Source organism: Lissotriton vulgaris, chromosome 9 (assembly GCF_964263255.1).
Source record: "Lissotriton vulgaris chromosome 9, aLisVul1.2, whole genome shotgun sequence".
NCBI classification, from domain to species: Eukaryota; Metazoa; Chordata; class Amphibia; order Caudata; family Salamandridae; genus Lissotriton; species Lissotriton vulgaris.
The window spans coordinates 274,021,377-274,090,485 of NC_141697.1; the positions used below are offsets into that span (position 1 = coordinate 274,021,377).

The 69,109-nt window shown below is 45.7% G+C and overlaps 2 protein-coding genes across 2 annotated transcripts in view; both read left to right on the forward strand.

Moving 5' to 3' along the window:
* SAMD15 (sterile alpha motif domain containing 15) overlaps positions 1-13,110 on the forward strand; it is an 86,713-nt gene extending 73,603 nt beyond the window's left edge. Inside the window, exon 3 of the mRNA XM_086937555.1 lies at positions 10,906-13,110. Coding sequence (XP_086793681.1) covers positions 10,906-11,079 — 174 coding nt within the window. The 3' untranslated portion in view covers positions 11,080-13,110. The remainder of the gene's footprint in view (positions 1-10,905) is intronic.
* A 17,005-nt stretch (positions 13,111-30,115) lies between these two features.
* Positions 30,116-46,645, forward strand: LOC147690001 (uncharacterized). Its single transcript, XM_086937556.1, has 5 exons — positions 30,116-30,467; positions 35,418-35,453; positions 41,653-42,090; positions 44,617-44,832; positions 46,273-46,645. Exons 3-5 carry the CDS (start codon positions 41,653-41,655, stop codon positions 46,555-46,557), a joined length of 939 nt encoding a protein of 312 aa, XP_086793682.1. The 5' UTR covers positions 30,116-30,467; positions 35,418-35,453; the 3' UTR covers positions 46,558-46,645.
* The last annotated feature ends 22,464 nt before the right edge of the window (positions 46,646-69,109 follow it).

Here is a 69,109-nt window from a genome sequence, read left to right on the forward strand (position 1 = left end):
TCCTGTGGTAGCAATGCCCAAATCTATGCAGAATTGCTTTAGTTCTTTGTGGCTGTATTCTTCCAGCCGTTCCATCTGAAATTTTTCGGTTGTTCCACTCTCTTTTGTCGTCATGGCTGCTGTGTGTCGTGGGGTGAGTTACTCTCTGTACGATTATGCGTCGGCTCGGATCGCGCCGCTGGCCACCAATGTTAGACGGGGACCCGGAGGGTCGGCCGAGCAAGGGGGAGAGGGCTCCTGGCGAGGGCCCTCTCCGGTAATCGTACGGACGAGTAACTTCCCCCCCACAGATGGACACCACACATACTTTTATAGGTATTCTTAAGCAGGTTAACTTTGACGATACAGTGGGGACCAGGATTCGAGGATCCCGTCAATTCTAGTCTCTTTGGGGAAAGGGGTAGCGGGACAGTCTGAGTACTGGTCCGGTACGGGAGTAGCAGGGGTGGAGCTCACAATCCTCGAGCTGGAGGGTTCGCAAGGAGGGGCCGCGGCAGCGCAAGCAGGCCTTCAAGATGGTTCACGAAGAGGATGAGCCGCGGCAGCGCCAGCAGGCCTTCAAGATGGTTCATGAAGAGGATGAGCCGCGGCAGCGCCAGCAGGCCTTCAAGATGGGTCACGAAGAGGATGAGCCGCGGCAGCGCCAGCAGGCCTTCAAGATGGTTCCCGAAGAGGATGAGCCGCGGCAGCGCCAGCAGGCCTTCACGATGGTTTACGACGAGGATGAGCCGCGGCAGCGCCAGCAGGCCTTCAAGATGGTTCACGAAGAGGATGAGCCGCGGCAGCGCCAGCAGGCCTTCACGATGGTTTACGACGAGGATGAGCCGCGGCAGCGCCAGCAGGCCTTCAAGGATGAGTTCGTCTCGGTGTCTCTCGACTCCAGGATACAACTCCCTTCCTGCTCTGGAGCTACCCCAGTTATAGGTCTGGCGCCCTTTGATGTCCGGACCCTCGCACTTGGAGGTCGGGAGGTCCGGGAGGAGGGAGTCCAGACGCCCAGCAGGGGGGTGGAGCCAGCGCCCAGGGTGGCCGAGGGTGATCGAAACCGGGCGGAGGGGAGCCATCGACACTTCTTCGCCCATTGACTTGCCAAGTGGTCTCTTTACCCCCTGGGTGGATGGTGGTGCCTCGATGTCGGGGCCTGGCTGGGCCCAAGGCCGAGGTCAACCCGAGGCCACGAGGCCACGAGACCTGTCGTGGAGTGTCCAAAATGGCGGCTGGGCCGGAGACCGTTGTTCGGGAAGGGACCCGGGCCAGCCGAGACTGTTGTGTTCATGAGCCAAGGTTCCGTCGGGGAAGGGCCGTGGGTTGACCCGACGGGTTGCAGGAGTTGTTCTTGCCCGGGAAACAGGGGTAGCAGGGGTCCGCGACCCGCCATGCGGGGAGGGGTCGGGCATGCCACGAGGCCTGTCCAACATCATGTTTCTTCTATATGTGTCTTTTTTGTACATGGAGCAAAATTGTGGTCTATTAAATGACACATGAGAGATTGTTGTATAGAGTGCACCCTGAACTATTTCGAGGTGCTTTTAATTGTGCAGAACATTGAAAAGGAGGCACAGTGATTAAAAGTGATTTCCTAGGGTCACTCTGTTTGCTCAAACTTAGAAGGTGGTATTAAAACCAGGTTTCCTGAATAGGCACTGTGCATTTCAGATCATGGATGGATATTGTATTCTTTCCCGCTTCAGCCCTATTACAACTTTATTAGTGGCCCAAGAGGCACGTTGGTTGTCTTGTGCCTCTTATACAAGCCCTTGATGTTATAGATGGAGAGAATTATGGTATATTATAAAACATAAATAAACTTGAACTGAAGTATTTCAAGGTGCCCTCAAGTGTGATGATCACTAAGAAGGAGGTAGAGGGAAGAAAAGTAATTGCCAGGGTCGGAGAGTTCGGTAAGCTGTGATTGAAACCGGGGTCTGTATGTCAGGGCCCTTCTACTGGTTCTGGCCTCTGTCTAATAAAAGCTTCTGACTGGCCTTGGCAGCTAGCATAAGTGCATTCAAAATATCCTTTTTAATGAGATGAGGCAACCACAGTGGGAATACCCCTCTTCATACAACAACTACACTATGGGCAGAAACAGTGCAAGTTTCCCTCCTTCAGGGAACAGGAACAGCAAGGGTAGCATCAGCACAAGCTTTTCCCATCACAGGGCAGGTACAAATCAGGCAGCGGCTACGAAAGCTTCACTGCCTCTCACAATAGGGACAGCATGGCAGTAGCGAAGCAAACTTACCTCTCTTACAGAAGTCACTAAAAGGAATCTTCCATTTGCCGCAGAACAGATCCAGCAAGGCAGAGTTGTACAAACTTTCATCATTACCCACAGAATATGTACACTAAAGGTGTGAGTGACATGTAGCTTAAAGACATATCTCTAGAGTGGGTGCTTAACTCACTGACAGAATATATAGGTGGATGAGTTGTGGAAAGTTAGTCCAATTTACAACCGATGCCCAGGCTGCTGGCGCAAGACGCCTCTTAGTTCCCATTCTGAATAGTTACAAAATAAAGAGACGGGCGCTGGAAGCAGGAACACAAGAACAGAGTTTTATTTCTCATGAGGAGAGCCTGTCATTTCGGACACGAAACACAGTGTCTTTCGGGAGGTGCTCTAACAAGTTCTCTGAGACATCGCCTTTTATACATCACAAACATTCCTTATTACAATAATGACATTGTGAAGCAAGGAAAAGACATCCCTGACCCCTCCCCGCTCTGGCGCAATCCAACACGTGGCTACAGTAGAGGTCCTCACCCCATACAATGGGAGGGGGCTATCACTCAGCTGAGTGCTCCGCTGATTCCTTTGGAATGTGTGCGCCTGATCGATTCTCGGAGGGGTGGGGAGGTCATGATCAATAGTAGCTCTTTTTGAAGAGGGGCGAGTGCATACAGTGGTGGGCAACAAACTGTATCCTCAGGCGAAGGAGATGACCAGTGGTCCGTGCGGACAATCGGGCTCAGTGGAGGGGTCATCAAGGGAGGGGTATTCATGGGAAGAAGGGAGGTGATGGTCAGGCACGGGGTGTGATTCCCAGGGACAGAGTCGCACAGAGAGAGAGAGATCTTATGACCCATACATGAGAGAGCGGGGGCAGTCAGGTACAGCTGGGGGGGGGGGTTATGTCAGCTGAGGCGAAGGATGCTTCTTCAAGAGGAAATGGGGGGTGCGTGGGTCAAGCAGGAGGGTTACTTTTCAGAGCAGGGTCGCGCAGAGGGAGAGGGTTTTATGGTCTATGCATGTGAGAGTGGGGGGGGGGGTGTTCAAATGTGCGCAGGAGGGAAGCCGGGGATTCCAATGAGCGGGCAAAAAGGCCATGGTGCCTAAAATGGCTGTCATGTACATATGGGCACGGGCTTTTACTGGCGGAATGATGCGGTCAACGTTTCACGGTATTCATGGTGCCTACAGGGAGGGGGATGGGAGAAGGCAAATGAACGCCGCTTATGTACATTAATATTGCTAATTTCCACAGTCGCCGCTTTTAACATAAGTGAGTTCATTTCCTAACTAATGGGCGTACATATAATACATGTGTGGTCGATGAGATGGCGTTTGTCAAATACCAGCGAATTGCATATAACCATGGCACAATCGACGCGGTTGGTGGAATGCAGCACATATGAATTCACAGTTGTTGGGTTACTTATACAAGCCTAGAGTTCAGCATACTACATAGTATAAATGTCCTGACTTTCTCTTCGGTGTCATCAATGTACAGCTTTTAAAAGTGACCGAAAAACATCCTGAAAGCAATACAAAGTGGTTGAGGGTGGAATTCAGTTCGACACAAGTAATTTAGTCAAATTGATGGGTGTCTTCGTCACAGTGTCTTTTTAGCAGTGAGCCATCACTGGTAGGCTCTAGTCCATTTTCTTTCGTTGGCGCTGTTGAGCACCGGCGGTGGAGCTATAGGTCCTGCTCGGATCTAACCTTACGCGTTGCAGGGTGCGGTCAGTCCTCTGCTGTTAGACCACAGTCCTGTTCCCTAACCAATTCTTTAAGGGTGCCTTATGCTCGGCACCTGTATTTCCTTTTTCCTTCTGTGGCAAACCCCATTTCCATCTGAATGCTGTTCTTCTTGTCTGAGTCAAAAAGTCATGTGGAAAAGAGGGGGTGTTGGATAGTCGAGGGAAGAGAGGGCGGAGTGGGGTCAGGTCTTTTCTTGGACACATCGAGGGACCAAGGGAGCAAAGGAAAACGAGCAGGCAGGCCCATCAATCGGGCCCAAAAAGGGGGCGAAGACTTCAGGCACACGTGGGTTAGCAGACAGAGGGCTTCAGGGCAGCCCTTCAACCTTTCATTTTCCACGTTTGAGATTGCTGTCTCGTCCCGTATCTTGTTGCTCTGCAGCTCCACTTTTGGTCGAGGTCACATGTGTCTCAAGATCTGCAGCCAGGCTGTACGTCATGTCCGACCCTTCTCCTCCGATGATCGTATATCTTTGAATGGGTACAAAACAAGTTTTAGAGAACTGGCAGGAGAAGACATTTATGCATTTGAATTCTGCCCTCAATCCTACGCATTTGGGGGTTACGTTCATCGGTCGCAGTCAGAACCCTACCACCATGAAGTATATATGTCGGCATTCCTACTGTGTTTGTGCCAAGTCTATTTATCGTTCATTCCGGCTAACCCTTTCAAAAACAGGGCAGGGGTGCTATCATCGAGAGAGGGGGAGGGAAAACAGGCTTTCATCGAGGAGCGACAGTTAATCAAGGTCATCAGTTATACTTCGAGGACAGCTGATATGGAGCAGGGGTCAGGGAGAGGCGGGGACGCTTTGGACATTCGCGCTTGAGTGCAGAGGGGTGGGGCAATCTGGGCATTGGGGATCAATCTGGACATTGGGGCTTGTATCTCTAACGGACTGGAAAATAGGATGCCATTGACATATAGTCCCCCTATAAAAGGGCCAGATTAGGGGACATCAGCCGTCTTACCTGTCCCTTCCTTCTTAGCCAATTCAAGTTCTTTCATTTTGTAGAAAGGAGAGGTAGTAATATGGCGAGTTACAATCATTTTAGTTTCTGTCAATTTTGCTGAACACCTTCGCGTTCAATAAGTATCCAATTAGGCTGGTGCCGGCGGGGCACAATTTTACCACAAAAAGGAAGAGGCAATAGGGGGGGGGGGGCTCTCATAGAGAGTGAGAGTCGTCCGCATTCTAAACGAGCCATTCCGTACACGTATGACATGTAGAAAGGTAGAGAGAGAGAGAGAGATAGAGAGGGAGAGAGAAAGAGAGAGACGTGTACGGTAATAGGTCATTTAGTGCGCTCACAACACAGAACGGCACGGGTCAGGTAACACGGAAACGCAAACAGAGGGATGACATAAACCCATACATTACATACACACAAACTCAGACAAGGGAAGACAGTACGTGTGTTACATACAAAATAAAATTCACGACAAAACATAGAACAGTTATTGGCCAAAAAGATCTCTTTCTGCATGCTGCGCATCTTTAGTATCCTATTTATCTACGTTCTGAGCTCTTTTTACCTTTTTCCTCCTTTTCCTCTCGTTTGCCATCTTTGCGAGTGTTCTCGGTTACTAATACTTACACCTCGGTCAGTTGGTCAGGAATTAACCTGGTCGGGTTACTGCTCACGGTGGGATCTTTGAATCATTTTTCCTTTTCTCCCTTTTGGCGAAAAGGTTCTCCAGGCTGAGGCAACGGAGGGCATTAATCGGGAGAACAGTCGGACAGCTTAGCTATATCTATAAGGGTGCGAGAAGGAGGGGGTACACGTTTTTTTTTTTTTTTTTTTTTTTTAAACATTAACAACATTCCTAGTCTTCCAGACGGGCGGTGCTTAGGTAAACCTTACCCCAGAACTTTCCTTGTCCTTTCCCTATCTAGTTAAACGTCATAGTTGCATTATCTGGCGTGCTGGTTCGAGTCATAGTCTGTCATATCGTACTAACCCGTCGAGTATCTACGTCAGTCCATCCTCCCAATCACTAGGTTCTGAGGGAGGAACAGTCATGTCTAAGTAAGGGGGGTGTTACATCTTACAAAGCTCGTCATGTATAAGCACTATGCTCCAATTCCCTACTTCCCCCTCCGTCGGTCGTTCAGTCATCACTCCTCCATACTTCAGCCGATGTTCCGACGTGACCTGCAGATGGGAGGAGAAAGAAGGGGGGTGGGGGCAACATTCAAAACACATCAGCGCGCACAAATCCGAAAATGTTTTTACTTACCACATACTCGACCTATCTCCACACGGTGCATTCTCTACCATCTCGGTGTTTAAGCCCAGAGGGACCAGTAGTGTTAGAAACATAATCATTGGTGTTCTGCGTATCCGCATGAATCACTCGAGCGTGGTCTTTTAGATCATGTGCGAGGGTGGTGGCCAGGTGGCGTTTCTTCAGTATTGCTTAAGGGCATCTAAAACGTTTTTCCTGCTGCCTGTGGCATACAACGTAACGGCTTAAGTATTGGGCTTTTTAACCTTCAACCTTAATAAAGCTGCTTACCTTTCGCTTATATCGGAGACAGTAGTAACACATTCGAAACTCATTAATGCAATCGCTACAGTTGTACTTGCTTTTTCAAAAACCTTTAATAAAAATGTTGGCGCACAAATACGAGCCTACAACCCAGTGGGCCGGCCACAGAGCAGACTGGAGCCGGGCGTGAGGGGGACGAAGTCGGTGGCCATTCATTTCATAATATAAAGTGCGGCAAGTGCAATAGCATCGTATCGAAATTCATTGGGAGTAAGCATCATAAATGTCGAAAAGTCAAACTTTCAATAACCATGGTGCGTTAAAACTTAATATCAATTCATTGTCCGAATGCTCAATTAGTACCTATTTCATATCAATTCATTGCTTTAACACATAATTGGTACCCACCCTATACCAGTTCATTGTCCCAACACATAATCAATATCCATCTTATATCACTTCCTTTTCTGAACACATTATCAATATCCATCTTATCTACTTTCATTGTCCAAAAACTACATACATATCTCAGAACATCAAGGCTTGAGCAATCAGGGTACAACAAAGAGCTGAAAGTTTCATTTATATCGGCGCCATTTTGGGCGAGGTCAGGCAGGTCCCAGTACAGTCAGATTGTCTCCACTGACTCGTGGTTGGACCAGAACCTCTTTTGGCAGTTCAAAGAGTTTTTCGCAATAGGGTAACAGACTGGCGATATGAACCATCAGTCAAAAGTGGGGAGGGAGGCAACAATCTCTCCTACCGGGTCACTCTGGTGTTCCACCGGAACTGAACAAATCTGTATTTTTGCAGGATTTTAGTCATTTCAAAACTGAGGCTGGCGCCGGCTGGAGTGCGCCGACGTCTCGTGGTTTCCATCTGGGGACGGGGGCGGGGGCGCCCGTGGAGGGGTCGGCCCCCCCCGGCTCTTCTAGAATCTTCAAGGTCGAGGAGAAGAGCACAGGACGTGCACCAGTCCTGGGCCAAAAGCTGTTTTTCGATTGGGACCCTGTTGATCGAAGCGTTGGGGTGTCGCTGGAAGCCTCCACCTGGGGAGGTGGGGGAGGCTTGTTCGCGCCGCTTCCCCCTTCCAGCGACCCCACGCCGTTTCTCGGCTCCAGCACTTTGGGATGGTCGTACCAGGCAATGAAGAGAGGGGGGGGGGTCGGAGGCAGCAAGACATCCCCCCCCCCGTGGCCTGCAGGGCACCGTTTTCTCTGGACTTTTCGTAGCGGCCAGACCAGGCGATGCGAGGGGGAGGGGGGGTCGGTGGCATGTGCAAGACATCCCCCCCCCTCCGTTGTCAGGGCCATCATAAAAGAAAGAAGTAGTGCCGCCGTGTGCAACCCTCCAGTGTTGTCGAAGCAGGGCGCTGCCTGTCAACCCTCCAGTGTTGTCGCAGAAGGGCGCTGCTGACCTCGGCTCCGGTTTTGTTTTTCTGATGGCCGGAGCAGGCGATAGAGAGGGGGGGGGTCGGTGGCAGAGGCAAGACATCCCCCCTCCCCGTGGCCCGCAGGGCAGCCAAAAGAAGAGAAAGGGGAGACCATTACAACTTTCGGGCCGTCCGCCCCACAGCCTCCCCTTCCGATGGCGGCCAGCCGGGCCCTGCTCTGCACGTGTTGAGGCCTCGCCTTCCGGATGGGCGTAACCGCGGACCTGTTGCACTTCGAGAGCTTCCGGAATGGGGGTAGGTATCTGCTGATTTGTATCTATTTCATGTTACCGTTATTTGGGCGTGGCGGGCGGTGGGACAGACATGCTTTGGATAGCGAGGGGGCGGCGGGGCCTAGCTACCTCGTGGCTGTCTTGGCGTCAAGCTTGGCTTCTTTCGCCATTTTATATTTCTTATTACGGACTATTTCCAATGTTTCTTATTTTTAGTGAAGTCGGAAACTCATCAGTGGGCTACTGACTTAGCTCGATTTCTTTTTCCTTCCTTTTCTAGTGTGTGTCTCATGCTAAAGTTTCTGTTAAGAGGATTCGGTGATCACTTCATATTTTATATGTCCTTTTATCAGGGATACCCTCCGGTTGAGCCGGATGATCTACCTCCAATAAATGGTCCGGGTGGAACTAGATTATCAATCAGTGGGGAGTGGGTAGGCATGACGGATTACAATGGGGACAAAAGTCTGCATTACCTACCCTTTACTACTTGCAAAGACTAGACAGAATATTTCTATTCCACGTTATTTGCAAACAGAAAATACCTCAAACGAACTATTCCTTGAACAATAAATGTCCAGTCAATCAATCAATCAGTGGGGAGAAAAACAGGCATGACGGATTACAACGGGGACAAACGTCTGCATTACCTGTCCTTCGCTCTCTGCAAAGGGAGACAGAATATTCCTATTCGTCTCTGTTTGTAGACAGGGAAGATCTCAAAGAGCAACAATCGATATAAATCGATATTAAACAATCAGTGGGGAGAAAGGTAGGCATGACGGATTACAACGGGGACAAAAGTCTGCATTACCTACCCTTCTCTATCTGCAAAGAGAGATGAACGTTCCTATTCGCCGCTGTTTGCAAACAGAGAATGTCTCGTCTCAAGAAGAGAACCAATATTTCAAGTAGCAACCAAAGCTAAATGAACCAATAAGCGAACAATATCAGTATTTAAATACCGATTCCAATACAATCAATCAATCAATCAATCAGATGGGTAAAGCCATCCTACCAATCAGGCATGAAAAACGCCCTACTTAATCTTACCCGGACCGGACCATGTGGACAGTTCTTCGTCTTCCCTTTCCAGCGCCCGATCGTTCTCTTACTCCATGCAGCATTCCTGTGGGCTTCCAGCCAGGACAATAGGTCACTCGAGAGAGGTCCGTTCAGAATCGGTGAAGTTCTTTCAATCGGCAGCCGGACGAGGGCCCTCTCAAGGCAGGTATACTCCAATTTTTTAGATGTTCACCCCATCGTCTGGACCTCTCTTACTGGACCCTATGTCACTGGTGGGCTCCACGTTGGGCGCCAATTGTGGAAAGTTAGTCCAATTTACAACCGATGCCCAGGCTGCTGGCGCAAGACGCCTCTTAGTTCCCATTCGGAATAGTTACAAAATAAAGAGACGGGCGCTGGAAGCAGGAACACAAGAACAGAGTTTTATTTCTCATGAGGAGAGCCTGTCATTTCGGACACGAAACACAGTGTCTTTCGGGAGGTGCTCTAACAAGTTCTCTGAGACATCGCCTTTTATACATCACAAACATTCCTTATTACAATAATGACATTGTGAAGCAAGGAAAAGACATCCCCGACCCCTCCCCGCTCTGGCGCAATCCAACACGTGGCTACAGTAGAGGTCCTCACCCCATACAATGGGAGGGGGCTATCACTCAGCTGAGTGCTCCGCTGATTCCTTTGGAATGTGTGCGCCTGATCGATTCTCGGAGGGGTGGGGAGGTCATGATCAATAGTAGCTCTTTTTGAAGAGGGGCGAGTGCATACAGTGGTGGGCAACAAACTGTATCCTCAGGCGAAGGAGATGACCAGTGGTCCGTGCGGACAATCGGGCTCAGTGGAGGGGTCATCAAGGGAGGGGTATTCATGGGAAGAAGGGAGGTAATGGTCAGGCACGGGGTGTGATTCCCAGGGACAGAGTCGCACAGAGAGAGAGAGATCTTATGACCCGTACATGAGAGAGCGGGGGCAGTCAGGTACAGCTGGGGGGGGGGGGGTTATGTCAGCTGAGGCGAAGGATGCTTCTTCAAGAGGAAATGGGGGGTGCGTGGGTCAAGCAGGAGGGTTACTTTTCAGAGCAGGGTCGCGCAGAGGGAGAGGGTTTTATGGTCTATGCATGTGAGAGTGGGGGGGGGGGGGTGTTCAAATGTGCGCAGGAGGGAAGCCGGGGATTCCAATGAGCGGGCAAAAAGACCATGGTGCCTAAAATGGCTGTCATGTACCTATGGGCACGGGCTTTTACCTGCGGAATGATGCGGTCAACGTTTCACGGTATTCATGGTGCCTACAGGGAGGGGGATGGGAGAAGGCAAATGAACGCCGCTTATGTACATTAATATTGCTAATTTCCACAGAGTGAGTGAGTATACGAGTTCTGATACCATTCTCACCTAGGTGAAATTTTATATCGGCAGCCTGAATATACTACTGCCATCACTCAAAAACTTCCTGTGTGTGTTGATTCTTAATCGTTTCCATGTATTGATGTATTTCTGCAACCTAATAGGTCAGTAGTATTTGGAGCAGTCTCACCAGAGCCTAAGTAACTATGCTTCGATAGGCACACAGGTGCCAACTGTCCGAAAAAGTTTTGCATGCTTGTGCATCATGCTCTGTGCGACCACAGCCTCAGTGTTGCACCTGTTCAAATGTTGAGGGCTGCCAGTACAACCCAACCATACGTAATTCAGTGTCTTCTTTTGACTTACGATGTCCCCTGTTTGATTACATTTCAGGAGATTTCTCTTCGGGTGCGTGAGCTACTGGGCATTGAAGAGCCTCTCTTCAGCCGAAGCATCTCCCTGCCTTACCGGGACAACATGGGCCTCTTCTTAGAGCGGAAATCTCAGAGCGGACCACGAGGCGACGCCCTCACCTACATCCAGTTTATAAAGGAGCAGAAGCTGTAGAGACACTGGCTCACAATAGGTGTTCCTCCAAATAAAGGGCTCTGCATCTTGTAACTAATGTCCAAATATAGGTCTCCCAGTCCATTTAAAACTGTGGGAGACACAGTGAGTCTGTCATGAAAATGCACTCCTCTCAGTTGGTACTGTGCTATCATAAGATACGCATTAGTAAGACAAGTTCTTCACAACTTTATGCAAAGCTTCCTTTATTTAGGTCATGTCCTCCTGCATGATGTGAAATGTTGGTATAATGACCGAGTTTTGATGAAGGATTTGGTTGTAGTCACTGTACATCCATGGAATCTGTCCTATGTGACCTTAAGACCAGGTCTAGGATTGGCTGCCAGGGTTTTGTGGGATGACCTCTTGCCAGTCTCCCTAATGATCTAGCCTCTCTTGTCTATAACAGCGTATCCTGGTATGATAAATTCTTCTTTTGCACCCTCTCTTCCTATTCAGTACCCACTTCCTCCACTGGACATGTACGTTTCCTGTTTGTTTCTATTTGGCCATTCTTCCTTCTTTTAATACTAACTCATGCTGTTGGTATTATTTCTGTCTCCTTTTCAATTCTTGCTTCTTTTCCTGCCTGCTCCCCTTATGTGTTATCCCTGGCCACCATTGTATATGTAGGCCTTCTTCCATCCTACCCCTTTATCTTTTCGCGGACCCTTGCTTTATATATCAAACCTTTGACCAGGTTGCCTTTTCCATTTCCACTTCAGTCTCCATTTTTGTCCACTCTTCCAAGCTCCCTTCTGTATAACGTCTTGCCCTATTATGTTCCCCTATGTCTTGGTCTCTAGCTGTCCTTTAACTGAGATGAGGAAAAGACAGCTAGAGGGCAGTCTTGTTCATCTGTAGGTGAACAGTGATTGGCTGCTGAACCTGTCAGTCCTGCTGAATTAAAAAATAGACATCTTGCCCGACTGACATGTATTCCCCGCTCATCGGTCACATTACTTTATCTATCATTTCTAACCCTCTTCCTCAGGGCATCCACCTCTTGCCCAGCCATTCTTTGGATGGGAGAATCTTAGGTAAAGGATGACTTCCTGGGGTAGCTTCTGTGTATCGCCGGTGCCTATAAATGTCAGTCATAGTGAACTACATAAAAATGAAACCCACTAATACAAAAGTCTAGCAACTCAGTAATGTTCTAATATACTATAAACAAAAATGAAAATATGGCTTATTTAACTTTTTTTAAAAGCTCCTCAAGGCTTCTATAAAGTGTACCTGGGTGACATTCACAAATAATTTCAAGGAATTGAAAATATCCCTTTGTTCCTGGCTGTGACAAAACAACATACATTTTGCCCTAGGAGTGGGATACCTATCTGCGCTTCATGGATATCGCTTCATGGTTGGAACTCACAATTACATTATGAGCGAAAGAGCAGCCTTCCACATTCTTTGAATATCCATTCTGTGTGACACCACAAACATTCTATCACAGGAAGTGAATGTTCCTTGTAAATTCCACATGGAGGAACCCTATAAACACCTCTTGGGGAACTAGCTTCACTGCTATTCACAAAGCTCATCTTTGTGGGCAACACAAAGTTTTGACCACTAACTACAAACTTCTTCTCTATGAACAAGTGTTTGCCTTCCATCGGTTCTGAGTTACACGCTACTTTCCTGGTAATCCACACCTGCGAGTACCTCTCACTCGCTCTGATGGAAATGTAATCTGTCTGTTTCCATCCAAAATTACAATTGGATCAACCTCACAAATACAAATATTTTTCAAGAAATAAATAAACCTCTACTTTCCTAACATACTGTAAGTGGCTGGGCCTCACTAATTAATCTCTCCAGGAAGTTGGTAACCCTCCACATTCAATGCATTTCTCATATCAGGGTCTTTAACCTCAAGATCTGGATTTATCTAGCTAACTTTAAGTATACTGTGTCACATTCCTCACATATCCTGACCCTACTTTTTTTTTTTGAGGGGGGGAATTCTACTTCTACCATGAAGGTGAAGTATCTGTAATATTTAATCTGATTAAAGCAAGCCTTACCAATACGTTGTCAGATACGTTCCCTCCAGCTTCCCAGAGAAACCATTCATTATTCAGTAATATAACAAGCAAGATTGTAGTATCTGTGGTTTAGCATGTAAAAGGAAATCTCATAAACGCTCAGCAAACACAAGCACAATAGCACACACCACTCAATGACACATGTAACAAAATATAATGAAATACATTTATTTTTAAATAAGAAGTTAGTAAAATACTGCAACTGCAATGAAATACTGTTAGATTTGGTGGTCTCTAGTTGGCACAGGTAGGTACTTGTGACAAATAGGGACCCTTGCCTCTAGTCAGGGTAAAGGGGTACACTCCTAAAATAACCCCTGCTCACCCCCTTGGTAGCTTGGCACAAGCAGACAGGCTTATTTCAGTGTGTAAAGTATTTGTGGACACATACAGTAATCAAGTGACAACACTACAGATGGACACCGCACAGCTTTTATATAAAAAATAAGTATTCTTTATATAGACTTAACACAAGAACACAAACGCCAAAAATCCACAATACTGTACTTAAAATGGTAGAATTAGCTTAGTTCTATTTAGATCTTAAAATGCAACACTTTGAGTCAATGTACCTTAAGATGCGACACGCAGGGAAACGAAAGTGTTGCAGGAAAGGGGATGCAAGGTAGTCCCTTACACACAAGGACGGTGATGCATTGAAGATCAGGTGCAAAGAAATAAAGATGGCGCTTTCTCCTTGATGGAACACGCTTCCCGGTGATGTGGCGGCGTCTGCTGCGACGTCGATCTTCTTCTCTGGCGATGCGAGGTGCTTTACACGATGCAAGCCGTGACAGGCCCTGCGACGCGCTTCCCAGTGATGCAGTGGCGTCTGCTGCGACGTCGATCCTCTCTCCTGGTGATGCGAATTGCTTCCACAACTATGCGAGCCGCGACAGGCCCTGCGACACTCTTCCCGGTGATGCGGCGGCGTCTGCTGCAACGTTGATCCTCTTCTCTGGCGATGAGCCGCGACATGCCCTGCGACATGCGTCTCAGAGATGCAGTGGCGTCTGATGCAATGTCGATCCTCTTCTCCTGTGACACGCTTCCCAGTGATCACGCGGCATCTGCTGCGACGTCAATCCTCTTCTCCGCCGAGGCGCTTTGTGTTGTGAAGCGGCAGTTCGGCGACGCGCTTCTTGTTCTTGAGTCGTGCTTCCAGCTCCTTGCGACTCGTGAGTCCTCAAAAAGTCCAGCACAAGTGCAGGCCCTTTAGGAAGACTCTTGGGGAGCTGGTGGGTGAAGTCTGTTGTCCCTGAGACTTCAGCAGGAGGCAAGCTCTGTTCCAAGCCCTTGGAGATCCTTATACAAGTTGATGAAAGTACACACAAAGTTCTTCTCTCCTTTCTTTTTCAGTCAGGCAACCACTGCAGGCCAATCCCCCAAGCAGCACTTCAGTTTAGGGTTAATCTCTCCTCAGTTTCTTCAGGTTCCTCACCTCAGCAAAGGTTTCTTCTTGTAGTCCCAATTGATCTAATTTCTTGGGATAAGGTTCCTAATATTTATACCCAAAATCCTTTGTCCTCTGAGGGCAGATGGGCCTTTGCCCAGTCCAAGCCAGTTCTGGAGCACTCTGTTGACATGACTCCTTCCTTTCACAGTGCAGGGCAGAAACATCAGACGCCCCACAGGAGGTGGAGCCCACATTGTGGAGGGAAAGCACAGCCCTGGAGCACTTTGTTGACGTGATTTCTTCTCTCCTTTCACAGTGCAGGGTAGAGACATCAGACGCACCACAGTGGGTTGAGCCAACACTGTGGGGGGCAGGCACAGTCCTATTCAGGTCCCAGGTGCAACGTCTCCCTCCCATCTAGATGCAGATCTCTCTATTCACCACTGGGCTGACTCATTCTGTCTCCTGGAATCCTCCAGCCCTGTCACTCAAACTCCAGACAAGGAATACACAACCTAGCAGAGGCAGGCCTGGATAGTTAGACGTGAACATACCTACTTTCTAAAAGTGGTATTTTCAAACAGAATGTTAAAATCATTTTCACTAAAAGATGTAGTTTATCATTCTGAGTTCAGGCATACTAAACTCAAATTTCTACTGTGTCACCTGAGTCAGTTAGGATTATAAAATGTAATAATCTATCTGCCCATTCTAGCCTATGGAGAACAGGTAGCCTTGCAATAGTGAAAAACGAAAATGGCTGCAATTCACTATTAGGACATGCCACACACACCAGGGCATGTCCTAACTTATACTTACAATGCACCCTGCCCTTGGGCCTACAATAGGGGTGTCTAATATGAAGAAAAGGGAAGGTTTAGGGACTGGCATGTGGGTGCACTTGCCCAGTCAGAATGCCAGTACCAGACTGCACACAGGCTCTGCAATGGCAGTCCTTAGACACATTTAACATGGCTGCTTCTGTGGGTGGCACAGCCAGTGCTGAAATCCCACCATCAGCATTTGGATTTACAAGCCCTGGGCACACTCAGTGCCCTGTACTAGGGTCTGACTAGTAAACCAAACAAGCCAATCATGGAATCACTAATTCATACATTAATTTACAATAGGGAGAGCATATGCACTTTAGCACTTCCCATTTACCTGTTCTTAAATACCGAATCAGTATGATTCTGTATTTAGGAGTCGGTAAACTGGGATTACCTACATAAAGCCCTAAATCCAGTAATTTCCACCCACCTCTGCTCCAGCTAGCTGCAGTAGTATAAAACACGTTACTTACAATCAGTAACACTCTTTTTGTTAGACTCTCTATCTAGCCACAGATTCCTCACCTTTTGAATATTTTCCAAGCATCAGACCAAATCTGGAAACTTTTCAGCAGTACATATGTTCGCCTTCAGGCAACACCATGTGACTCCACAATGATTCCGTTGTGTTCTGGAAGTGACGTGCAGGCCTATATAGGTACCACCCTGTGCGCTTACATCAGTTGCTTTCAAGGAAGTCCGCTTCCCCAGACAGAGAGCCCCAAGACCAAATTGGTTGTGACCAGTGTGCGGATTCCTAGAGTTGGGATCCGATTAATGAATAGAGTCAAGTCACAGAACGGGTAGGAAGGGAGCGTCGGTGAGGAATCTGTGGGTAGAAAGCCATGCAGGACCGAACAGGCAAATCGCCCCTCTGAGCGAACCTGACTGTCCAGGCAATAGTGGTTCTTGAACGTATAGAGGGATGTCCACGTAGCTGCCTGGGATATGTCTAGGACAGGGACTCTGCTTGTCAATACAGCAGTAGCTGCTTTGGCCCTGGTAGAGTGAGTGTGCGGTCCTTCAAGAGGCTGCTTTCTTGGCCGATCTTAATGCAGAGCACAATCCAGCAGGAGATGATTCTCCTTTGCACTACCTTGCATTTCTTTCGCTGCAGAGAACCCCAAAAAGAGATGATTGTCCACCCAGTGTTTCTTGGTAAAGTCAGTGTAAAAGCTGAGCGCTCTTAAGGGATCGAAGCAATGGAGCCTTTCCTCCTCCATAAAGGGGTGAGGTGGGGCATGAAACGCCGACATGGTAATAGTTTGACCTTCGTGGAATGGCATCACACATTTTGGTGGAAATTATGCTTGCAGTCACAGAACTAGTTTGTTCGGGAAGAAGGTAGTGAATGGTTGCTTGACGCAAAGAACTGAAGCTCACTTACATGCTGTGCCAGAATAATGGTGACAAAAGCCCAATCTAACAAACTAAGGGACAGCTGTGAAGCAGGTCAAAAGGAGCACATCAAAAAAGTGAGATCCAGATTAAGGTTCCACTGGGGCACAACAAAAGGAGAAGGGAAAAACATGCCATAGCCCTTTCAAAAATCACCAGGGGTGGGCAGAGCTATGCGGAATTCCACGGAGTCAACAAAAAACTCAGTGGAATTCTGCATAGTTCTGCAAGAATGGGGAGTATTGGTATTGTTCGGTCACCCATAGCAATTAGCCATTAAAACAGTACAAGCACTGCAGCTGTAACGCAAGCATTGTGTCATCATGTGATACACTGGTGAGTTAAATGTCCCTTGTCTTCCAGGCTACTATTAACAATTAGAAGCCCTGTCTGAACAGGTGGTTATTTGTGGTGTGAGCGTGGGTGTGCCTGTCCTCAAAATATGTGTATTGTGCACCAAAAGAAAGCAGCGTCCATACCAATCTGTGAAAGGTTGACAGAAGGGGGTACTTTATTAAAAACATAAAAATGTTATTCAACACACATGTATGTTGCTAATTAGAAAGCAGGGCGGAAATTGAGGACTGCAGAGAAAAAAAGACATCGGCAAAGCAGATAGGTCCCAAAGTCAAGACTTTGGGCTGTGGCGCCAGAAACACCATATCTTGAGCCATAGGGGGAGCAGGTGGACATGGTGAAGGTGGAAGCTGCGCTGTGCATGGGATTAGTTGCAGGGTCATGTATCCAAGAGCTTGGTTTAAGTAGTGTGGTGACGGCACTGGGTCCGGGTGAGCGGCGCTGAAGGGTTGGAATGGCAGAAACATCGGAAGCTGTGTTGTTGGAACTGCTGGACCTAAAGGGGTGCCGGATTGCGTCAAACCTTTGTGAAGATGAAGTACATGGCGTTAAGGAACGCTGCTGGATCGGATTCCGGAGTCGGCCATTTGTGGAAAGTCAGCACCGAAGCCAGAGCATCATGCAGGGAAAGTGTCAGCAGAGGTCTCTGGGAAGGACAGAGATCTGTCCGGAGCCAAGTCCAAAGGATGAGCAGGGCTGTACAGAGGTGGCTGCGATGGAGTTAAGTGAACAAGCCCTGGTTTCCAGGACGAGATTCTGTGGGAGACAGAGAGCGAAGAGGGACTTACCTCTGGAGTGTTTCTTCTTTCTGTGTATCCTCTTCTGTACTGGGCCTGCAGAAGACCAAGATCAGTGCCTGCCCATTTACGGCATGGATGGCCTTCCTTATTCCTAGCTGTGAAGAGCCTGGCCTCTCGCTCTTTAGTGGCCTTAAGGTGCATGCTGAAGCAAGACGAACAGGCCTTAAGAGTCATGATTGGAACTTAAGCACCACAGATTGCGTGAGTGTCCATAATGGGCATGTGTCCCTCACAATCACTGCAGGGTTTGAGCACTGTTGTTTGGGGATGAGACATGGCACTGCAGTTTTAGGTCTCGCCTGTCGATGCGCATGCGCATCGAGCTTGCGAGACTATGGGGGCTTATCCACTCTTTATCCAACTTTCAAGGAATCGTGGCGATTCCTTGCAGTGCACGAGACATTTTAGACTAATGCGCATGCGCAAACAGCTTAAAAGCGCGTGCACAAGCCTGCATTGCCTTCTCTCTCTCTGACAGCCTCCCCCAGCTCCGCCTCTTCACTTTTTGATTGCACGGGTGTTAGGCCGTGCCTCCCCTACTCTACTCCCCCCTCCTTCTCCACTCCCCCTCACGACGCACCTCCGGATCCGCCCCCTCTCCATTTTGTCGACCTCCGGATCCGCCCCCTCCCCATTTTGTCTACCACCGTGAAACTGTTTGGCACACGAAAGTCTTACCATTACCACGACATATTTCCTTTCAGCTCTAACTTCGGCTAATGTATTTTAGTGGACAATGAAACATACTTATTTGTTACGAAACATTTGTACAGCCTTCCACATGTCTTCCACAACCCACTAACGCCCGAACCACCCCCCTCTGTCCCCGTACACAACCATGCTCGCATTTCAACTCCCCCTCACGACGCACCTCCGGATCCGCCCCCTCCCCATTTTGTGTACCCCCGTCAAACTGTTTGGCACACGAAAGTATTACCATTATCACGACTTTTTTATTCCTTTCAGAAAACATTTCACTCTTCAACTCTAACTTCGGCAAATGTATTTTAGTGGACAATGAAACATACTTATTTGATACCAAACATTTGTACATCCTTCCACATGTCTTCCACAACCCACTAACGGCCGAACCCCCCCCCTCTGTCCCCGTACACAGCCATGCTCGCATTTCAACTCCCCCCTCTCCAGACGCACCTCCGGATCGTACCCCCGTCAAACTGTTGGGCACACGAAAGTATTACCATTATCACGACTTTTTTAGTCCTTGCAGCAAACATTTCCCTCTTCAACTCTAACTTCGGCAAATGTATTTTAGTGGACAATGAAACATACTGATTTGTTACCAAACATTTGTACATCCTTCCACAAACCACTAACGCCCGCCCCCCCCCCCCCCTCTGTCCCCGTACACAGCCACGCTCGCATTTCAACTCACCCTCTCCAGACGCACCTCCGGATCCGCCCCCTCCCCATTTTGTCTCCCCACGTGAAACTGTTTGGCACACGAAAGTATATACTTTAAACAGAAATCGTCTACACCACGAGATAATGACATACGCTTTAAAAGTTACATCGGCTTGTACATTGACAAATCTGCTGGACTACCACTGAAATCGTCTACACCACGTAATAAAGCGTGCTACGTTAAAAATACCGATTGTATCTTTAGCATTGCACCTAAAATAAAACATTTTAGTCACATTTACATGAACACAAAGTCAGGCCACAGACTGCAAGGCTTTCGTCACGAAAACTACAGGATGCTAGACTACTTTAAGCGCCGTCGCCAAGATTGTAATCACTTGTGAAGTTCCTTTGGGGATGTGCTAATTTAGAACAGCAGGATGCGACGCTGGTGTTAGCTCGATAACAACACCAAACCCCCCCCCCCCCCAACCCCCCCCAAAAAAAAACGACTGAAAGGAAATACTTACACTACAAACGTATAACTTTTTAGCGAAACGTAAGCAATGTCACTGTACGCAAATATTAACACTAGAAACGTGTAGTTATTTTAACAATACTTATTTGCTTTACATAACCATGATTATTTTTGGACAAGTTTCCTCGACTGCGTGGTATATTGAGATAATTAACACGGTGTGCTTGAATTTCCTTTTCAGTTTAAGCATTTGGAGCCGCTCCGTAAACACACCAGAATATTTTTTCCCATTTTATTCCTATTTACGCTACCACAGTTACCGCATTTTGCCTGTTAATGCCCTTAACAACGAGGATGTAAGAAGTAACTTGTGCGACACACAAGAATAACACAGAGGTGCCTTAGTACACTGCTGAGAGAAAAAGGTGTGTGTGCCTTTTTTGTTTCCATTCAAATCATCTGTGTTGGAACTGCTTTTGCAATACAACTGAACTCCGTTTCCTGTACGGTGCCAAAACCCATAATTTTGCTGGATCATTTAGCGCTCAAGTGGGTGACAAATTATACAGATGCGCATTATATTTGCGCAGTGTGCTCAAAGTGTTATTTCAACTAAATTTAACAATCGAGGAAAAAGCAATGTTTTTACACCTTTTATTCCCTCATTACAAGGTTTGGGTCACTGTTCTCACCAGAGAGTAACTGTGGTAACAGGAGTGCCAAACACAGGTCAGCTTAATGTGCTTCCAGTCCCAAATGCACGCTGATGTAAGATAGACTGTAGAACCATTTCCACCATTTTTTTTCTACTAACGCTTATATTCAAATGCACCATTGGCTGATGTTCTCCTGGAGTTGCCACATAAGAAATATAAGAATCAGTGACCAATGACACGTAATTTTACACTCAACCCCTCACCCACCCTCAACCCCTCACCCACCCTCAACCTTACTCACCCTCAACCCCTCACTCACCCTCACTCACCCTCAACCCCTCACTCACCCTCAACCCCTCACTCACCCTAACCCTCAACCCCTCACTCACCCTCACTCACACTCACTCACACTCACTCACCCTCAACCCCTCACCCTCACCCACCCTCAACCCCTCACCCACCCTCAACCCCTCACCCTCACTCACCCTCAACCCCTCACTCACCCTCACTCACCCTCAACCCCTCACTCACCCTCACTCACCCTCAACCCCTCACTCACCCTCAACCCCTCACTCACCCTCACTCACCCTCACTCACCCTCACCCTCACTCACCCTCACCCTCAACCCCTCACTCACCCTCACCCTCACTCACCCTCAACCCCTCACCCTCACCCACCCTCAACCCCTCACCCACCCTCAACCCCTCACCCTCACTCACCCTCAACCCCTCACTCACCCTCAACCCCTCACTCACCCTCACTCACCCTCAACCCCTCACTCACCCTCACTCACCCTCAACTCCTCACCCACCCTCAACCCCTCACCCTCACTCACCCTCAACCCCTCACTCACCCTCACTCACCCTCAACCCCTCACTCACCCTCAACCCCTCACTCACTCTCACCCTCAACCCCTCACTCACCCTCACTCACCCTCACCCTCACTCACCCTCAACCCCTCACCCACCCTCAACCCCTCACCCACCCTCAACCCCTCACCCTCACTCACCCTCAACCCCTCACCCTCACTCACCCTCACCCTCACTCACCCTCAACCCCTCACCCTCACCCACCCTCAACACCTCACCCACCCTCAACCCCTCACTCACCCTCAACCCCTCACTCACCCTCAACCCCTCACTCACCCTCAACTCCTCACCCACCCTCAACCCCTCACACTCACTCACCCTCAACCCCTCACTCACCCTCACTCACCCTCAACCCCTCACCCACCCTCAACCCCTCACCTTCACTCAACACCTCAGCCTTGCCCTCACTCGCCATCACCCTCAACCCCTCACCCTCAACCACTCACCCTCAATCACTCACCCTCTACCACTCACCCTCAACAACTCACCCTCAACCACTCACCCTCAACTACTCACCCTCAACCACTCACCCTCAACCACTCACCCTCAACCAATCACCCTCAAACAGTCACCCTCAAACACTCACCCTCAACAAATCACCCTCACCCTCAACCCTCACCTACCCTCACCCTCAACACTCACCTACCCTCACCCACCCTCAACCCCTCACCCTCACTCAACACCTCAGCATCGCCCTCACTCCCCCTCACCCTCAACGTCTCATGCTATTTTTAAGGGTAACTTGGCGCTGACAGTTCAAGTCGAATGACAGTAAGGTAGAAAAATTCTATAGTCACTCACCCTCAACGCCTCACCCAACATCTCACCTTGACTCACCATCAACATCTCACCCTCACTCACCCTCAAAACGCCTCACCCTCACTCATCCTCACCCTCAACCCCTCATGCCACTTTTTAAGTTTAACTTTGAGTACACAGTTCAAGTCGATTTAGATTAAAGTAGAAAATGGTCTCTGGAAACGTTAACAAAACTCCTATAGTTTACATACTATGCCGTACACACACACCAACATAATTCCTAGCATTTAAAATTACCAACAGACACATTCTAGGGCCGCATCCTCAGCAATGCTCACGATTTTTATACTACAAATAACAACACAACTTTGATGGCAAATAAATCAGCTCTGAACATTTCGCCACACCTATCGCTACATTTCTCTATTGCCAAACAAAATCATCGACCAACTTTCTCAGTCTCCTACTGTACTTCTATGCTGACACTCACACATTAATGGAGGCATCTGCAGCAATGTCCTGTCTTTTCATACTAAACATAAACGCCACAACTTTGATCCTGTATATTACAAGACTTACATTAAGGGACGCACCCGCAGCCAAATTCTGTATTTACAACACGTACACACACAGCCAAAATTATCCTAGCATTTACAAATACCCACAGACACATCTTTCTCATTCGCCGACTGGACGGCTCCACAGCCCTGTTCAGTATTTGCATACTAAACATAAACGCCACAACTTCGGCACATCTTTCACCCTGTATATTACAAGCGTTCTATGTTTCTAAATGAAACTTTGTATACTTTACAAGCTTTAGATATTCCACTTTTTAAGGGTTACTTCGAGCAAAAAAAGTTGAACTTCAATGACAGAAACGTTAAATAAAACAGACGACTAAAAAATAATTTTACTTTGTCAGTTCCGAGCTAACTCTTATGTGCGCTTAAGTGAGTTGGCCAGGGAAGTCTACTGGCGCGCCAATTTCGAAACTCCATTTGCATACACATTCAAACATTCACACTTCTAATTCGCGCACATCAGCTAGTGTGACTTTTCCTTGGGGCAAGGGAAGGACTGCAAGACGGGTGTTAGCTCGAGAACAACAACAGACATCCCCCCCCACCCCAAAATCAAGTAGAAACGTGAATTTTTTTCGCTAAACTTAAACAATCCCACTGAACGTAAATACGAACATTAGAAACGTTATTTGTTTTATCAAAACTTATTTAGTTTACATAACCAGGCCTAGTATTTCACCATTTTGTGGGACAACGTAGTATGTAACATCGGCCTATTCTACTTCGACTCTTGTACAGACTACATATTTTCAATGTTGCCTTCAGTGGGAAAATTACGATGTTGCCTTCGTTTGGATAACCACCATATTTCTGATACACACACATTAAGGGACGCATCCGCAGCAGACTCACTCTCACTCACCCGTTTTTGTTTTTCTATTTAGTTAAGGGTAACTTTCAGCCAACCTCTCTTGCTATTTTGTTAAGGGTCACTTGCAGCACACATTTCAAGACGAATTACAGTAAGGAAGAAAATGGCGTCTGGAAACGTTTTTTTTTTAACATCATAACTCTTATACTTTAAATACAATCTACCACTGTATTTTAACATTTCGCCACTCTTACTCACCACCAACCTCTCTTTCTATTTTCTTAAGGGTAACTTGCAGCCAACCTCGATTCCTACTTTGTTGACTATGGCACTTTTACAGACTAAAGATTTTCGATGTTGACTCACTCAAACATTCCTGATTTTGCCTTCTTTTGGATAATCACCACTGTATTTTAACGTTAACACACACACATTAATGTAGGCATGCTATCACAATAAAAAACAAAAGTTTGATGGCAAATACATCAGCTCAAAACATTTCGCCACACCTGTCTCAAGATTTATTGCATGAAAAAAATATGTACCAGCTTCTAAATCCCCCACTCTATTTTACCGTTCCCACACACACATCAACCACTCACCCACAACCACTCACCCTCACCCACTCACCCTCACCCACTCACCCTCACCCACTCACCCTCACCCACTCACCCTCACCCACTCACACTCACCCTCACCCACTCACCCTCACCCACTCACACTCACCCTCACCCACTCACCCTCACCCACTTACTCTTAACCACTCGCCCTCAACCACTCGCCCTCAACAACTCGCCCTCAACCACTCATCCTCAACCACTCATCCTCAACCGCTCACCCTCAACCGCTCACCCTCAACCACTCACCCTCAACCACTCACCCTCAACCACTCACCCTCAACCACTCACCCTCAACCACTCACCCTCAACCACTCACCCTCAACCACTCACCCTCAACCACTCACCCTCAACCACTCACCCTCAACCACTCACCCTCAACCACTCACCCTCAACCACTCACCCCCAACCACTCACCCTCAACAACTCACCCTCAACCACTCACCCTCAACCACTCACCCTCAACCAATCACCCTCACCCTCAACTCTCACCTACCCTCACCCTCACCCTCAACACTCACCTACCCTCACCCACCCGCAACCCCTCATCCTCACTCAACACCTCAGCCTCGCCCTCACTCGCCCTAACCCTCAACGTCTCATGCTATTTTTAAGGGTAACTTGGCGCTGACAGTTCCAGTCGAATGACAGTAAGGTAGAAAAATTCTATAGTCACTCACCCTGAACGCCTCACCCAACATCTCACCTTGACTCACCATCAACATCTCACCCTCACTCACCCTGAAAACATCAGCCTCAATTCCTCACCTCAACCCCTCACCCTCAAGCATTCACCCTCACTCACCCTCCCTCACCCTCCCTCACCCACGTTCCAGTCGAATGACAGTAAGGTAGAAAAATTCTATAGTCACTCACCCTCAACGCCTCACCCAACATCTCACCTTGACTCACCATCAACATCTCACCCTCACTCACCCTGAAAACATCAGCCTCAATTCCTCACCTCAACCCCTCACCCTCAAGCATTCACCCTCACTCACCCTCCCTCACCCTCACTCACCCTCCCTCACCCACCCTCAACCCCTCACCCACCCTCAACCCCTCACCCTCACTCAACACCTCAGCCTTGCCCTCACTCGCCCTCACCCTCAACCCCTCACCCTCAACCACTCACCCTCAATCACTCACCCTCAACCACTCACCCTCAACCACTCACCTTCAACCACTCACCTTCAACCACTCACCCTCAACCACTCACCCTCAACCACTCACCCTCAACCACTCACCCTCAAACAGTCACCCTCAAACATTCACCCTCAACAACTCACCCTAAGCAACTCACCCTCACCCACTCACCCGCACCCAGTCGCCCTCACCATCAACCCCTCATGTTATTTTTAAGGGTAACTTACAGACTAAAGATTTTCTATGTTGCCTCACTGAAACATTTGCGATTTTGCATTATTGGGATAATCACCACTGTATTTTAACGTTCCCACACACACATTAATGTAGGCATGCTATAACAAAAAAAAACCCCAACTTTAATGGCAAGTACATCAGCTCAAAACATTTCGCCACACCTGTCTCTAGATTTATTTATTGGCATAAGAAAAAAATGTACCATCTTCTAAATCCCCCACTCTATTTTAACGGTACCACACACACATCAACCACTCACCCTCAACCATTCACCCTCAACCATTCACCCTCAACCACTCACCCTCAACCACTCACCCTCAACCACTCACCCTCAAACAGTCACCCTCAAACAGTCCCCCTCAAACACTCACCCTCAACCACTCACCCTCAACCACTCACCCTCAACAAGTCACCCTCAACCACTGTCCCTCAACATCTCACCCTCACTCACCCTCAACACCTCACCCTTAACCCCTCACCCCCAACCCTCACCCGCAACCACTCACCTTGCACCCCTCCCCCACACCTCACCCTCAACCCCTCACCCCCAACCCTCACCCGCAACCCCTCACCTTGCACCACTCCCCCTCACCCACCCTCCATCACCCTCAACCTCTCACCTACATCATCAACACTTCACCCTCAACACCTCACTCACCCTCAACCCCTCCCACTCACCCTCACTCACCCTCACCCTCACTCACCCACAACACCTCACCATCACTGACATTCAACCCCTCACCCTCACTAACTCTCAATGACTCAATCACCCTTACCCTCACTCGCATTCAATATCTCACCCACACTAACACTGAACGCCTCACTCACCCTCACTTTTATCCTCACTCACACTCAACAGTTCAACCTCACCCTCACTCACATTCACCCTCTCCCTCAACTCCTTATGCCATTTGTAAAGCGTAACTTGGATCAGACAGTTACAGTCAAATTACATTAAGGTTTAAATTGGCGTCTGTAAACTTTATTGATTTTTATCAAAACTCCTCCACTCACCCTCAACCACTCACCCTCAACCACTCACCCTCAACAACTCACCCTCAACCACTCACCCTCAACCACTCACCCTCAACCAATCACCCTCACCCTCAACCCTCACCTACCCTCACCCTCAACACTCACCTACCCTCACCCACCCTCAACCCCTCACCCTCACTCAACACCTCAGCATCGCCCTCACTCCCCCTCACCCTCAACGTCTCATGCTATTTTTAAGGGTAACTTGGTCTGACAGTTCAAGTCGAATGACAGTAAGGTAGAAAAATTCTGTAGTCACTCACCCTCAACGCCTCACCCAACATCTCACCTTGAATCACCATCAACATCTCACCCTCACTCACCCTCAAAACATCAGCCTCAATTCCTCACCTCAACCCCTCACCCTCAACCACTCACCCTCAATCACTCACCCTCAACCACTCACCCTCAACCACTCACCTTCAACCACTCACCCTCAACCACTCACCCTCAACCACTCACCCTCAACCACTCACCCTCAACCAGTCACCCTCAAACATTCACCCTCAAACATTCACCCTCAACAACTCACCCTCAACAACTCACCCTAAGCAACTCACCCTCACCCACTCACCCGCACCCAGTCGCCCTCACCATCAACCCCTCATGCTATTTTTAAGGGTAACTTACTGACTAAAGATTTTCTATGTTGCCTCACTGAAACATTTGCAATTTTGCATTTTTGGGATAATCACCACTGTATTTTAACGTTCCCACACACACATTAATGTAGGCATGCTATAACAAAAAAAAAACCCCAACTTTAATGGCAAGTACATCAGCTCAAAACATTTCGCCACACCTGTCTCTAGATTTATTTATTGGCATAAGAAAAATATGTACCATCTTCTAAATCCCCCACTCTATTTTAACGGTACCACACACACATCAACCACTCACCCTCAACCACTCACCCTCAACCATTCACCCTCACTCACCCTCCCTCACCCTCACTCACCCTCCCTCACCCTCAACCCCTCACCCACCCTCAACCCCTCACCTTCACTCAACACCTCAGCCTTGCCCTCACTCGCCATCACCCTCAACCCCTCACCCTCAACCACTCACCCTCAACCACTCACCCTCAACCACTCACCCTCAACCACTCACCCTCAACCACTCACCCTCAACCACTCACCCTCAACCACTCACCCTCAACCAATCACCCTCAAACAGTCACCCTCAACCACTCACCCTCAACCACTCACCCTCAACCACTCACCCTCAACCACTCACCCTCAACCACTCACCCTCAACCACTCACCCTCAACCACTCACCCTCAACCACTCACCCTCAACCACTCACCCTCAACCACTCACCCTCAACCACTCACCCTCAACCACTCACCCTCAACCACTCACCCTCAACCACTCACCCTCAACCACTCACCCTCAACCACTCACCCTCAACCACTCACCCTCAACCACTCACCCTCAACCACTCACCCTCAACCACTCACCCTCAACCACTCACCCTCAACCACTCACCCTCAACCACTCACCCTCAACCACTCACCCTCAACCACTCACCCTCAACCACTCACCCTCAACCACTCACCCTCAACCACTCACCCTCAACCAATCACCCTCAACCAGTCACCCTCAAACAGTCACCCTCAACCACTCACCCTCAACCACTCACCCTCAACCACTCACCCTCAACCACTCACCCTCAACCACTCACCCTCAACCACTCACCCTCAACCACTCACCCTCAACCACTCACCCTCAACCACTCACCCTCAACCACTCACCCTCAACCACTCACCCTCAACCACTCACCCTCAACCACTCACCCTCAACCACTCACCCTCAACCACTCACCCTCAACCACTCACCCTCAACCAATCACCCTCACCCTCAACCCTCACCTACCCTCACCCTCACCCTCAACACTCACCTACCCTCACCCACCCTCAACCCCTCAACCTTACTCAACAACTCAGTCTCACCCTCACTTGCCCTCACCCTCAACGTCTCATGCTATTTTTAAGGCTAACTTGGCGCAGACAGTTCAAGTCGAATGACAGTAAGGTAGAAAGATTCTATAGTCACTCACCCTCAACGCCTCACCCAACATCTCACCTTCACTCACCATCAACATCTCACACTCATTCACCCTCAAAACATCAGCCTCAATTCCTCACCTCAACCCCTCACCCTCAACCATTCACCCTCACTCACCCTCCCTCACCCTCAACCCCTCACCCACACTCTCAACACTTCACCCTACACACCTCACCCTCAGTAACTCTCAATACCTCAATCACCCTTCCCCTCACTCACCCTCAATACCTCACCCTCACTAACATTCAACCCCTCACTCACCCTCACTCTTACTTCCAGTTACACTCAAGACCTCAGCCTCACCCTCACTCATCCTCACCCTCAACCCCTCATGCCATTTTTAAGTGTACCTTTGAGTAGACAGTTCAAGTTGATTTACATTAAAGGATAAAATGGTGTCTGGAAACGTTAACAAAAGTACTATAGTTTACATACCATGCTGTACACACACACCAACATAATTCCTAGCATTAAAAATTACCCACAAACACATTCAAGGGCCGCATCCTTAGCAATGCTCACTATTTTTATACAACAAATAACAACACAACTTTGATGGCAAATAAATCAGCTCCGAACATTTCGCCACACCTATCGCTACATTAATCTATTGGCAAACAAAATCATCGGACATCTTTTTCATTCTCACACTGTATTTCTATGGTGACACTCACACATTAATGGAGGCATCTGCAGCAATGTCCTGTCTTTTCATACTAAACATAAACGCCACAACTTTGAGCCTGTATATTACAAGACTTACATTAAGGGACGCACCCGCAGCGAAATTCTGTATTTACAACACGTACACACACAGCCAAAATTCCCATAGTATTTAAAAATACACACAGACACATGTAAGGGCCACTTACGCAGCAATGTTCACTATTTTCATACTGAAACGGAAAACACAACTTTTATGGCAAATATTGCATCCGCCCTTTGACCCGTTCAGCACCACACCTGTCTTTCCATTTATTTTTTGCCAAACAAAATTATCCACCATCTTTCTCATTCACCCACTTTTTTTTAACGTTGCCACACACACATTAATGGACGCATCAGCGGCAATTTTCAGTATTTTCATACTAAACCTAAACGGCACAACTTCGAGCCACTATATTACAAGAGTTGTATGTTTTTACGTGAAACTTTGTATACTTTTGATGCTTTATATAGGCCATTTTTAAGTGTAACTTCGAGCACACAGTTGAAGTCCAATTACACTAACGTAAATAAAAAAAAAAGGCCCTTTGCTATGTGAGTTCCGAGCAAATTCTTATATGGCCTTAAGGGAGTTGCCCAGTGAAGTCTACTGGCGCGCCTATGTCGAAACTCCATCTGCATACACATTCAAACATTCACACTTCCAAGTCGCGCACATCAGCTAGTGTGACTTTTCCTTGGGGCAAGGGAAGGACTAAAAGCTTTGATCCTTTCTTAAACACAAAAAGAAAAAAAAGATTCTTGCATCGTTACCCCCTATTTAAGCAGAGGGACGGGTCACTTTAAGTCATACTCTATTTTTACCAGCGAGGACAGAACTTCGACTTACAGAACGGCGCTGAACTTGCTGCTATCGACCAACAGCCACTGAAATATTACGGCATTCAATCTTAGAACGTAAGTGCATGCAAGTGTTATTTCTAGACATCTAAGGGACAGTATTGATATTTTTAGTTGCGTTTATTAGAACTGTTACTATATCAACATTGCACCTGTGTTAAATTATTCTGCGACATGTGTGTTTGCAAATCTTCATTTTCTATGGTAATACTTAGCAAAAGACTACGTAATTTCTAAAACAGGTCATACCTTGCTTTAAAACAACACATACATATTGTTTATTTTTTGTTATCTCTTGTAGGTTATTGGTACGCTTTCAACATTTCCTTGATAGGGGGAAAGAAACTGCGCACCAACATATATCATGTAAGTACAGCCAACTGTTCACTCTTCTACACAATTTTTACTTCCGTTCCTAACACTCCGACGTGGGGGCAGGGTCAGTGGTTAAGGGTCGGGTCGACAGCAACAACATAAAACTGACCATGAGGTTATTCACAGTACCCTGGAGGCGAAGTGTTCGTGCACTGAGCCCTCCCGGCATACACATAATTTTGTCGCTCTCTTTCTCTCTTCGTCTCCCTCACTCTCTATAGTTGTCAAGGATCGGGGCGACAGCAACAATATTAAACTGACCATGAGCTTAATCACAGGACCCTGCAGCCTAAGGCTTCGTGCGCTGAGCCCTCCCGGCATACACATAATTTTATCGCTCTCTTTCTCTTTCGGTCTCCCTACATCTCTATAGCTCTCTCTCCCTCTCTATAGCTCCCCCTCCCTCTCTCCTGTCTTCCTCTGTTTCACTCTAACTGTGTTCCTCCCTCTGTCTCACTCCCCCTTTTTTCTTCCTCCTCTCTCCCTCCCTCTCCGTCTCCGTCCCTATCACCCTGCATCTCACTCCCTTTCTCTTCCTCTCCCTCCATTTCCCTTCCTTTCCCTAACTTTCCCTTCCTCTCTGTCTTTGTACATAACTCTCCATTTGTCTACCATTTACTCCCTCTCTATCTTTCTACATTACTTGCACACTAACTGTGTACACTTTCAATATTACACGCACACCGCATTCATTTCATTTTCATATTCAATACAATATAGGAAGTAATCTAAGTTACACGATGACACACACACACATTTTTCAGGACGTCTCGCACTATTAACTCTTCACGCACACACTCACTCCCTCTCCATCCCCAACAACAATTCCAAGCCAGAATTAGCTGCCTACCCAAAAAAAATTTGCCCATACACTTACTACACTAGTCACAGGCACATTACAACATTAGGGGGAATAGTACAGTCATAATCCGTTCGCAACACTTCGCCACACCACAACAAATTTTTCATACACACAATCCACTATCAAGGGGACTTTCGCTAACAACCTCTGTTACATGGCTAATCACAAGCTTTCAAGCAGGTGAAAAATGTACCGTTTACTTTGTGTCCAAGGACCGCATCGGTGGGGGCAGGGTTAGTTGTTAAGGGTCGGGGCAACAGCAACAACATTAAACTGACCATGAGGTTAATCACAGGACCCTGCAGCCGAAGGCTTCGTGCACTGAGCCCTCCCGGCATACACATAATTTTCGCGCTCTCTTTCTCTTTCGGACTCCCTACATCTCTATAGCTCTCTCTCCCTCTCTATAGCTACCCCTCCCTCTCTCCCATCTTCCTCTCTTTCACTCTAACTGTGTTCCTCCCTCTGTCTCACTCCCACTTTTTTCTTCCTACTCTCTCCCTCCCTCTCCGTCTCACTCCCTATCACCCTGCATCTCAATCCCTTTCTGCACATTAACTGGTTACACCAACACTTTGCCACACCACAACTAAATTTTCATACACACATTCCACGAACAAGGACACTTTCACACACACACTCTATTACATGCCTACTCACAATCTTTCTCTCAGGGGCAAAATGTAATGTTTACTTAGTGTCCAATGACCGCATCGGTGGGGGCAGGGTGAGTGGTTAAGGCTCGGGGCGACAGCAACAACATAAAACTGTCCATGATGTTATTCACAGTACCCTGCAGCCGAAGGCTTCGTGCACTGAGCCCTCCCGGCATAGACATAATTTGTCGCTCTCTTTCTCTCTTCGTCTCCCTACCTCTCTATAGCACACTAATCACACACACCCTGTCACATTAGGCAAAACACTGCATCTTACACTAATCACACACAGCCTGTCACATTAGGCAAAACACTGACTGCCACCCTTATACAACACGTGCAACTCCTACGCAATGTAACATCATAGCACTTCGCCACTACAGCACCAAACTTTCAGTCAAAAATTCTAATTGAACATTAATTTGCACGTAAACAGGCAACACTTTACAAGATTTACGCACAATGCATTCATTCGTTGCTTTACTTGCACAGTTAGTAATCCAAGTTACAAGCTGACACACAGAAACAGCCACTCGTACAACTACTAGTATTACATTTTCACAAGCACACATCCAATAACATATTAGCCAGGATTAGCTGCCTACCCCAAAAAATAATGCACCTTACACTTACTACACTATTCACAGGCACATTGGAACATTAGGGCGAATAGCACAGTCAGAATCCGTTCTCAACACTTCGCCACACCACAACAAAGTTTTCATACACTCAATCCACTATCAAGGGGACTTTCGCCCACCCCCTCTATTACATGGCTACTCACAATCTTTCAAGCTGGTTAAAAATGTACTGTTTACTTTGTGTACAAGGACCCCATTGGTGGGGGCAATGTTAGTTGTCAAGGATCGGGGCGACAGCAACAATATTAAACTGACCATGAGCTTAATCACAGGACCCTGCAGCCTAAGGCTTCGTGCACTGAGCCCTCCCGGCATACACATAACTTTCTCGCTCTCTTTCTCTTTCGGTCTCCCTACATCTCTATAGCTCTCTCTCCCTCTCTATAGCTCCCCCTCCCTCTCTCCTATCTTCCTCTGTTTCACTCTAACTGTGTTCCTCCCTCTGTCTCACTCCCCCTTTTTTTCTTCCTCCTCTCTCCCTCCCTCTCCTTCTCCGTCCCTATCACCCTGCATCTCACTCCCTTTCTCTTCCTCTCCCTCCATTTCCCTTCCTTTCCCTAACTTTCCCTTCCTCTCTGTCTTTGTACATAACTCTCCATTTGTCTACCATTTACTCCCTCTCTATCTTTCTACATTACTTGCACACTAACTGTGTACACTTTCAATATTACACGCACACCGCATTCATTTCATTTTCATATTCAATACAATATAGGAAGTAATCTAAGTTACACGATGACACACACACACATTTTTCAGGACGTCTCGCACTATTAACTCTTCACGCACACACTCACTCCCTCTCCATCCCCAACAACAATTCCAAGCCAGAATTAGCTGCCTACCCAAAAAAAATTTGCCCATACACTTACTACACTAGTCACAGGCACATTACAACATTAGGGGGAATAGTACAGTCATAATCCGTTCGCAACACTTCGCCACACCACAACAAATTTTTCATACACACAATCCACTATCAAGGGGACTTTCGCTAACAACCTCTGTTACATGGCTAATCACAAGCTTTCAAGCAGGTGAAAAATGTACCGTTTACTTTGTGTCCAAGGACCGCATCGGTGGGGGCAGGGTTAGTTGTTAAGGGTCGGGGCAACAGCAACAACATTAAACTGACCATGAGGTTAATCACAGGACCCTGCAGCCGAAGGCTTCGTGCACTGAGCCCTCCCGGCATACACATAATTTTCGCGCTCTCTTTCTCTTTCGGACTCCCTACATCTCTATAGCTCTCTCTCCCTCTCTATAGCTACCCCTCCCTCTCTCCCATCTTCCTCTCTTTCACTCTAACTGTGTTCCTCCCTCTGTCTCACTCCCACTTTTTTCTTCCTCCTCTCTCCCTCCCTCTCCGTCTCACTCCCTATCACCCTGCATCTCACTCCCTTTCTCTTCCTCTCCCTCCATTTCCCTTCCTTTCACTAAATTTCTCTTCCTTTCTGTCTTTGTACATAACTCTCCATTTGTCTCCCATTTACTCCCTCTCTATCTTTCTACATTACTTCCACAGTAACTGGGTACACCAACACTTCGCCACACCACAACAAAATTTTCATACACACATTCCACGAACAAGGACACTTTCAAACACACACTCTATTACATGCCTACTCACAATCTTTCTCTCAGGGGCAAAATGTAATGTTTACTTAGTGTCCAATGACCGCATCGGTGGGGGCAGGGTCAGTGGTTAAGGCTTGGGGTGACAGCAACAACATAAAACTGAGCATCACTAGCCCTCAACACCTCACACACACACCCTCAACACTTCTCCTTCAACTCCTCACTCACCCTCACTCTCACTCAACACTTCAACACCTCAGCCTCACTCACCCTCAACACCTCACTCACCCACAACACCTCATTCCCACTCACCCACACTCAGCCTCATCCTTACTCACCCTCAGCTTCTCACCATCACTCACCCTCAATCTCTAAGCCTAATCTACCTTCACTCACCCTCAACCCCTCACCCTCACTCACACTCACTCACACCATCCTCACTCACCCTCATGCTCACTCACCCTCATGCTCACTCACCCTCATGCTCACTCACCCTCATGCTCACTCACCCTCATGCTCACTTACCCTCAACATGTCATCCTCACTCACCCTCACCATTACTCACCATCAAACCGTCACCCTCACTCACCCTCACCCTCACCCTCACTCACCCTCATCCCCTCCCCCTCACTCACCCTCACCCTAACCCTCACCACCTCACCTCAACAACAATCAACACCTCACCCTCACACTCACACCCTCAACATTTCATCCTCATTCACCCTCAACCCCTCACCTACACTCACCCTCTCTCTCCTTCTCTAGCTCCCCCTACCTCTCTCTTGCCTTCCTCTTTCTCACTCTAACTTTGTTAATCCCTCTGTCTCCCTCTCCCTCTCTCTCCCTCCCTCCATCCCCGTCTTACTTCCTATCACTCTCCCTCTCACTCCCTTTACCTTCCTCACACCTCATCCATTCTCTGATTCAATGCAACACATAACACACACACACACATTTTTTAACGTCTCTCAGTATTAACTTTTCACGCACTCACTCACTCTCTCTCTGTCCCCCTTTTCCTCCCACTCCCTCTCTCTCCCTCTATCATCTCACCCTGCCTGTGTGCCAGCCGTGGCACATACACTCACAGCAGCACTAGAGCTCTTAACAGGTCTTTAAAAGACTATTTACATGCTAATGTGTCTTTTATGGCTAAAATTCGGAGAAATATATTCTAAACAATATGTTTTTTTTCAACTTTCAGATTATTCAAACAACAACAAAAGAAACAGAAGTTAAGGTAAATACTACTTTGCCACTTCGTTTAAAAATTGTTAAAAGTTCATACCTTACAGTCCCCTAAAAAATTTTTTAGTTCACAAACCTTCTCAATTTACATTTGTTGATAACAACATTTCAGTATAACTTTGAAGATGCAGAAATGCTTAAAAGCAAGTTACCATCAAGGGAATAGCAAATTTAATAGCAAATCACAAGGTAAGCAATGCTTACCAAATAGTGCTTTTGCTGTCTTGCACAATTTATGCAAGCCAGTAACTACTTGGAACTCTAATGATCTGCATTATATAATGGACCGTGGGGACGCTTTATATCTCCAAATGCATTCTATTAACAAAGAAACACTTATGCATCCAGATGACCTGCCAAGGTATATAGACCACAATCAAGAGATATATTCACTTTTGCTACGGAATGCTTACTACGGTGATGTCCTTAAACGTTTTGATAAAGCCTACCCAGATATTAGCACAGCATTAAATGTTACTATTAAGAAGCACTGTGGTGTTCTACTTTGTATGAATGTTTATGTAATAGCTATTTTCAAACATATGCAATCATACTTTGTATTTGATTCACATAGTAGGGACCATGAAGGCATGCCTCATTCAAACGGAACATGTGTTACAATTGCATTTAATTCGTTTGAAGGGCTAATTCAATATGTTATGAAACTAGCATATAACTTAAAACATCAGGCTGAGCAATGTGTCCAATTTGAATTAACACCAATAGATATAAAAGTCATTCAAAGAAAATCCTTAACAAAAGCACTTACTGTGCACAAAAAAAATAGTCAACTGCCGCAAGAAAGAAAAATTTGGGTACATACTACTGAATGTACTCCTAATCAGACGATAACATCAACATCAATGTCTTCTGATCATTTACAGAATACAAGTAAGGGAGGGAATAGCAATAGCAATCATTTACCACAATTACAAGGTAATAGTAAAGCTATCCAGGGAACAAATAATCAGTCTCGGAAAAGAAAAAGGGATTCAAGTACATGTCCAACTACAGTTGTACAAAGAAAAAAAATTAATACAGCTGAAGAAGACATTACCAACAGTCAACTAAGTGCTACTGATAATAACATACCCATCTTCACGCAGGGCCAAAGACAGAAACGAGGTAAACAAATCCATACAATCATTCGCAAATTCCACCGGGAAATATTGCATGGGCCAGAGTACATTTGTACTCTTTGCAATCAACTGTGGCATAAACAAACGTTGCTAAATATACGCAGTGTTAGCCAATCCGAAATTTTCAACAAGTGTAACATTAGTAACAAGAAAACAACTTTTATTTGTAAGACTTGCTATTATTACATTCGCAAAAACAAAATACCACCATGTTCAATTGTAAATGGCATGGGCTTCCCAAATGTACCAGTTGAATTAGAATTATATGATTTAGAAGAAAGATTAGTTTCACCTAGGATACCATTCTTACAAATTCGGAGTCTGCCACGCGGTTTTCAAAAATCATTATCAGGTGCAGTAGTTAATGTACCTGCAGATGTTATGACAACTGTTACAATTTTACCAAGGCAAATTAATGACGCCATGACAATCCCAGTGAAATTAAAAAGGAAATTAATCTATAAATCATATACACATTATGAGAATATTAGACCAAATACTGTAAAAAAGGCAGCTACATGGCTAGCGAAAAATAGTCGAATGTTTAATGAATATGGTGTTACCATTAACCCTGACTGGGAGTATATACCTCCAGAAATAGAATCTCACAATGAGACTTCTGAAACAAACAATTCATCTGATAGTTCAGACAACATAGAAGCTGGAAATTTGGATACTATGTTAACAAATGAAACTATTACTAGTAATTCGCTGAATGTGTTAAGTTTCGCTCCAGCTGAACATAACACGCCAAGAGGTTTATATGAGGATAAAGATTCAGAGTTTTTGGCTTTCCCTACTATTTTTTGTGGTGAACGAAGACCTAACAATAAGGAAAGACACATACCGGTACATTATAGTACTATTTGCCAAGCAGAGTTAAGGAGTTATGATAGAAGAGTCGCTAAATCTATTACTAATGTCTTTTTTAAACTGAAGAAATTACATATTAAGCAGATCCATGGTAAAATCAACATTTCCATCAGAAAACATTTTACAGATGGGAATAAAATAACTGCTAAAGACATTAAATGTAATATTGCCAATGTTTTACAGTTCAATGAGGGGTACAAAGTATTAAAAACTATACGCAGTTCACCTCCATATTGGGAAGGTTGCAAAAAAGATATTTTTGCTATGATAAGGCAACTTGGCATTCCCACTTTCTTTTTGACATTATCTGCTGCAGAAACAAAATGGCACCATTTAATAAATATACTATTCAGAGTTAGAAACTTACAGGAATGTACAGAGGAAGAATTCTTAAACATGTCTTGGGAAACTAAAAGTAAATTAATACAAGAAGATCCAATAACATGTGCAAGACAGTTTGACTATCAAGTTAGGAAATTCTTTAATTGTGTTTTGCTGAATGGCACTAATCCAATTGGGGAAATAGTAGACTACTTTTACAGAGTCGAATTCCAACAGAGAGGTTCTCCACATATACATGCATTACTCTGGGTAAACAAAGCACCATTGTATGGTGTTTCACCAGTGGAAGAAGTCAATAGCTTTATTGACAAATATATCACTTGTCATAAGTCTGAAAACCCTGTTTTACAACCGTTAATAAATCTACAAAGGCATGGTCACACCAAAAATTGCAGACGTAAACAGCAACGGACATGCAAATATCAATATCCCAAATATCCAATGTCAAGAACGCTCATATTAGAGCCATTAACACTGGAGGAGACAAATAACCAATGGCAAGATAATATGAAAATAATACATGAAGCTATGAATAATACTACTTTTAATACACTTTCTTTTGAGGAATTTTTGGACTTCATTAAAATGGATGATAAAGAATATATTACTTCTATACAAACTAGCTTACAAAAAACTACTATTTTTTTAAAAAGAACACCAGCCGAATGCTTCATCAATAACTACAATAGTACTCTTTTAGAAGCTTGGCGAGCAAATATAGACTTGCAGTTTATACTAGACCCTTATGCTTGTGCAGTCTATATTATCTCATATATTAGTAAATCGCAAAGAGGAATTAGCAAACTTCTAGCGCAAGCTGCTAAAGAGGTACCAAGCAATAGTAATATCAAAGATCAACTTAAACACATAGGGAACAAATTCCTCAACTGCACAGAAATTAGTGCTCAAGAAGCAGCATATCTAATTCTTCAAATACCATTACGGAAAAGCTCACGATCATTTGTATTTATTAATACTAGCCGTCCAGAGAAAAGAACTTATTTAATGCGTGATATCGAAACTATTAATAACTTGCCCGAAAATTCCACTGACATTCAATGTGAAAATATTATTATTAAGTACTGCAAACGGCCACAATCATTAGAGATGTGCACGTTAGCAGACTATGCGGCTAATTTCAACTATGTGAAGAAAAAAACACATGGGAAAGAAATAAATGATTGCGAAGATTTACTTGCAGAACAAAACTTTTACAGCTCAGATGAGGAAGAATTAGAAATAGAATGTAGTGACGGAAATAAACAACAGAAACATAATTATGATTATGCTTTAAATAAGCGCAGACAAGGGAAAATAATACGCTTTTGCAGATTTAGCAAAAATAATGAACCGGAAGAGTATTATAGAGAAATATTAATGTTGCACTATCCATGGAGGGAAGAAGAAAAAATACTAATCAACAAGGAAACTTACTATGATAGGTATCTGGAAGTTAAAACATTTGTTGACACACAACTAAAAATCTATAACAAACAGCATGGTGAACTTACAAACATTATTCATGAACAGTCTCATGAAAATGTCATTTCACCTCCTCTATCACCAACTGTGAATATACAGACAGAAGACCAAAATCCAGAACATAATAATAGATATGATTTGGCTCTAGATTTAGGAATTAGAACTACAACTGAAGAACAAAGATCAACTAACGTTCTTTTACCCAATGAAAAATACCAACAACTTATGCAAAACTTAACGGAAGAACAACTTAACTTTGTTTACCATCACTTGCATTGGTTTAAAAGTACTAGCACTCCATGCTATACTTTTTGCACTGGAGGGGCTGGTGTTGGGAAAAGTTTTGTAATATCTGCACTTTATCAAACTTTACTACGCTACTATAACACTAAGGCCGGTGAAAATCCGGATAATGTTTATATCTTACTTACTGCTCCAACAGGAAAGGCTGCCCATAATATTAATGGCAAAACACTGCATAGCACTTTCAAAATACCTGTGTCGCAAAGTTTGTCTTATAAACAACTGACTCATGAACATAGAACTGCTCTACAAATGGAAATGATGCATGTTAGAGTTGTTATTATTGATGAAATTTCAATGGTAGGCCACAATATGTTGAATTTTATACATAACAGGCTTCAAGAAATTAAATCATCTAATGAACCATTTGGAGGAATTTCTATTTTAGCCATTGGTGACTTTTACCAATTAAAACCTGTATTTGACAGATACATTTTTCAGGATTCGACACAAATGTATGGTCCTTTAAGTGCTAACTTGTGGAAAGAACATTTTAAAATTTTTGAATTAACAAAAATTATGCGCCAAAAAGAAGATCTACAATTTGCTGAATTACTAAACAGATTGAGAGAAGGCAAGCATACTGAAGAAGATATTTCACAAATTAAGCAAAGGGAAATACAACCTGATGAGACTTTATTAGAAACAATTCCATATATCATGTCAACTAATCTAGAAGTTAATGAAATTAACAAAAAGGTTTTAGAACAACATTGCAAAGATTATCCTGTCTACATAACAGTAGCAAGCGATACTGTTAGTTCTGATTTGTCTGAAAGTGTGAAAAAAACGATTCTTAAGCAACTGCCCAAAGATCCACAGAAAACAATGGGCCTTTCACATACATTACACATTGCCTTACAACTTCGTTATGATTTAAGTTGCAATGTGGATGTCAATGATGGTTTAACAAATGGCGCAACTGGTGTTGTACAATTAGTAGAATTGATTAACAATACACCTATTATTGTTTGGTTGTTATTTGACAATCCCACTATAGGAGAAACAACCAGACAACAATATAAACACTTATTTCATTCACAAACACAAAATACATGGACACCAATACATGCTATAGCTAGACATTTCCAATACACTAAGAAATTTATTACCATTATACGGAAGCAATTTCCTTTACGCCAAGCATCAGCACGCACTATACATCGCACACAAGGTGCAACTCTTGAACCACTTTATATACACTTTAATAACAGCAAGATTCATCATTTGCATTATGTTGCTATTAGCAGGGCAAAATCAATACAAAATGTCTATGTACACAATTTTGATGAACGTAAAATTGTAGTACATCCACAAGTTAATGAGGAAATGCACAGATTAAGGACAGAAATGCCACTTGAAATACATATCCCACAGTTACATACATACAGTGCACATTTCAATATCATTGCACACAATATAAGATCAGTACAGAAAAATTTTTCATCTATGGTAGCGGATAGGAATATATTACAAGCAGACATTATTTGCTTAACTGAGATCAACACTACAAGAAATGCTACAGCTAATGATTTCAGTATAGAACAATATCATCACATTATATTTGATAAATTTCATACATACAACACAAACCATGGAATGATTATGTACTACAAAAAAGATTTATTTATATTGCCTATTTATGAGACACTTGAAGGGATAGACATTTTACATTTTACTCTACAGATTAATAACACAGATTACCTTATTATTATTTTATACAAACCACCCCTAAAAAGTATAACTTCTCTTTTTGATTTCATCACTAATATTACGGATTTTTACCCCATGCACAAATTGATTATTATAGGGGATTTCAATGTGGATGTATCTCAAACAAATGCAAACAGCAAGCAATTACTTGGATTCTTTGAAACAAAATTACAATGTCAACAACTCATTAACAGTTACACAACTAACTACCAATCCATTTTAGATCATATATATACAAATGACCAACTACACAACTATGGTACTTTAGAATGCTATTACAGTGATCATAAACCAATATGGGTTTGTATTTAACATGTTATATCACATTTTCTATTTCAGATGATGTCTATTGAAGAAATAATGAACATTAATACTGATGACAACAAACCATACCAGAAACCAATAAGAGTTAATGTCATCAGCTGCTCAGGGAAAACTACGTACAAAAATGCTAAACAAGAGCAGAAAATTTTATTCCATTTGGCTTTAGCAGATAAAACTGGAACAATTAAATGTACATGTTACCAAGAAAATTTATATGAGCAAACGAAAATAAACTGTGGACTACTGATACGGAACTTTATTCTCAAAAACAAAACAATTTTAATTACAAAACAAACTAAAGTAACCAAATTTCCCGCAATGACAATCGAGGAGGGCCTGATCCAACAAGCAAACAACATTTTGCATCCGCCTGCACCATCGGCTTCTCCCATCAAGGAAATAAAACGGGCAAGTCTAAAAAGCCTGATGACCGTTTCAGGGACAATAATTGCCGTAAGTATGAACACAAACATGTTATCATGTCAACTAAAAAAAAATATTGTCTTGCAGTGGAAGAGTTGGACTTATTAGGATTGTAAATGACATATCTTATGTATTTGTGCTTTTTCGAAATTGCAAGTATAAATAGTCTGACAACTGTTTCAGGGACAATATGTGCCAGATGTATCAACACAAACATGTCATCATGTCTAGTACAAAAATGCATAGTTGGCTTACACACAAATTACACATTTAGGGGCCCGGTGTAGGTAGCCCTTTAGCGATCCCATTCGGCCAAAAAAAAAAGATTTTGGCCCGTTTCACATCGGTAAAGGGCTATTGAGATGTAGGGGCACATTTTAGGTAACTTTAGCAAATCTGTTTATTAACCAAAACGGTAGATTTACAGATTCAATAAAATTAACTGAAATGTAATGTAGGTAGGCAATGTACCTTCTGTACATGGCTTACACAATCGGTATTTTACCATGGAATACAAATCCAGGGTAAAATACCTATGGCATGTGACAGGCAGACCTGCCCTTACAGCAGGTATGCTTGCCACATGGCACCTGTGCCTTTTTTGCCGGTGCAGGAGGGTGTCAAAGTGACACCACCTGCACCCTTCATAATTCTTTAATTACAGATTCAGTAAATACCGATTCGGTAATGCCTAATCATTCCTATGTCCTTCAAAACCCATATGAATTAATGCGCATTACCTATTCGCTATTTACCGATTTGGTAATTAAAGATTTGGTAAGTATTCTGTAATGAATACAGATGTTGGTACCTACATACAAAAATGGGATTTACCTACATCGGGCCCTTAGTAACATCACGGACAACATCAAAAAAGCTTGCATTAGACACTCTTTCACAGTCTTTCACACTATGTATAAAGGGATAGTTTTGAGATATATAATATGTGAGTACTTTGGGGTATATTACAAATTCAAGTACTCTCCACAATGACAATTTTTACTAAAAAAAATTTCCACTATGGTAGAAAGTATGTTCATTTGGGTCGTGAAATATAATACATTATATTACCAGTGATACAATGCACTACTACTATGTTTTTTTACTGCCACTATTTTGTAGAATTGTTCTTTTTGGGTTTACCAAAAGTACACAAATACTGTCTTTACATCAATGCCTCACCCTCAGTCAACATCACTCACCCTCAACACCCAACTCTCACTCTCACTCAACACCTCACCCTCAACAATTCAATTTTAATGCCTCACTCACCCTCAATCTCACTCAGCCGAGATCACCCTCAACACCTCCTCCTCACTCATCCTCAATCACCCTCACTAGCCCTCAACACCTCCCACTCTAAAACTCTACCCTTCTCCCTCAAATACTCACTCACTCTCACTCAACACCTCAACACCTCAGCCTCACAATCAACATCAATGACTCACCCTCACTTACCATCATCCTTACTCACCCTCAACTTCTCACCCTCAATAACTCTCAACACCTCACCCTCATTCACACACAACACCTCACACTCAACAATTCACCCTTAATGCCTCACTCAGCCTTAATCTCAATCACCCTCAATCACCCTCAACACCTCACACTCAATCACCCTCACTCACCCTCACTCGCCCTCAACACCTCCCCCTCAAAAAGTCAACACTTCTCACTCAACTCCTCAGTCACCCTCACTCAACACCTCAACACCTCAGCCTCAACATCAACACCTCACCCTCACTCAATTAATCACCCTCACTCACCCACACTCACACTCATCCTTACTCACCTTCAACTTCTCACATTCAATCTTTCAGCCTCAACACTCCCTCACTCTCACTCACCCTCAACGCCTCCCCCTAACTCTGCATCACTCACACTCACCCTCACGTAACACATCGTCCTCACTCACCCTCAACCCCACCCTCACTCACCACCTCACCCTCAATAACTCACCCTCACCCACACCCTCACTCATGTCATCAGGTCTACTAAAAATATGCATACTTGCCTTACTCAGCCTCACTCACACTCACGCTCATCGTTACTCACCCTCAACTTCTCACCCTCACTCACCTTCAAAATCTCACCCTCACCCTCCCACCCTCACCCACCCTCATTTACATTCAACCTCACCCTCACGTAACACCTCATCCTCACTCACCCTCACTCCCCATCAACTCCTCACACTCAACACCTCACCATCACACTCACTCATGTCATCATGTCTACTTAAAAAATGCATAGTTCACTTACACACACATTACACCTTTAGTAACTTCAAAAACTAACTGGACACATTTTTGATTATGCACTCTTCACACATAGTAGCAAGTACAACTTTTGAAAAATATAAGATGCCAGTGCTTTGGTGTATACTACAAAAAAAAGTACTATGTACAAGGCCATTTTTTAAAAGAAACATTTCAATCTTTTAGAAAGGAGGTTCATTTGGGTCGTTAAATATGATACATTATATAGCCTTTCAGACAATGCACTAGTAATATCTGTTTTTACAATCACTATTTAATAGAATGCTTTCTTTTTGTGTAGGAAGAGGACGCAAAAACGGTGTTTATCAATGGGCAAGATACCCCACTCAAATCCATTACAATAAAAGATGCAACTGATGATATAAAAGTGACACTGTGGAGAGAAGCGTCACTATTTAAAATACATCTTGGGAAATATGTGACCCTGACTCATGTCACTGTACATGAATTCAATTGCCAAAAAATATTGAATACAACGCGCCATAGCAAAATGGAGGTAAGCACAACGAACAAACAAAGTTTTGCAATTATCTCTTTTCAGCCACTCTTGGAATTGCACCCAGTCTTGCCCTTTCACCCACTCTGCCCCTTCCACCCACTCTGGACATTTTACCCACTCTGGACATTTCAGCCACTTGGGACCTTTCGCCCATTCGGGAGCTTTCACCCACTCGGGAGCTTTCACCCACTCGGAACCTTTCAACAACTCTGGCTCTTTCACACACTCTAGGCCTATCACCCAATCTAGACTTATCACCCACTCTAGACTTATCACCCACTCTCATACTCACTCACCCTCAACAACTCACCATCAACACCTCACCCTCATACTCACTCACCCTCAACTCTTCACGCTCATTCACCCTCACTCACCGTCAACACACTATCACACTACAACAACAAACAAATACTTACCACCACAGCAACACTTAACTCACCCTCAACACCTCACCCTTAACTCCTCACTCAACCTCAATCTCAATCGTCATCAATCACCTTCAACATCTCACACTCAACACCACTCTCATACTCACTCACCCTCACAACATCACCCTCATTTACCCTCACTTACCGTCAACACACTATCACACTACAACTACAAAAAAACACTTACCACCACAACAACACTTCACTCACCCTAAACACCTCACCCTTAACTCCTCACACTCACTCATCCTCAATCACCCTCAACACCTCACCCTCACTCACCCTCAACGCCTCAGCCACACTCACCCTGACACTCAGCTTCTCACCCTCAGCCTCAACACCTCACTCTCACTCACACTCAACGGCTCACCCTCAGTCAATCTCAACACATCACTCAACATCACTCTCACTCATCCTCAATCACACTCAACACCTCACTCTCAACACCTCACTCACCCTCAGCCCCTCACCCTCACTCACTCTCAACTCCTCACCCTCACTCATCCTCACTCACCCTCAACACCTCCCCCTCATTCTCACTCACTCTCACTCTCACTCACCCTCATACTCAATCACCCTCAACACACTATCACACTACAACCACACCAAAACTTAGCACCACTACACCACTTCAATCACGCTCAAAACATCCCCACCAGCCCCTTACTTACCCTCACTCTCACTCATCCTCAAACACTAACTCACCCTCAATCTCACTCACCCTCAACGCCTCACCCTCACTCACCCTCAACATCTCACCCTCACTCACCCTCAACACACTATGACACTACAACCACACAAAAAAATTATTACCACCACCTATCACCCAGTCTCGACCTATCACCCACTCAAACTCTATCAACAACTGGGACCCTTTCACCTACTCAGTCCATTTCACCCAATGTGTCCCTTTCAACAACTCTGTCCCTTTCAACCACTATAGGCCTTACACAAAAAATAAAGTATACACATTTTACAAATAATTAATGCTTTTCTTTTCTCTCAACAGGTAACAGCCCCACCAGAGGAAAAGATGGACATTCTAATTTATGGTGTTGAAAGCTCTACTGAGCAAACAAGTATCATCACAATAAAAGTGACAAACACAGACGAATTGCAATCGATGCCCATCGAAAACGAGATCTTAATTAAATGGTTTATGTTAGATGAGGACGTTGAGAACATCGGAGATGCCCTTGTCCATTTTTTGCCACAAAATTTTGAAGTTGTCTTTTGTAATGGGCAAATCATAAAGATTCTTAAAGAAAAAGACGATGAAATATGTTCTGAGTAAATTTTGCATGTTGCCAGGATATCTTTTTTTTGTACAAAGTTAAACAATAAATATTTGTGTTTTTTTATAAAAAATAAACAAGTGTGTAATACAAATTTTACTACTTCTATGGTGAATTTTTCTATTCGAAAGGCAAATTATAACTAAGACACTCCATTTATACAACATAGTCACACCCACATACAAGATTTAGCCAATCCATTTGACATTAGAAAAACATATACAAATTACACATACTTTGTAGCTTACACGCACTACAGTATTATGTATGAATGAGACTGTTGAGCTAAAGACGCCTGTGCTGGTGCTGAGTTATGCTGTGTTGTTGAGCAATGTTACTGTGGGGGGCCGAATGTTAAGGTGGTATTGATGCGTGTTCCATTGGTGGACATCACAAATTAGGTTGTTGGGAGAAGTGCAACTGTTGTTGCAATGAGTTATGCTGTGGTGGTAATAGTTGAACACTAACACAGCACAACTCATCATCAACACTTCACAACTACAGCATTAGGAAGCACCTCAGTAACAACACTCATCAACACACCAACATCACTCTACACCACCGCAACAGCATCATTCTACCACAACAACATACACAAATACAAACACACTTTACAATAACGAGTCACACATGCAAAACACTCACATTTGTCAATAACACCCTCTCTCACACTCACTCACCCTCAACTCATCATCCACCCTGAATTACACTCACTCACCCTCAACACCTCACACTCACTCTCCCTCAACACCTCATCCTCACTCACCCTCAACACATCACCATCAGCCTCAAACATCTTCACTCACCATCAACACCTCACCCTCACTCACCCTCCACCCTGCACCCTCAAACACTCAATCACCCTCGCTCTCAACACCTCTCCCTCAACGCCTCACCCTTAACCCCTCACTCGCCCTCAACGCCTCACCAACACTCACCCTCAGCCCCTCACCCTCACCTACAACACGTCACTCTCACTCACCCTCAACACCTCACCCTCAACAACTCACCATCAACACATCACTCACCCTCACTCTCACTCATCCTCAATACTCTCAACACCTCACCCTCAATACCTCACTCACCCTCAGTACCTCAGCCTCACTCACCCTCAACTCCTCACCCTCAACACCTCACCCACACTCATCCTCACTCACCCTCAAAAACTCACCATCAACACCTCACCCTCATACTCACTCACCCTCAACACCTCATCCTCATTTACCCTCACTCACCGTCAACACACTATCACACTACAACAACAAACAAATACTTACCAACACAGCAACACTTCACTCACCCTCAATTCACTCACCCTCAACACCTCACCCTTAACTCCTCACTCACCCTCAATCTCAATCATCATCAATCACCCTCTACACCTCACACTCAACAAATCACTCTCATACTCACTCACCCTCACTCACCCTCACTCACACTCAAAACATCACCCTCATTCACCCTCACTCATCGTCAACACACTATCACACTACAACTATAAACAAACACTTACCACAACAGCAACACTTCACTCACCCTAAACAACTCACCCTTTACTCCTCACTCACACTCACTCTCACTCATCAACAATAACGCTCAACACCTCTCCCTCACTCAGCCTCAACGCCTCACCCACACTCACACCCTCACCCTCAGAACCTCACTCTCTATCATCCTCAATGCCTCACCCTCAACGCCTCACCCACTCACCCTCAGCTCTTCACCCTCAGCCTCAACACCTCACCCTCACTCACCATCAATGCCTCACCCTCAGTCAACATCAACACATCACACACCCTCACTATCACTCATCCTCAATCGCACTCAACACCTCACCCTCAACACCTCACTCACCCTCAGCCTCTCACCCTCACTCACCCTCAATTACTCACCCTCACTCATCCTCACTCACCATCAACAACTCCCCCTCATTCTCACTCACTCTCACCCTCACTCACCCTCATACTCACTCACCCTCAACACACTATCACACTACAAACACACACAATGCCTCACCCTCAACGCCTCACCCACACTCACCCTCAGCCTCAACACCTCACACTCACTCACCCTCAACGCCTCACCCTAAGTCAATCTCAACACATCACTCACCCACACTATCACTCATCCTCAATCACACTCAACACCTCACCCTCAACACCTCACTCACCCTCATCCTCTCACCCTCACTCACCCTCAACTCCTCACCCTCACTCACCATCAACACCTCACCCTCAGTCTCACTCACTCTCACCCTCACTCACCCTCAACACACTATCACACTACTACAACAACACACAAACAATTACCACCACAACACCACTTCAATCACGCACAACACCTCCCCATCAACACCTTCCTTGCTCTCACTCTCACTCAGCCTCAATCACCCTCAACACCTCACCCTCACTCCCCCTCAACGCCTCACTCACCCTCATAGCCTCACCCACCCTCAACACCTCACACTAACTCACCCTCAATCTCACTCACCCTCAACGCCTCACCCTCACTCAGCCTCAACACCTCACCCTCACTCACCCTCAACACACTATCACACTACAACCACACAAAAAACAATTACCACAACAACACCACTCATCACAACTGCAGCAAACTAAACTCATACAATCAAAACATGTACCCTTTTAACAGTCACACACACAACATCTATCAATGGCCACTTTCAACAAGCATACACACACAACAGTCATCGGTACTGCACTACTATGTCTAAATGAGACTGTTGGTGTGCAAAATACGGATGTGGAAGTGCAGAGTAATGCAGTGTAGTTGCTCAATGGTAATGTGGGGCTGCAGAAAGATAAAGTGGTATTGCTGCATGTTGCATTCGGGGACATCAGTGATGCCATTGTTGCGAGAAGTGCAACTGTTGTGGTGCAAAGTTATGCTGTGGTGGTAATTATTAAACATCAACACAGCACCACTCACCACTAGCACAAAACAACACATCACAACTACAGCATTACTAAGCACCACACACTCACATGCCCACACACTCACACACCACCACCCTCACACACATCCACACTCACACACTATCACACATCCTCGCACACCCACTCACATTCTCAATAAGCCTCATAGCCTCACGCTCGCCAGCAATCACTCACCCTCACACAGTCACCCTCACACCATCATCCTCTCACCCTGAACACCTCACCCTCACTCACCATCAACACACTATCACACTACAACTACACACAAACACTTACAACAACAGCACCACTCATTACCACTACAGCATTACACATCAGACAAACTACATACAATCCAAACATGTGCGCTTTTAACAGGCACACACACTATTAGCTAGCAATGGACACTTTCACAAGCCGTACACACACAACAGTCATCAGTGCATCGTTTCACCATGGAAACACCCACACAAACAGCCATCAAGCCACGCTTTCAACAGTCACACACACCAACTGCCCAAAGTGCACACTGTTCAAGAACTTTTGGTACGTTGCACACACAATCACAGCAATACAAGCATGCTTTGGTGCTGTACAGTACTGCAGTTCTATATCTAAATGAGACTGGGGGAGTTCTAAATACAGCTCTACTGCCAAAGACTGATGATCTCATGTTGCTCAATTGTAGTGTGGGGTTGCCGAATGTTAATAATGTGCTATTGCTGGCAAAATGGACATAAGGGAGGCCGTGCAAGAGGAAATTAATACACACAAGGCAAGTGCGACCGCAAAACACGAACGGGAAAACGAAACTCGAACCATGTCAAAGAATAAAACGAAATAGCAGCCATTGTTAACATACAAAACACACTCAAATGAGAGGAGCCAGACAGGAATTACGTGCTAGCAATGCAAGACCGAAAATAATCATTACAGTAACATCACGAAAAGGAAATGCATCAACAAATGTATAAAAACTCACAAAGGCACTCTTTCATAATAAGGCAATAAAATTGTCATTACCTGTCGATCGTAGCAGCTCATTCCCTGAAATGAAGAAATTAGAAAAGAAACACAGAAACAAAAAAAACATACACAGTGCATACATAATACTTTTAAGTACAAAAGCCAACAAACAAAATAAATGAATACCGGCGAAACAAGTCACAGACCGGTACAAATGACACAAGAAAAAGCTAAGTCAGAGGCAAAAATAAACATCACAGTGCCACCTCTGGCGAAACGAAACGCCGGAAAATACATTCCAGGAAGACACTACCAAAGATTACTCAATGCATCCCGAACTATCAACTTAAACACGAGCCAACATTCGCATAAAGATCTAGAAATTCAATGTTAATAAATGTACATCTTACCAGTCCAACGACGCACCAACAACGACGGAGGAATAACACACCTTTACCGCTCAAACATTCACACCAATGTAGAAAACGCCCCGTTCACGCACGGCAAATGCAACGCTACGTCACACAACGTAGAGCTGCGATTGACTAAAAATAACGTAGCGCACAACATTACATCACCATCAAATAAAAAATAGAACGCTAACATCCCTTACGTAACAAACGAAAAGGGAAAACATTGCGTAATACCCTTTACTACAACAGAAATAATACACATTTTAAGTACATACACGAAAAAAATTTAAAAACGTATACACATACGAAAATAGTTTTTTTAACATTACAATCAACATTAACACATGCGCGACAATCACATATGCCAATCACACCCTCAGTCACCCTCACTCCCATTCACTCAAGCTCAATCACCCTCAGGACCTCACCCTCACTCACCCTTAACAACTCACCCTCACTCATCCTCAAAATACACCCACACTCACCCTCAATACCTCACCCTCACTCACCCACAATACCTCACCCTCACTCACACTCACCAACTCACTCGCACTCAGCCCCTCTTCCTCAACTCTTACTCACCCACACTCACACTCAACACCTCACCCTCACCTTTACTCACCTTCACCCTCATTCACCCTCAACACCTCACACTCAACTACGTAATCACTCACTCACACTCATTCTCACTCACCCTCAAGACCTCACACTCACTGACCCTCAACACCTCACCCTCATTCACCGTCAGCCCCTCACCCTCAACACCTCACCCTTACTCACCCTCAACACCTCAAAACAATCACTATCCCTCACTCACACTCAGCCCCTCACCCTCAACAACTCAATCCTCACTCACCCTCAGCCTCAAAACCTCAACACAATAACTAGCCCTCACTCACACTCAGCCTCTCACCCTCAACAACGCACCCTCAGTGACACAATCAACCTCACTCACATTACATCACCCTCACTCAACTTCAACACATCACCCGCAACAAGTCAATCACCATCACTCACTAACGCTCAACAAGTCTCACCATCACTCAGCCTCAACACATCACACTCACTGACCCTCTACGCTTCACCCTCAATCTAACTCACGCACCCTCACCCAACCCCACACTCACACACATTCACACCCTCAACATAACAAATCCTCATTCACCCTCACACAACCTCACTCAACATCATGACTTCAACACCCTCACATGCCCCCACCCTCACACACCCCCCAACCTTACACACAACAACACTCACACACTCACACATCCTCACACACCCACACACATTCGCAATAAGACACACCCTCACCTTCACCCACAATCACTCACCCTCACCCTCACACCGTTACCCTCACACCATCATCCAATCCCCCTCAACGTCATTCGCCATCCCTCACCCACACTCACCCACAAAATATCACCCTCAACTTCACTCACACTCATTCACCCTCAACACCTCACCCTCATTCACCTTCTGCCCCTCACCATCAACACCTCACCCTGAATCACCCACAGCCTCAAAACCACACTCACAACCAGCCTCCCTCACTCACCCTCAAGCACTCACCCACATCACCTCACCCTCACTCACCCTCACCCTCACTCAGACTCAACTATTCACCATTACTCACCCACAACACATCACCCTCACTCAACATCAACACCTAACCCTCAACAACTCAATCACCCACACTCACTACAAATCCTCACTCACCCTCAAACACCATCACTCTACATCATGAATTCAACCACACCATCACATGCCCCAACATCACAAACAACCCACACTTACACACGCACACTCACACACTCACACATCCACATACACCCACACACATTCTGAATAAGACTCACACCCTCACCCTAACACACAATCACTCACCCTCACCCTCACACAATCATCCACTCACCCTCAATCACCCTCAACGTCATTCACCATCAATCACCCGCACTCACACACAAAACATCACCCTCAAATTCACTCACCCTCACACTCATTCACCCTCAACACCTCACCCTCATTCAGCCTAGGCCCATCACCCTCAACACCTCACCCTTACTCACCCACAGCCTCAAAAAGTCAACCACAATCAGACTCCCTCACTCACCCTCAGGCCCTCACCCTCATCACCTCACCCTCACTCACCCTCATCCTCACTGACCCTCAACTACTCACCCTGACTCAACCACAACACATCACCCTCACTCAACATCAACACATCACCCTCATCAACTCAATCACCCTCGCTCACTAACGCTCACCCACCCTCACCCTTAGTGAGCCTCAACACCTCACCCTCACTCACCCTCAACGCTTTACCCTCAATTACACTCAGGCATCCTCAACAAGCCCCACCTTCACACACCTTCACATCCTCAACATCACACATACTCACTCACCCTCACACACCCTCAATCAACTTCATAACCTCTACCACACACTCACATGCCCACACGCTCACACAACCCCACCCTCACACACATCCACACTCACACACTCACACAATCTAACACATCCTCGCACACCCACTCACATTCTCAATAAGACTCAGAGCCTCACCATCGCCAACAATCACTCACCCTCACCCTCACACAGTCACCATCACACCATCATCCCCTCACACTCAACACCTCACCCACACTCACCATCAACACACTATCACACTACAACGACACAAAAACTTACCACCACAGCACCACTAATCACCACCACAGCATGACTCAGCAGACAAAGGTCATACAATAAAAACTTGAACGCTTTTAACAGTCACACACAACAACAGCTATCAATGGGAACTTTCACCAGGCATACACACATAACAGTCATCAGTACTGCTGTAGTAGGTATAAATGACACTCTTGTTGTGTAAACAACACATGTGGTAGTGCAGGGTGATGCGGAGTTGTTGCTCAATGGTACTGTGGGGGTGCAGAAAGATAAAGTGGTATTGCTGCGCGTTGCATTCGTGGACATCAGTGATGGCGTTGTTGGGAGAAGTGCAACTGTAGGGGTGATGAGTTATGCTGTACTGGTAATTATTAAACACCAACACAGCACCAATCATCACTAGCACAGAAAAACACTTCACAACAACAGCATTACTAAGCACCACACTAACATCACTCAGCAACACACCAACATCACTCTGCCCCACCACAACAGCATCATTCAACAACAACACACTATCACACTACAACTACACACAAACACAATTACCACAACAGCACCACTCATCACCACTACAGCATTACTCAGCAGACAAACTTCATACAAGACAAAAATAGATTCTTTGAAGAAGCACACACATACACACATCAATGGACTCTATCACAAGGTGTATATACACAAGTCAACATTACTGCTGTAGTATGTATGAATGGCACTGTTCAAGAGCTAAATGGGGCTGTGGTGGGGCAGAGTGATGCTGTATTGTTGCTCAATGGTACTGTGGGGGTGCAGAATGATAAAGTGGAATTGCTAGGTGTTGCATTCGTGGACATCAGTGATGCCATTGTTGGGAGAAGTGCAACTGTTGTGGTGCTGAGATATGCTGTGCTGGTAATTATTAAACACCAACACAGCACCACTCATCACTAGCACAGAAAAACACTTCACAACAACAGCATTACTAAGCACCACACTAACATCACTCAGCAACACACCAACATCACTCTGCCCCACCACAACAGCATCATTCAACAACAACACACTATCACACTACAACTACACACAAACACAATTAGCACAACAGCACCACTCATCACCACTACAGCATTACTCAGCAGACAAACTTCATAATAAACAAAAATAGATTCTTTGAAGAAGCACACACACACACATCAATGGACTCTATCACAAGGTGTATATACACAAGTCATCATTACAGCTGTAGTATGTATGAATGGCACTGTTCGAGAGCTAAATGGGGCTGTGGTGGGGCAGAGTGATGCTGTATTGTTGCTCAATGGTACTGTGGGGGTGCAGAATGATAAAGGGGAATTGCTAGGTGTTGCATTCGTGGACATCAGTGATGCCATTGTTGGGAGAAGTGCAACTGTTGTGGTGCTGAGATATGCTGTGCTGGTAATTATTAAACACCAACACAGCACCACTCATCACTAGCACAGAACAACACTTCACAACAACAGCATTACTAAGCACCACACTAACATCACTCAGCAACACACCAACATCACTCTACACCAACAAAACAGTATCATTCAACAAAAAAACACTATCACACTACAACCACACACAAACATTTAACACCAAAGCACCACTCATTACCACTACAGCATTACTCAACAGGCAAATGTCATACAATAAAAACATGTGCTCTTTTAACAGGCACATACACCAATAGATAGCAATGCCCACTTTCACCAGGCGTACACACACATCAGGCAGCAGTGCATCCTTTCAACATGCATACATGCACACAAACATGCATCAGTCCACGCTTTCAACAGTCACACACACCACCAGCCAGAAGTGCACGCTTTAGTACATTTTTTTTTTAACTTCAACACACAATTACAGCAAAAAAAGCATCCTTTGCAGATGTACAGTACTGCAGTACTATATCTAAATGAGACTAGGGGTGTACTAAATACGGCTGGAGTGGGCAAAAGTGATAATGTGATGTTGCGCAATGGTACTGTGGGGGTGCCAAATGTTAATAATGTGCTATTGCTCGGTGCTGCAGAAATGGACTTCAGGGATACCTTGGACGACACAAATACTAAATACAAGCTAAGAGCAAAAAAAAAACACGTACGGCAAAAACTAACTCAATCCATGGCAACAAATACACCGAAATGTCAGACATTATGAAAATGCAAAAAAACACTCTAATGCAAGAACAAAGTCAGAAAGTTAATGCGAGCACAAATACATAAAACTATAATTACATTAGATTTACAATAAGAAAATGCATAAAAACAACTATCAAAGTCACAAAGACACTCTTTCATAATTTAAAAATTTAATTGTCATTACCTGTCGATCGGAGAAGCTCATTGCCTGAAATAAAGAAAATATAAAAAAAGAAAAAACACAAATAGAACATAACATTTGCATACATAAGAAATTTCACTACAACAAGACACACACACAATAAAATGCATCACGGTGAAAATATTCACATACGGTTTAAAAAACACACAACTAAGCTAAGTCAGACGAATATAAAACATCATAGTGCTAACTCACTACATCACCCTCACTCACCCTCAAAACCTCACCCTCATTGACCCTCATACCCTCACCCTCAACAAATCACCCTCACTAACTTCACCCTCAACACCTCACCCACAAATACACACCCTCACTCACCCTCACCATCACTCACCCTCACTCAACATCAAGCCCTCACCCTCAGTCACACACACTCACCCTCTCAATCTTACCCGCAATCACGCACCACTTCAATCAACGTCAACAACTCACCCTCAATAACACTCAACACATCACCCTCACTAACCCACAACACCTTACCCTCACCCTCACTCACCATCAACACTTCACACACATCTACACTCACTAACACCCTCAAATTCAATCACGCTCACTCACCCTTAACACCTCACCCTCTTTCACACTCACCCACACTCACCTGAATGACCACTAAAAAAAACATGCACATGCTCCAACACTCACACAACACCACCCTCACACACACACGGCCTCACAAAGAATTACACTTCCGCACACACCCACACACATTCTCTAAAAGTCTCACTAACTCACACTCGCACACCATCATTCACCCTCACCATCACACCATCATCCCGTAACACTAACTCACCCTCAACATCAACACCTCATCCACAACTACTCATTCAACACTCATCCACAATCACCCTCAACTCCTCACCCATCTGCATCATTCACCCACTCTGCAGCATTCACCCACTCTGCTGCATTCACCCACGCAGAAATTTTACGAATGTTACCCCTTTTTCTTATACATAACAAAATTTCAGAACGGAAAACAATGGGGTCGAACGAGTACTGCTGCAGATACGTTACACACAAACAAAAAAAAACATAATTGACCTAAAAGGATGCAAGGATGTTAATGAGTCTTCGGGCCAACAATTATATCTAATTCGTACGATATTACAACTATAATACACAAAGGAATAAATTATAAATATGTCTCAGTAAGGGAGGACGAGCATGTACAAAGACACCAGTGAAACAGGCAACTTTTTCGACGGACAATAAACAATCACTATTCATCCGGAGAATGGGACGGATTATAGACATTAGTCAACATTTACACCAACAAAAACCGGACGCATACAACAATAGCACTTCTTCACACGGAATTCCATGAAAGAAAAATATAATATGACGACCAAAAAACACATTCCGAAACTGTCAAATTTTTGGCAGGGAAACAAACTAGAAAGAATAATCCTGAAAATGGGACACATTCAATACAATAGTCTACAGTTACACAAAAATAGAAACGCATATCACAAAAGCATTTATCCTGACCGAATTTGGTCGAATAGAAGAAACATATTACGAACTTATAACTATTTAGTCGCAAAAAGCTAACGAATAACACATTGCTTCACTGTACATGTCGTTCATACATTGCTAAAAATACGACAGTCAGCAAATACACAAACTTTCAATTCAGACTTCAACTACGTCACTAACAAATTATCCGGCTACTTCAGCATCACATACATAGATAATGCAAAAACCACTTACATCAATATATTAAAACACATTTAGCACTTTCAATTAAAAAAACACCTTTTGAACGTCAAATTACCAAATAAGGCAAAAAAATACATTCCATTACTGTTTAACAAAACATATCAAATAAATAATGCAAACACAACTTACATCAATATGTTATCAAACACATTTAGCACGTGAAAATTAAACAAACACCTTTTGTACGTCTAATTAACGCAAAAAACACATTAATACTTTACATTACAGTTTAACAATACATATGCTTTAAATATCGACAATAAAAAACAGAAGTTTACGTTACATTACAAACATTTCCAAATATTACGAGCGAAATAAATACATTTCGAAAGTAATTAACTTTAACATACTATATAGACTACTGTACATTACATTTAAAAAAACTTAGAATTACTTTCTTACCTGTCAAACGACGCAGCAACACCACAGGAACAAGAACACGCCTTCCGCGCACCAACATTCTCGATCTATGGGGAATTCCACAGTTGACGTATGCAAATCGGAACGCTACGTCAAAAACGTCGCGCTCCGATTGGCTAAAAAAAAACGTCAACACAAAACACACACAAGTCAAAAAAAAACTAGACCGCTAAACAGAGCAGACGTCGACGTGACGCAATACGTCGGCCATTTTAACATAAAAATAAAAAAGGGACTCCACATACACGTTAACACAAAATAACACACTTACTACAATACATACACACGTACATTACATACTACTATACACATTAAACAGAAGTCATACAAAAGGGGACATGTGACACATTTTATTACTAAACAGCACATTACTTTGTTACAATTAACATAAACACACACTCATAACATCACCTTCACACAAAATAAAAATCACACTCTTTCACACCCCCGCAATAACGATAACACAACATCTCCCTCATACACCCTCACACACCTTCAGCCTCACACACACTTACTCACACTCACACTCTCACACCTCCTCACCCTCACACCCCATCACCCTCACACACCCACTCAATCCCAATTACTGAAATTCACACTCACACAACCTCACCCTCACACACCGTCAAACACCTTCAGACACACTCTAAAACACAACTCCACACACACCCTCAATAACGCTCACACACACACACCCCCTCAGCCTCAAAAATTTTACCCTCACACAAACACGCTCCCCTAAAAAAAAGCACAACACTATCACACTCACAACACTTGAAACACTATCACGCAAACAACTTCACTCATCCACACCCCCTCACACCCCTTAACACTCACCCCCTCACACTCATCCCCTCTACATCAGCACTCACACACTAAAACTCACTCCCTCAACACCCCACCCTCACCCCCAACACACCCCCTCATTCACCCTCATTCACCCTAACACACACTCACATTCTCACACACACTCTCATACACACCTCACACACCCCATCACTCACGCTCTCACACAACACCTCACACACTCCCTCACTTACATTCTCAAACACTCCCTCACTCACCCACTCACCCCCGCTCAGTCTCACCCTCACTCTCCCTTACACTCCCTTACCCCCTCAACATCACTCACTATGCCTACCCTCCCAACACACTCACACTCACCCCCTCACCCTCAAATCCCTCATACTAACAGCCCTCATACACAACAACCTTAACACTCACACCACTCACACACACACTCTCACACACCCCCCTCACCCACCCGAAACATCTCACCCTCACTAAGACTCAAACACTCACCATCACTCACCCTCAAACTCTCACCCTCATCCTCACCCTCACTCATCCTCACACTTATCTCCCTATCACTCACCCTCACCCTCACTCACCATCACTCACCCTCAACACATCACCCTCACTCACCCTCTACGCCTCGCCCTCAACACTTCACCTTCAACACCTCACCCTCAACACCTCACTCACAATCACTCTCGAACATCCACACTCAACAACTATCAACAACACTCACCCTCAACAGCTCACCCTCAACACCTCACCATCAACACCTCACCCTCAACACCTCACTCACACTCACTCTCAATCATCCGCACTCAACAACTAGCAGCAACACTCATCCTCAACAGCTCAACATCAACACCTCACCCTCAACACCTCACAGTCAACACACCACCCTCACTCACTCACGCTCAATGCCTCACACTCAAAAACTCCACCACATTCACCCACCCTCAACACCTCAACATCACTCAATCACCCTCAACACCTTACCCTCACTCACTCACCCTCACTCACCTTCAACGCCTCCCCTTCAACTGCACACCCTCACTCACACTCAGTCACCCTCAACACCTCACTCACACTCAACACCTCACCCTCAACACCTCATCCACCATCACCCTGAGTTACCCTCAACACCTCACCCGCAACTACTCACTCACCCTCACTCTCACTCATCCTCACTCAACAACACACAACTTCACTCACCCTCAACGCCTCAACAAACACCTCAAATTCTATGATCATCAACATCTCACCCTCCCTCACTCACCCACAAAACATCAGCCTCAACACCTCACCCTCAATCACTCACCCTCAAACATTCATCCACAATCACCCTCCCTCGCCCTCAATTCCTCACCCACACCCTCAACACTTCACCCTAAACACCTCACTCATCCTCAACGCCTCACAGTCCCCCTCACTCACCCTCACCCTCACTCACCCTCAACACCTCACCATCTATAACACTCAACACATCACCCTCACTAACTCTCAATACCACAATCACCCTTCCCCTCACTCACCCTCAACACCTCACACCCTCACCCTCAAATACTCACCCTCAACACCTCTACCTCACTCACTCTCAACACCTCACCGTCACTCACTCACCCTCAACACCTCACCCTCACTCACTCACACTCAATAACACGCAAGACCTCACCCTCAACACCTCACCCTCAACACCTCACTCACAATCACTCTCGAACATCCACACTCAACAACTATCAACAACACTCACCCTCAACAGCTCACCCTCAACACCTCACCATCAACACCTCACCCTCAACACCTCACTCACACTCACTCTCAATCATCCGCACTCAACAACTAGCAGCAACACTCATCCTCAACAGCTCAACATCAACACCTCACCCTCAACACCTCACAGTCAACACACCACCCTCACTCACTCACGCTCAATGCCTCACACTCAAAAACTCCACCACATTCACCCACCCTCAACACCTCAACATCACTCAATCACCCTCAACACCTTACCCTCACTCACTCACCCTCACTCACCTTCAACGCCTCCCCTTCAACTGCACACCCTCACTCACACTCAGTCACCCTCAACACCTCACTCACACTCAACACCTCACCCTCAACACCTCATCCACCATCACCCTGAGTTACCCTCAACACCTCACCCGCAACTACTCACTCACCCTCACTCTCACTCATCCTCACTCAACAACACACAACTTCACTCACCCTCAACGCCTCAACAAACACCTCAAATTCTATGATCATCAACATCTCACCCTCCCTCACTCACCCACAAAACATCAGCCTCAACACCTCACCCTCAATCACTCACCCTCAAACATTCATCCACAATCACCCTCCCTCGCCCTCAATTCCTCACCCACACCCTCAACACTTCACCCTAAACACCTCACTCATCCTCAACGCCTCACAGTCCCCCTCACTCACCCTCACCCTCACTCACCCTCAACACCTCACCATCTATAACACTCAACACATCACCCTCACTAACTCTCAATACCACAATCACCCTTCCCCTCACTCACCCTCAACACCTCACACCCTCACCCTCAAATACTCACCCTCAACACCTCTACCTCACTCACTCTCAACACCTCACCGTCACTCACTCACCCTCAACACCTCACCCTCACTCACTCACACTCAATAACACGCAAGACCTCACCCTCAACACCTCATCCTCAACACCTCACCATCAACACCTCACCCTCAACACCTCACCCACAACACCTCACCCTCACTCACTATGACTCACCCTCACACTCACTCACCCTCACTCATCCTCACTCACAATAACTCACACTCACTCACCCTCAATCACCCTCACTCACCCTCGACCCTACACTCACCCTCACTCATCCTCACTTATCCTCAACACCTCACCCTCACCCTCATCCACACTCAACACCTCACCCTAAATCACAATAACACTCTCTCATCTTCACCCACACTCACTCTCACTCACACTCACCCTCAACAACTCACTCACCCTCAACACCTCACTCACACTCAACTCCTCACTCACCCACACCCTCACTCACCCTCAACACCTCAGCCTCATACAGTGCTATAGGTCTCGCAGGATTTTTAGTTAAAGCTTTTACATTTGCTTATTGATTTTCGGATTTGTAATTATTTTGCATTGCCTAAAAAAAAAAAAAAAAAAAAAAAAAAACAACAAAAAACCTATTAACAATTCAAAAAGCACTAACTCTCATGCTGCGAGACCTATTGCACAATCAACACACCACCCTCACTCACTCACGCTCAATGCCTCACACTCAAACACTCAACCTCATTCACCCACCCTCAACACCTCAACATCACTCACTCACCCTCAACACCTTACCCTCACTCACTCACCCTCACTCACCTTCAACGCCTCCCCTTCAACTGCACACCCTCACTCAAACTCAGTCACCCTCAACCCCTCACTCACACTCAACACCTCACCCTCAACACCTCAGCCACCCTCATCCTAAGTTACCCTCAACACCTCACCCGCAACTACTCACTCACCCTCACTCTCACTCATCCTCACTCAACAACACACAACTTCACTCACCATCAACGCCTCAACAAACACCTCAAATTCAATAACCATCAACATCTCACCCTCCCTCACTCACCCACAAAACATCAGCCTCAACACCTCACCCTCAATCACTCACCCTCAAACATTCACCCACAATCACCCTCCCTCACCCTCAATTCCTCACCCACACCCTCAACACTTCACCCTAAAAACCTCACCCATCCTCAACGCCTCACAGTCCCCCTCACTCACCCTCACCCTCACTCACCCTCAACACCTCACCATCTATAACACTCAACACATCACCCTCACTAACTCTCAATACCACAATCACCCTTCCCCTCACTCACCCTCAACACCTCACACCCTCACCCTCAAATCCTCACCCTCAACACCTCGACCTCACTCACTCTCAACACCTCACCGTCACTCACTCACCCTCAACACCTCACCCTCACTCACTCACACTCAATAACACGCAAGACCTCACCCTCAACACCTCATCCTCAACACCTCACCATCAACACCTCACCCTCAACACCTCACCCACAACACCTCACCCTCACTCACTATGACTCACCCTCACACTCACTCACCCTCACTCATCCTCACTCACAATAACTCACACTCACTCACCCTCAATCACCCTCACTCACCCTCGACCCTACACTCACCCTCACTCATCCTCACTCATCCTCAACACCTCACCCTCACCCTCATACACACTCAACACCTCACCCTAAATAACAATAACACTCTCTCATCCTCACCCACACTCACTCTCACTCACACTCACCCTCAACAACTCACTCACCCTCAACACCTCACTCACACTCAACTCCTCACTCACCCCCACCCTCACTCACCCTCAACCCCTCACCCTCACACAGTGCTATAGGTCTCGCAGCATTTTTAGTTAAAGCTTTTACATTTGCTTATTGATTTTTGGATTTGTAATTCTTTTGCATTGCCTAAAAAAAAAAAAGAAAAAAAAAATTTAATACAAAAAAACTATTAACAATTCTAAAAGCACTAACTCTAATGCTGCGAGACCTATTGCATTTCTAATGCTTGTGAAGAATTTGTGAGGAAACTCAGAGAGAAGGAAACTCTGAATCTGCGTCAAAGGAAGACAGAAGAAAATCTAATATTATGTTTTGATTGTATTTCAATATTGGTGACTGGTTTATTACGGCTACTAGATACATTTGTCCTCTCAACTGAATGCCTCAAAACCTGTGTGTATTTATTTAAAAAATCTGAAGATCACTTTGGAAGTATTGATTTATGTTAGTATCATGCTATTTACCCTTTTATTAGCATAATATCGCTTGCAAGCCGAATAACATTTCATCCATATACGGTTGATAAAAAAAATAATGTAAAGATATGATTAGCAACAACGGCATCATGTTGGGAATTTTGACTTTTATGTGCTTGTAGGAGCAGCTCACACTTTATTAAATAAAAGCCTCTAGTGCTAAGGGCATTAACATATACCATCTCTGATAACCCTTAGGGTCTTCATTCCATTTATAGTGGTAATCAAGTTTTGGGCACAAATAAAAATGTATGTACTTGGATTGCAAAAATACCACTTATTGTCCCCGTACAATCTTCTTCCAGCTAAAAGCGTGGTAAAATGTGTGCCCTGAAATACTGTGATGATATATGACACTCTGCTGGATAGACTGGGAGAAACAGGTGATATTATGGTATTATTCCCATTCTAAGGAGTCGTGTCGTCGTGCCTGACTCTGCCTAGGGACAGAGCAGGCAAGCAGGAAGCGGAAAACGGAAACCGGAACAGGAACCCCAGTTTAGCTTGTAAGCCAGTCACATCCTGGCAGGGAATAAAGATGGATGTGTGAGTTGTAGCTCCGACTCCTGTGTGTTATTTGGGCGGGCAAAACGCGACATTGGCGACGAGGGTGGGATGCGTTTACCCCACGAATAAAGTCGCACAGCCCAGCCGATTGCGCGGCCCCAACGACGAGTCTACAGTCCTCCTGTCAGCAGCCCAGAAAAGGCGCGAAGAGGAAAGAAGACAGAACCGGCACCTGAGACTGCCAAGAGCTACGACCTGGCCAGACGACATCGCGCTGCACAAACGCGGAGCGAGTGAAGCGCTCGTGCAGCCAGACAAACGCGGAGCGAGTGAAGTGCTCGTGCAGCGCTGAACGAGCGAGGAGCCCTGCTGAGCAGCGCCGCGGTGGGCGCGAAGGTCCTGAAACAAAGCAGATGCGAGGGTGAGTCCCGCCATAATTAAAACAAAACGAAGCAAGGAAAGCGTGTGGAAGCAAGGAAAGCGTGTGGCAGCTGCATGAGCGTGTGGACAAAGAGTGTCTGGGCCAAGAAGACAGCATCCCATCCGGCGGCCATCTTGAGGTCAGGCGCCGGCCCTTGCACAACCCACGCCTCAACCACGGCGGCTATCTTGGAGTCAGGCACAACTTACTCCAAGCCATAAGACTGTCTAAAAAAAGCGCGGGAATACAAACGTTCACTACAACCAAAGCAAGAGAAAGCAATTGACCCCACATACGGCTACAACAAGCCCCGCAACCACGAGAAAGCAGGGAGGAACAAGAAAGAGTGCAAAAGTCTCACAAATAGCACATGTCTGACACTGATCCTCACAGCACCTCTGCGGGCGGGGGTCCAGCAACACAAGCCAACGCAGCCATGATGCCTCAAGCAGCGTCCATGGGGGCACCCTTCATGCGACAACCACAGCCGCTGGTGCTGATGCCTGGCAACACCATGGGGCCCGCGTGGAAAACCTGGAGCGAGGACTTTGAGGATTACATGGAGGGCTCCCTGGTGCAAGACTCCAAACGTAAGCTAGTTGCACTGCGGAATCTAGCAGGCCAAGAGATAGCACAAATAATTAAAGAAATGCCCGATGCAGCAACTGCCACATATGACGAAGTGAAAGCTGCCCTTGATAGACGATTCTTACACAAGCGCAACGTGGACTACGAACGATATGTGTTCAACCTAGCCACCCAAGAAAAAGGAGAGTGCATGGGCGATTTCATCGTGCGTATCAAAAGAATGACGCGACACTGCGATTTTGAAAACTTCAAGACGGAAGACGCGCTGCGACTTCGCATCATCGATGGATGCCAATCTGAATCACTACGTAGGCGACTCCTAAAAAAAACCATACACCTTAGAAGAGATTGAGGAATTAACAAGAATCAATGATCAAGCGGAAGATCATGCCAAGCGAATGGAAACTCACAAGCCCGATCATAAAGAACACGCTCTCCGAGTACAAGCACGTAAGACTACTCGATCCGTGACGAACACACATAGATCGAGCAAACACCACCACAGCTCCCGGAAAACGTCACCCAAACCAGAATCACGACATACCAGATCCACCAAATCCACACCTGCGTGCTATCGGTGTGGCCAAGAATATCCTCATTCAGGACAATGCCCAGCAATCGGCCAGCGATGCCATTGCTGCGGGAAAGATTATCATTTTGAGGTAGCATGCCAAGCCAGACAGTCAACACGCCAGTCTCCCATCCCGCGACCTAGCACTGTAACGGGAAGAGAGAGACACTCATCCAGCTCATCAAGCACCCGATCAACAAGCTCTTACCAACCGCGAAGCCGATCCACGAGCACGCATTACTCTCGACATCATACGACAAGCTCACATCGAGCGCACAGATCCACATCCAGCGACTCATCGTCACACACGCCTGCGTCGCAAGACAGTGACTAATACATCTGTATGGTGTCTGACCCGGACCGTTTGAAACGATACCCCAAACTAGACATCATGATAGGGGATCACCCAGCCAAGTTCGTCCTGGACTCAGGAGCATCGCTAAACTATATCTGTGCACTGGAATACTACAACATGAAAACTCGACCCAAACTGGAGCCAGCAGCGGTTCACATATTTATATGGATGTCTCGGAAACCCCTATCATGTCTAGGTCGGTTTCACACCACACTAACTTTCAAGGACAGGAAAGTTCCAGCATACGTCCATGTGGTAGAGGGACCTGATGTTGCCGACTGCCTGCTCAGTTTGCCAACAGCTGAAAGATTAAAACTAGTGGAACTGCTGTACATGACTGAAGACGCCCCTGACATCGTGGCGAAATTCCCGAACCTCTTCAAAGGCCTGGGAAAACGAAATCACTTCAAGGTGAAGCTACACATCGACGAACGTGTAACACCCGTTGCCCAGCACCACAGAAAGGTGCCCTTTCACCTACAGCAAGCTGTTGATGACGAGCTCCAAGACCTCTTACAAACAGACATCATTGAACGCACTACAGGACCCACCCCCTGGGTATCCCCAGTCGTAGTAGTCCCGAAGAAAGGACAGGACAACAAGGTCAGACTATGTGTGGACATGCGTGCACCCAACACCGCCATTGAGCGAGAACGCCACCCAAAGCCACACATAAGTGACATGATCACGAGACTCAATGGTGCTAAAATATTTTCCAAACTTGACCTTAACAAAGGATATCACCAGCTAGAACTCCATGAACAATCAAGGTACATTACAACATTCACCACGCACCAGGGCCTGTTCCGCTATAAACGCTTAAATTTCGGCATTTCGTCAGCCGCCGAAATCTTCCAAGAAGCCATCCGGAGAGTTATTCAAGGCATTCAACTACAGTGACGACCTGCTAGTATTCGGTAAGGATCGGATCGAGCACGACACTGCACTGGACAGGGTATGCCATGCCCTACTGAAAGCAAACTTGACGCTAAATGCCAACAAGTGCGAGTTCCACAAAAACACCCTGAAATTTTACGGACACATCTTCTCAAGTGAAGGGATGAAACCAGATCCTGACAAAGTAGCTGCGCTTGCTGATACCCCGACGCCCCGAGACGTGAGGGATCTCCGCTCTTTCCTTGGAATGGCGAGCTACTGCGCTCGCTACATCCATGATTATGCCACCATCAGCTACCCACTTCGAGAACTCACGCGTCAAGGTCAGCCTTTCGAGTGGTCACAAGCATGCGAACAAGCCTTCACGGAAATCAAACAAGCTGTTGGCTCAGCCATCAACCTTGCCTATTTTGACACTAACAAGAGAACAGAAATCACTGTTGACGCCAGTCCAGTGGGCCTAGGCGCCATCCTAGCCCAGTATCGTGAACACTCTGACCAACGCCATATCATCGCATACGCCAGCCGCAGCCTCACGGACACGGAGAAAGCGTACTCCCAGCCGGAGAAGGAAAGCTTGGCTGTAGTATGGGCGTGCGAGCACTTTCACCTGTTCGTATATGGCAAACACTTCACCATCGTCACTGACCACCAGGCATTGATCACCATATTTGGCAATCCCAACGCCAAGATGCCGCCACGCATTGAGCGGTGGGGCTGCGCCTCCAAGACTACATATACACGATCATCCACAAGCCTGGAAAAGCTGAGAATCCAGCTGATTACATGTCTCGGCACCCCTTATCCAGCGCCACGACTGCACAATCACTAGCGGACGGCTACATCCATTTTGTCATCGACGCAGCATGCCCTCCTACAGTCCCCCTTGAGGCCATTCAAGAAGCATCCGCGTCCGACCCACTCATTCAAGCAGTCATGGACCACATACGTGTGAACTCCTGGCGGCACGTCAAAAATACATCCCAAAGCTCAGAAACACACCTCCGCGACCTCACAGCCTTCCAACGTATTCATGATGAACTCTCCATCAGTGACAATGGACTTCTCTTGAGAGGGGGGAGAATTGTGATCCCACACAAACTGCGCCAAGGAATTATCAACCTAGCCCACGAAGGCCACAGAGGCATAAACGCCACGAAGAAGATCTTGAGAGAACGAGTCTGGTTCCCTTCTCTCGACCTAATGGTAGAATCAACTCTAAAAGACTGCATGACTTGCCAACTGGTTAGTCGCAAGGAACCTCCAGCACCACTTCAAATGTCCGAACTCCCAGACGGAGTGTGGCAACAAATTGCAGTTGACTTCTTTGGACCACTGCAGTCAGGACAATACATCATGGTTGTCATGGATGAGTATTCAAGATTTCCCTTTGCACACATGATACCATCCACCAGGGCAACGGCAGTCATCCCCATACTAGATGAAATCTTTGCAGCATGGGGCATTCCTTCAAGAGTTAAATCTGACAATGGACCCCCGTTCAACGGCCATGAGTTCACAGACTTTGCAAAACACCTCAACTTTAAACACCAGAAAATCACTCCCCTATGGCCACAAGCCAACGGCATGGTGGAGCGATTCATGGGGACACTGAAAAAGGCGATCCAGCAAGCGGAACTAACACACAGAGATATCCAGCAAACCCTGAATGAGGTGCTGAGGGCCTACCGGACCACTCCGCATAACACCACGAATCAGTGCCCAGCCACAATAATGCTGGGAAGAGCGCCCGAACTCAATTACCCACGATAAGCACGACATCCCAACCACGGACCATCACTGTTGATCACAACACGCTGGTTGAAATAGACAGGAAAAAGAAACAGAAGATGAAGACATATGCAGACCGACGCCGACACACCAAAGACGTCGATATCCAAGAAGGAGACTGGGTCATAGTACGAGGTGACCGGCAAACAAAAGCAGATAGCCGATATCTGGACATCCCACTGCAGGTTCACAAAAGGAAGGGAACAATGATTACGGCAAAAGCTGATCACAAGCAAATAACAAGAAACATATCGCACTTTAAAAGATACACTCTCT

What these genes read in the sequence shown, in the direction of transcription:
- LOC147690001 (XM_086937556.1), top strand. Translation starts at nt 41,653, where the DNA reads ATGATGTCTATTGAAGAAATAATGAACATTAATACTGATGACAACAAA. An exon ending in TTTCAGGGACAATAATTGCC is followed by an intron (nt 42,091 to 44,616) that starts GTAAGTATGAAC and finishes CTTTTTGTGTAG; the next exon opens with GAAGAGGACGCAAAAACGGT. An exon ending in CGCGCCATAGCAAAATGGAG is followed by an intron (nt 44,833 to 46,272) that starts GTAAGCACAACG and finishes TTCTCTCAACAG; the next exon opens with GTAACAGCCCCACCAGAGGA.